Here is a 72,089-nt window from a genome sequence, read left to right on the forward strand (position 1 = left end):
ACCTTTTTGGAGCGAGAAGCCCTAATACCTATGTGACTGATCTCAGGCTCTTCCCTAGTTTCCAGCACATCAACAACCCCAGCGTCTTTGCTGTTGCATGGGTCTCCATCCCCTACCTCCACTGAGACAGCAGGCCAAAAGTCCTCACCAGCACACTCTCCCTCAAACACTGGCGTGCTGCCCCCCCAGCTTACCTCTACTGAGCCTGGTTTTATCCCTTTCCCCCTTCAAATCTAATTTAGATCTCTTTCAACGAGCCCTGCTAACTCCTGTGTCAGGATCCTTCTCCCCCTCAGAGACAGGCATTCCCTGTCTGCCACCAGCAGGCCTGGTGCCGTATAGACTGACCCATGATGAAAGAACCCAAAATTCTGCTGGTGACACCAGTCTTGGAACCAGGTATTGATCTGCTGGCTCTTCCTGTTTCTTCCCTCGTCATTCCCTGCCAATGGAAGGATGGAGGAGAACACCACTTGTGCTCCTGATCCCCTGACCAGTTGTCCTGAAGAAACTACATTCCCATTCTTGACGCATATTTTTTCCTTTTTTTGTAAATCAGCAAAACATTTTGTAAGAGCCCCAAGGTGGCAGAAGTCAGGTACCCAGCATGCCTCTAACCAGTTCAGACTAGAGCTGCACCAAGTGTCATACTCTGTTGGAGTCCACAAATAGGATGATTCAGAGGAGAAGGCAAGAAACTTTATACTGAGCAATTACGAAATAAAGTGCCGGTAAAAGAAAGTTCTTCCAAAGCTTCATTAGTCACAGCTTTGTTTGTACTCTGAAGCATGAACGTCTATACACCATGTACATATAAACTGCTTGTTATAGGCACTTAAAGTAAGTCTTTCTCCTCCCCCACCCTGACTAGAGCCTGTCACTAACATAATTAATAAAATCAGACGGATTTATCGATACCCTCCCAACTATGCTTGTGCAAGCACGTGTGACTGCTAAATGCTTTTGACACTGTGAACAGTGGTTAAGTGGTGACAGAAAACTTAAAGAATTGAACTGGCAGATACATATGGACGGCCCAGTTCCCTGAAACCAAGGCAATTAATCAGAGAAGAGAGGCAGACTGCACAGCCCATCCCCTTGTAGCACACCTCCTCCCTTTCTCATAAATACATCAATATATATGGGTGCACATTTAAATAGATATGTCTTTTTCTTACCTTTGCTTCTAAGTCTTATTTTTGTCACTGTTTGTTCTATACTGTTTCTAAACTGGAAAACTCATTTTGAAAGCTTTTTCTGCTAATAACATGCTGCTTTTCTGAGGAAGGTAAAAAACAAAATAGAATTACCTATTTTCTTAAAAATCAGAAGTGGGGGGGATGGGTGTGTAGGCAGAAGAGCCTTTAAGCTGGCATGTAGCCAAGTGAAAATGGCAAAACTCACATCCTGCAGGTTGTGCGAAGGGTTTTTGGACCTTCACATGTCAGAAACCTCATCTCATGTTTCATGCTAGGAACCTCTAGCACCTCTAGCACCCCAGTGCATGGCAGCACCTTGCTTGAAAAGTTCCTTGGTGCAGTCAGGAGGAAATCCTTCCTTTTTAAGACAAAGTGTAAGAATAAATATGGCAAACTGAAAATATTTCCTGTTGTGGGCTTTGCCTTACAAATGTAGACCACACCTATCAGTTTTATTTCCTCTCCTCCTGAGGAGAGAGGTGGGTGCTATAAAGCTCTTGCAGATGCAATTAATCTCACAGAACCTGATAGGTTCAGGATTTCTGAGGCAGCAGGGCACTCTGCCTGAAGACTTCCCTCAGCACAGGGGTATCTCTACTAGGGTAAAATTAAGGATGTAAAGAAGAGACCATCCTTCATGGCCTCCCCTCAGCTTTGCTGGCTTTCCAACTGCATTTCTGCTAGCTGGTGCAAGGGAAGGCAGGCAGGAGGCTACAGGGAAGTGTCAGGGCTGGGCTGTGGCAGCGTGCTGGGCTTACATCTGTAGTCTAACATTTAAAGGTAGCCCTTATGCCTTTTTAACATACCCTGGGGGCTACCTGTCAGAGATCAAGGACCTGCAATCAGCTCCCTGCTGGCTGCTCTTCCCTCTTCATTTCACCTAAGCTCTCCAGTGGAGAGTCAGCCTTTATGTTTAAAGATGAATCTAGAAAGACTGCTCTTGGAGTTTTAATAATTAAAGGCTGCATTTACAAAGTCAGCTTAGAGAAAGTTGTTTCTTACGTCACGCTGCTCTTTTAATTTCATGGGAGAAGGAGAGTGAGCAACAATAATTACACTTTCATTGCTTTGAAGAGTAACTAGAGATTTAACATCGACTTTACAGATTATATCATATCCCTGACAGGAACCTTGGCCTCTGGTGCTTATTTATGGTGGTAACACCTAATGATATGCGTGTTTTAACTGCAGATGGTCCTGGAGGATGCGCACTGGCTCTAGCCAGCTACGAATTAGTGAAACTGCAGATGAGGTAACCCAGAGAAGAAAAACCCTTTATTTCACAGGTATTAAAATTTTTGCAGAAGATAAAGCTGAAGAACGTTGTGTCCCCGCTCTCTCTGCTCCTAACTGTGTGATAATTACTGCAGAAAATAATTATTGAAATTGTGGTTTAAATTTAATTTTCAAAGCCAGGATGATCTCAAAGAGATAGGTTGAAATGGTTTTGTTTATTACAAGGCAAATCACCTTAACGTACTGATAAAATGAAGCTGTAACTTTAGGCATTGTTATAATGGTGAATCAAGTCACACAGGAAAACTACACCCTTAGTCAGTTTTTCATACTACCATACCACTATTTGAAATATTACATGATGTGGGAGGGTAGCAAAAGAAAACAATTTCCAGAAACACAATGTTATGATGATGTGAGAGCTGATGGGAATACATACGTTATGTGGTTCCAACATTTGGAACCCCACACTGTACTTGGAGCTACATTTTGGAAAAAAGAAGGCATAAAGCAGTACAAAGCCAGGTTAAAGTCTTGTTCAACATACGATTTGATACATCTCCGTCTTTGAGAACCATAGCTAAAAGAAAGTATGAAGTGAGTTGTTCACAGGAATTATTAGTACACTTGGGTTTTAATTCATCTGTATTCTTGTGAAACATCAAGGGTTCCAGTGCAGTAAAAAGTGGTGAGAAGATTGCCATTCATCTCCAGGTTCAGGAGTGCCATGCCAAAATTATAGAAGGAATAGACTGGCCAAAAAAAAAAAAAAAGGCAAAACATAAAAAAACCCTGGATGTAACATTTGTGTAGTGATCAGTGTTCATAAGTTGTGAAATATTTTGTGTTTTATTAGCAGCACAACATTAAGGTGACAGATTGCCAAGTAAAGAGAGCAGTTACAGTCTGATGCTGTCATGTGAGCCATTGCACAGTGATGTCTTGAAAAATACACTTTCTTTGGTTTAGCTCATGCTACGGGAAGATGCACGAAGTGCAAAGTAGATGGGTAAGTTGCAAATAATTGAATTATAATACAAACAACACATCAAAGAGGAAAAATGTAAATACACACGGAGCAGCCTAAGAAAGGATATTCTGCAACCACTGATTATAGATTTTGTCAGGAACTTTTTGCAACCTTGCTGGTTTTATCGTATACCAAAGAGCCACGCACAGAACTGCTGTCAGTCTTTTGAATGTCTTTCATTTCACTAAGCAGATATCAAAGATTAGACTATGTGCCTCTCCCAAAATAGGTAGCAATTTAAGAAGTTGTAATTCACCTGCTCCAGGGCATCTGCCTAATTCTTCTGCTTATACAAGGAGAGGCTCTAAAGCGCTGTAATCTTCAAGGTCTTCGTCTGGAGAAATGGGTTTTGAATGACATTGAACACTGCATTTACTCATGGAGGAGCCAGATCATGCAGAACTATAGGGAAAAGCACAGTTGTGGAGAAGTATGGCAGCATCCCAAACACTTGCATTAGAGCAGAGGGAACATGTACTCATTTTGGGGCTGACACACAGACTGTCATGGGCCAGACAATAAATCTGACCTTGCTGCTGAGCAGGGACAACACCTCCCTTCTCCTCCTCCTTACAGATCAGATGTGTGAGCCAGGTTTTAGCCTATGTTAAAGACTGACACAGAAGTCTCTGCACCAGCCAAGGTCCTGTCTCTGGACATGCTGCCAGTGCTATATCCACCCTGCTTCTGGGCCAGCACCTCACTTGTGAGGTTGCAAAGGCTGAGGTCTCTTCAGGCCCACAGATGACAGCCTCCTCATGCCAAAACATATTTTTAATTTTTTTTTTTCATCCAGACATAATATTAGGACATGAGAAGGATCATTCACAGCCCTCCAGGCATGGTATTTCTGCAACATGACAACAAGAGTGTATGAGATGTGTCTGAGCAGTTGGTCTGAGGGTGTTTCTTAAACTGCAAGGCCTTCTGGGGCAGTGTCTAAGGACACTTACCTGTAAGTTAGCCAAACTTATCTTAGTTTCATCTATGCTGTGAGATGCATGTGATAGTATATTAAACAGTCCCTCGATAAATCAGCTCCCGAACAAATCCTGGGCTTTCTGTCTGGGAGAGTGAGCAGGTATGGTCCAAAATAACCACAGAGAGAGCCAGCAGCTCTGCAGCGCCACATCAGTTCTCTGCTGCTCTATTTCTTTCAATAATGTAGATGCCACCATAGCCTACCAGGTGGTTTCTATTATAGTTCCCAGGCCCTTGTGATACTCAACACAGGGAAAAGTACATTGATTACTAAGAAATTCAATTAAAATTTTAAATTATTTGTTCAAATATTTTCAGTGCAGATTTTCAGCTTGCAGCAAAAGAACAGGGTCTTTTTCAAATTTGTTTGCAACTGGATTTGGTAGAAATATGCCTGTCTTGAATAAATTTTAAGTTTTTCAACCACATCTTGCATTATGAAGGTAAAGACATTTCAAGCATAGGTCAAATGATCTGGCGGGTCTGGATCCTGACAAATCCATCACTATGGAAATAAAAAAGAAATTAAAATACTGGGGGGGTGAAATATATTTAGTTACTATAGAGCCTGACTCTGCTACTAACATAAATAAGGAAATAATTTCTGAGGTAAGACTGCCACTTGAAACTTAATTCACTATTCATGAAATGTGGCAGCAGATACAAGTTCCAGTTCTGTGCTGTGAATCATTGAACACCCACGGATTTACAGGGCCATCACACACTGCCATCCATGCACACAATTCAGCCTTTCCTCTGGACAAACACCCTGGCAGTACATAGTCATAATTGGTTGGTGCCTGTTGTGCTTTGGCTCGAACTCTGAATTTCATTTTGTGGCTCTCTCAGTCACTTGATTTTATTTGAACATCATTTTTCTATTTCTTAATTGACTTCACATCTAATGGCAAATTTAAAAGAAAATGAGGGAGATGGGGCTGTGCTATTATCACACTACTGTATCAGAGGCCCTTTCAGGCACATTATCACACCAGTAATGCTGCTGAGATCTGGTGGTGTCATTAAGCACAAAATGTATGAAGCTCTATTGTGATATTATGAATCTGCATTGTATTTAATTAAAATCTTAAAACTGTAACATCATCATTTGCCAGACATGACAACACAACCATGATAGAAATTAATTTATAAAACTTTTGCAGGTGAAGATCCTCAGCAAAACTGAGAACATAGGAAAACAGAAAGATGTTTATCTCCATTTACAGCCTAGTTATTTCCAGAAAAAGGACTGGTTTTCTCTGGACTTTTTGGCTTGTGAGAAGACATTTGACATTTTCAGACATCTCTTATTTTCTGTTTGACATTTTCAAGCATCTCTTATTTTTTGTGATGGGCAATCACAAATGAGACTGAATACTTACTGCTGACCTGAAAATGTAAGGTTGTGCTGTCAAAATATGCACTGTTCTCCTGAGCTCGTCTCCTTGGCTATGAATTAATAAACCTGTGTTCTTTCTCATTCACTTATTTCCAAAGTCCAGGGGAAGTTATCTGATCTTTACACAAAGTGCCTTTGCATTGGACAGTTTCCAGAGTAAATACCAAAAGCTATCACAGCCTTGGAAAACATGATGTGTGCAGGCACCTTGCAAGAATTAGGATTATTTAGCCTAGAGAAGAATAGACTGAGAGGAGACATGATAACAGTCTTTAAGTATGTAAACATTTCCTGAAAAGAGGAATGAAATAAACCATTCTTTATGTCAACTGAGGATATGACAAGGAGCAATGGGCTTAAACTTTGACAAGAGAGATTTAGGTTAAATGCTAGGAAGAGCTTCCTAACAACAAGGAAAGGGAAGCAATGGACAAGATCCCGAGGAGGAAGAGGAGCCCCTATCAACAGAGGGTTTTTGAATGGCCTGATCAAATATCTCCCAGGGATGGTTGATGGTTAACTGATCTTCTTGGGCACCAAGATGGGTTAGAAGTCTCTTCATGTTCTTTCTGGCTGCACTTTCTGTGATTCTATAGAGAAGAGAGTAAATTCTTTCAGTAAGCTTAATCAATTCACTGGATGAAGGTATCTCTGATGTATACTGTTGAACTTGGTTTAACGCCAGCAAGTTGAAACAGCCATGCAGTTACATGAACCTTTTTTCTCTTCTTGTTTCCTTAATGTTCTTCACTCAGGCTATCTGTGTACCTCTAATCAAGCTGTTAATGATCCACAGTGCCTGTTCTACTCTTTATGGCACATTTCTGTTGGAACTGCATTAAGTTTCACGCTTAACGCTGGCTTTCCAGTATAGAAAGATCTTTGATATTTTTGATACCCTGGTTCATTAATCTGCTTTTTATTTGTTCGTTTCCTAGCCCAAGTGCAATTTAAGAAGAGAAGATATTTTTCATGGTACTTTGTTATTAGTGTCTCCTAGCAACACAACATCCTCTCAAACAGACCCTGATCATCTCCACAAAATCTGCATCATCTCTGGAGTTACACTGAACATTTCAGAAAAAAGTCCAAGTTACTTCCACATTCTCTCCACTAACTCCAATCTTCTAGAAACATAAAGTTTAAATCATATACAAAATAAAAAGGTAGCTTGTTGATCCTTCGATAAAAGGGAAGTTAAAGAAGCACTCCTATCCACACACTGAAAATTTTACTTTATCAGGCTATGTCTCAACCACCCATAACACCAAACAGGAATCCCCACAAACGATAGGGACCTGTGAAAAATGGAACTGCAATTAAAAAGAGGGATTAGAGCCTGGAGTTAAAATCTCATAGTAAATCACACAGCATGATAGGTGGAGCTGTGGAGCATCAGGCTGCTGTGAGGATGCACAGGTCACCAGCCAAGACCCAGGGTCTGGTTCTCCAGCCACAGGACACAGGAACATTTGTCATTATTCAGTGGTTTTCGCAGTCCAGAGCTCCTAAGCAAGGAATACTTTGGGGGTGAACTCTGTTAAGGAATGCACCCACAGGTCCAAAGTGTGTCTGGTGATGCAGACGTAGTAAGGAGGACTAATGGAAAAAAGTACACTAAACAGTTTGCCACCTAAAGCTGGCAATAACTGGCAGGCCTCCCTTTATTTCTCTTCAACAGAACATTTGTAGCTGCCACTCTTTGAGGCCAAGAAAACTGAAGAGAAGCAGAGGAGACTAGCTGAGATACTGGATGAGGTCAGTTAGGAACAGAACCAGTACTGGTGTCCATGACAAGGGCGGCTCGCTGCGAAGTGTAATACTAGGCTGAGAAATTATTCCTGCTATTCTCTGAAGATGGTCTCAGGAGAAAGAGGATTTGTACTGGGAGCAGGACTGACAGCTCCATTGAAAGTCCTTGAGGCTTCCTGCTCTGTCTTCTGTGATGTCTCTTGTCCAGCAAAGGCAGGCAGCATGGTCACCATTGGTAAGGGGAAATCAGGGATTTTTTTCATCCACAGGATGGAGCCCTGCCTGCACAGTTGTTGAAGGCACACTGCAAGCACATGTTGCACTGTGTGTGGAGCATGTGTTTTGTGCTAGAGAGGACTGTGGGTAGGCACAAAGGCTTGTGGGATGTAGGGTGCTGGCATTCACCCTGAGTGCTGGGTAGTGTGTCTTCTGCTCTAGAGATGGTGCTGGTCCTCAGCAGTGGAGGCATAAACAGGTCAGCACCATTTCATTCATGGGTCAGAGACTGCTCCTGGGGCAGATGCTTTTGGCAATGTCAATACAGCCATTCTCTCCCTAGCTTACACAGAATGGGCTAGCTGGCCTGCAAACCAGTGTGAAAATTACCTTTTCTCAGGTTTTAGAGAAAGATTACAGGAGGTAAGGAAGAGCTTTGTGTGGAAGGGGAGTGGGCGGACTAAGTTTACAACCAGCAGCACTTGGGAGGTCTGGGAGTTTTTCTAAATTAAGGTTGAATTTGGGCAATAACTTCAGCCAAAAAATGACAAGAGAAATATATGCAGCAAGATTTGTATGGTTAGGCTGGCTGGCCAAGCATATGACACCCGTGGCCACAGTTCCAGAGAATGTCGCAATATCTGAATATTTTATGGATGTCACGGCTGCAAACCTGTCTTCCCTTTCATGCTGCTGATGAAAAACAGAGGTGTTTGTAGTCATCACACCTACTGAATGCCATTAAAAGATTCCAAAAATTTGGACCAAGGAAAGTTTACTAAAGCTGAACAAGTATGTTTCAATCATCAGTGTTGGAAGCCTCTTGGAAGTGTAAAGAAAACTGTCATAACTCAGTAGATAGATGCTGGAAGTAAGAGTAACTCATGTGCCTCATCTGCCCTGAGGCGTTCTCTTTCTTTTCCAGTGAACTTTACACTTTAAGCATTTTTAATGCGTGAAGTACACTTCAGCATATTCGTCAGGAACACACTGAGTACTGAAATTCAACCTATCCTGTGAATTGTGTGGTAAATAGATTTGTAACTAATTAATTTTCTGAAGTACTTCTTTCCACATGTGTTGATTTTTACAGCTTGGTACTAAAACAAACAAATGGTACTTAATTGCAGTTACAATATGTTACTAAAATTTGAATGCCTATGGTTTCTGTCATGATTTAATTGCAATTCTTTGGACAACAGCTCTTTAGATATACATCCTCTCCAAGGATGTATATCGGTGCTAGAATAGCCGCATTTTACTGCAGTAAAATCTCTCTTTATTTCAAATTCATAGTCATTTGAGTAAATCTTAGATAAGGTGAAGTAGATTTTTTCTCTCTATCAGCATGTTCCCTAGTACTGTTAAAGCACAGAGTGCCTGATGTAAATTTGGAAGTTTCCTATTGCCTTATTTGTCAGAGAAAATTGCTGCTGTATGCATGCCATCCTTGCAGCAAGCCCTGCCACATACCCCTCAGTTAGTGTTGTATACTATTAATGTAATTCTTGACAATGTTTCTGCTGTAAGCGGGTCTGAGCAGTCAGTACTACAGTAAATTAGTTCCCTGGGCTGCCCAAGTTACCCTGGTGGCTTCATCAGCCACCAGAGTAGGGAGAGCGCAGAGGAGGACTGAGGACACCTTGCCTTCTCTCCCACAGGACTGTGAGGTCTACGTTTTACCTCCCGGGCTGCAGCACAGAGTATCGAGCACTGCATTACTGATACCATTTAAACTATGGTGAGGTTTACTCCTTCGCAGAGAATCCTCCTCAGGGGCTTTTTTCACCTTTTGAGAAATAAGGGGTTGACAAAAAACCAAAAGAGCACTCTTCTTTCAAAGGGTTTTTTGTTGTTGTTGTTTAGGCATTTTTGTTTGTTTCTACTCCATGTTTACTTGTGATGGGTTTTTCCCTCTTAAGTATTCACTGTTGAGATTCATATAAGGAGTTGAAAAAAAAGAGCTGTTAAATCATCAGTCCATCCTGTTCAGAGGGCAAACCTGGCACTATACCAGCAGGAGACAGTGCCTATCACTCAGTGAAAGGCAAAGCAGCAGAGTAACAACCCCCAGGGCAGTCTTTGCTCCTGGAGTCAGAGGGCAGCTATTACATGGGGCAAGGAAGGGCAGCCTGTTCCTCCTCACATCCTCTGCTTCATCTGTAAGTGGGAATCCTCAGGCTTTGCTGCACTGAGAGTCACTGCTGCAGCTTGCCATGCTTTCTGAACATTCATGATTACTCTCTTCTGTAAGACAGAACATGCATTTTTAATTCTTCACTTCTTCCCCAAAGAACTGAAGTAGAATGAGAAACTTCCTTTTAACACTCCCAAGTGATGGTCCAGGCTCTGTGCCTGTTACAAGTCCCCTGTTCCAAGGGGATTAACGACTAACAATTTAGTCATTAATGTTGACAGTAGCCTGATGCTCACTTTGCATCTTCCACATCATGATGGAAATGCCATTTCCAAAGGGCTTATGAAGAAGCTGTCACAGACTGCTAAGTAAATGTGAAGTTTTCCTTGTGCATGTGTGCAGCCAATACTGCCTCTTTTTCTTTCCCTAAATGCTGACACACATGTGTCTTCCAAGTCATGTTCTTGCCCAACTCCTGTCCAACACACACACAAATGCCACAAATGTCAGCAGGGCTTGTCCACTGAGCCTGTAATTCCAGACACCTCTTCAAGCACACCTTCATTTTAATGCTTCTCAGTTCCACATCTGCATCTGAATTTTCTGGTTTCAACCCTTTTTTTAACTTTTTCAACTTCATCCTGATCCTATGGAGTTGATGGAAGAGAATCCACTTGACTTTCTCTATAAGGATGAGGACATGGAGAAAGGAAGAAGAAACAGGATTTACATAAAGAGATCACTTATTCTAAATCCAATTATAAGAACTATGGTTGATTTCATCTCTCACTGCTGTTATTTTTGTAGCATTTATGCATGTGTCAGTGGTTTAATGTCTGACAAGAAAAGTGTCTGGTCATTAGAAGGTTTCAGACTCATGCCTCTAGATCTAAAAATTATTGAGCCCCAGCTCAAAGGTGACAAATTTACCCTTAGGTGAGGCAGGGCTACATTTATCAAGCTTTCAAATACCTGTCTTGCAGTGTGCAGCCAGCTCATTTAGTATATGACTACCCCTATTCGATTTTCTGCCTTCAACTTTCTGCCTTCAACTTTCTTCTGTTCCTGTGCTTTTAGCCTTAGGCAGCAAACAGGACTAGACCCAGTGTGCTGGGTGATGTATAAGACATAAGCCATCATTCCAGTATAAAATGTACGTAGCAGGTGTGTGAAATAATCAGAAGATTTTGTGGGAGGAAGGGCCACAGTAGCTGTAGCATTTTTTGGTCTTGTCACTGGATCAGCTCACACTGGCCATGCATCACTTATGCCCTTTGGGGCCAGGTTCTGCCTCTCTTACTCATCTTAAATAGTCCCTTGCTCCGCAGTCATGATTATTGAATAGGACTGCAGGGAAACTGAGGTGCTACCACTGCAAGGCAAGATGCAAGGCAAGACAGACTGAAGAGGTGTCCTTGTTTTCCAGTGTCCTTGTAGATAACTTTCCCTCTTTATACGTTGTTGATATCACTGGAAAAAAACACTCAACACAAATTTAAAGGAAAATTTGGTGTGGGTTTGTAGGTTATTTTTCTTCTAACCACAGATTAGAACTTCAAAGGGTTATTTTGGGCCAGGTAAAGCTTAGGAGCTTTATTTGTCTCTCCCCAGCAAGGTAAATAGGATCTCTGCTCTGCTGTGATCAAGCCTATTTACTTGACAGTTTACAATAAAACTAGAATCAATATCTTTATTGTGTCATGTGGAAATGTATATATGTGTTAGATAAAGCCCTGCAGTTACAGCAACATGAAAGACATAAATATAGTGCTTTGAACTTTTGGGGAATTGGTTTTAGGAATAATATATTTTATATGGCAGAGACACTACCGATATCAGAGAGACTCAACTAATGGACAATGCACTAAAAGTTAAAATGGTACCTTCCTTAAATCACAAAAAAGTGAATATCATGATTCTTCCAGATGTAGTTTTAATGAGACAGGCACAGTATTTGAGTAGCAGAGGTTGCTACTCGCCCACTTAAAGCAATTATCAGCCTCCCCACAATGACCATCTAATGTTCCTCAAAGTAAACGACAATTGTATATATCTGATATTGTATTCAACCAGCCTATGATAAGACTATTCCATGATTACTGTATACTTTTAGCCTCATTTTGAACAACTGCTTTCTAATTCTAGTACAAGAATACTGCAACATTTTGACAGTGGTACATTTTCCCAAGGCTGAGAGTTACCCAAGGGTAACGGAACTTAAAGGTCAACTTTCTGTCTCACTGTGAATTTAAATTTCAGCTGTAACGAATTAACATTTAGTTTTTCTTTCTGGCTGATTCCAAGTCTTACAAGACACTGCTACCTTAGCCGGAACTATTTTGCCAAACAACAAAAATTGAATCCATTTCAAAAGGTACACAGGTCTTTCCAATTGCTATGGGAGATTATTTAACAGTTGTCTGTCAGATTCAGCATTCATCAGGAGAGAAGAGTGTAGTGTCAAGTGCTCTGTGTGCGGCTGCGCTCTGCAGTTTGTTGCTCTCTGGAGCAGAAAGAAGCTAATTACTGGCTCACAGAGCAGTTTGTGGTGACTTGTGGGCACCTACTCAAGATGGGTTCGCTCTGTAGCAAGTCACTGATTATAAATCAATTTACAAACCCTAAATGGTAGGTTTCATCTCACATACCTTTATGTGACGTTGATGGACAGAGCAGAAGGGGAAAATCCCTGTATGCCCTTTCTTCTCCAAGAGTTCCAGAGAGGAGAGGAGCCTGTGAGAAAGGTGTGCTCAGATTCCTTCTCACTAAGAGGAGGGAAAATAAATGAACACGTCTGAAACAGAATCACAGAATCACTAAGGTTGGAAAAGACCTGTAAGATCATCCAGTCCAACCATCAACCCAACACCACCATGGCCACTAAACCATGTCCCATATTGCCACGTCCACATGTTCCTTGAACACCTCCAGGGAGGGTGACTCCACCACCTCCCTGGGCAGCCTGTTCCAGTGTCTCACCACTCTCTCAGTAAAGAAATTTTTCCTAATATCCAGCTTGAACCTCCCCTGGCGCAACTTGAGGCCATTTTCTCTTGTCCTGTCACTCGTCACTTGGGAGAAGAGACCAACACCCACCTCTCTGCAACCCCCTTTCAGGTAGTTGTAGAGAGCGATAAGGTCTCCCCTCAGCCTCCTCTTCTCCAGGCTAAACAACCCCAGTTCCCTCAGCCGCTCCTCATAAGACTTGTGCTCCAGACCCCTCACCAGCTTTGTCGCCCTTCTCTGGACACGCTCCAGCACCTCAATGTCCTTCTTGTAGTGAGGGGCCCAAAACTGAACACAGGATTCGAGGTGCAGCCTCACCAGCGCCGAGTACAGGGACACGATCACCTCCCTGCTCCTGCTGGCCACACTGTTTCTGATACAGGCCAGGATGCTGTTGGCCTTCTTGGCCACCTGGGCACACTGATGGCTCATATTCAGCTGGCTGTCAATCAACACCCCCAGGTCCTTTTTTGTGGGGCAGCTTTTCAGCCACTCATCCCCAAGCCTGTAGCGTTGCTTGGGGTTGTTGTGACCCAAGTGCAGGACCCGGCACTTGGCCTTGTTGAACCTCATACAATTGACCTCGGCCCATCGATCCAGCCTGTCCAGATCCCTCTGCAGAGCCTTCCTACCCTCAAGCAGATAACATAGTTGTTTAGCTTGTGTTCAGGTCTGAACACAGTTGTTTAGCTTGTGGTATACTGCCACATTTTAAAGGCATCTCTGCCAAAAAGGAAGTTATATCATAAAGTAGGAGAAAGTTTGTAATGAAAACAGTGTACAGAAATATATGTGAACTATCTCCGTGTAAATGTGCTTCTAGCTTCTGAGTGCAAAGATGGAGAAAGGGGAGCAGAAGTCTTTATGTGTTAAGAGTTTCAAGCAAAGTGTGGGAAGCAATAAAGCTGCTTAAGAGTCTCTCATTTAGCTAACAGACAGTTTAGTTTCCCATGCTACACACACTTCAGAGCTGAAGTGACAAAAGCTGCTGGAACAGCTAGTGGAGCAAGCAGGGTTTAGGGGGACCCAGCAGAATGAGGACTGCTAGGAGGCACAGTCAGAAAGTTGAGGAGTAACTAAAGGAAAAAGATCAAACCGACTGATTAGCTTGAATTAGGCCTTGCTGTGCTATGAGATGTGAAAGTCTTCACTACTCAGCAAAGGTTACTGTGGGACAGAGAAACTTCTCCCTGAGGAAACCTGTGAATTATTTCATAGACAAATTTGGTTGCTAGCTGGGTTGCTAGCTAGGGCCAACCCGCCACAGAAACCTACACAGTTAACTTAGACTGACAGTGTAACTGTTAGATGGCTGAATTCTGTGTGACTTGCACCCAAAACATGCTGTACAAAAGCTTCACCGTAACTCAGTAGTAGCTGTTGCTGAATTCTTTTGCCCACAAGGCAGTTATGGGGCCCAGTATGCTGGCAAAGTGTATTAGGTAACTATGCAATCCATAAATAAGTTTAGAAGCTTAACCAGTGGTAACTTTCATTACCATGTTCAGTTAGTGATGTAAGGGAAATAGCTAATCAGATTGCAAGTATCTTCAAAATAAAAGCAGGTGACCTGAAAATGGAAATTCTAACCTTGCAAACCTTGATGGTACAATTAAAGGAAAGACTGGCTCAGCCAGACTATTGATCATTAGTAGATGAAAGTGGAAACACATTTTTTGACTGCAGATGGACTTTCAGCTATGAAAAAAATGAAATCCAATTTAAGGTCAAACTCTTGAGATGAACATCAGGATGGCAGGGACAAGTTGACATGCTAGACCTGCAAAAAGCCTTTTAACGGGCTTTTTCATGATTTAAAGAGTCATTGTATAATACTTTCAGTTTTCCACCTTTCCCAAATAGGTTTTTTTTTTTCAAGGGGAGAGGGGGAAGGTTAATGAAGGGGTTCTGATGTGGGTTATATCATGTATAACTGTTCATTAGATGCCTTGGACGACTTCTTCTGGTAAAAATAATGATGTCAAATATGAATGATTCCACAGTGCATCAAGCATGTGTGTACTGCATAGAGCAAAACTCGGTTCTCCCAAATTAACAGGCAAAAAAACCCCAACCCACACAAACAGCAATAAAAACATACAACCACTAAACCCCAAGAGTACGGAAAATAGAGGCAAAAATACATTATGCTTAGGACATACAGCAATTTCAGTAAATGTTATGAGCAATGATAGAGAAACATAAGAAATATATAAATTACAAATAATGCTTTTTAAAACTATAGAGCTAAACCAGAATTTCCCTAAACTAAAAAATGTTTTCTGGAAGTTTGGTGTAAAGATTGTCCTTGAGGTCAGGCTTTTGCCTGGGCAACACTCCTTTCCTATCTCTAGGCCAGCCTCATCTGCCAAAAATAGAACTGTTTAATCTGAGGTCCCAGACCAGACTGGCTTTTTGGAGGCTGGGACAACTTTGAGAGGTCCTAAACTACATGTTATCCACTGAACTTCAGTTAGTCAGCAATTGCTCAAAGAGAACCCCAGGCACACGGAATGAGAAAACAGCAGATGAATTTAAGTCAGTCACTGAAAAGTGACTATTTCTCTGTAAATATTCTCTAGAGTTGATCTATTCACTAGGCAGTATAAGATGGGGAAACCATGATGTCTTGTCCGGATCTTCAGCAAGATTTGAACCTAGGATGTTGTACATCACAGCCCAGGTCTCCAATACTAAAGCTAAAAGTAAACACATTAGCTCACAGGAGCACCTTTCCTTGGTGAAAAAGTCACTATAAGTGGACAAGCCCTAATTTCTCCATGGAAATGCTGTGTTCATATCAGCCACAGTTTACGGGTAATGGTCTGCACAAGCAAAATTCAAATATTTAGATCCTTGGAACAGAGACTATAGTAATTAATTGTTGGCACATACAGTTAAAAGCCTTAGTACCCTCTACATTTTGCAAACATTTAAAGGGCAAAAAAAGAAGCTTCTTTATTAAAAATATAAACCCATAAATATATTTTAGCAACATACTGGAAGGTGAAATAGAGTTTTTAAACTTGATTTATCTCAGTTATTTATTTTGTGATATCCAGTGGGAAAGGCATTAAACTAGATATGCTTTGTATTTTCCTTTGAAGCCATTTTCATTCCATACAATTTTCTCCAGCTCCCATTTAAAATTCAAAGGATCGCCTTGGTACTGCCAAGGATTTAGAAAATATAATGTTCCTAGAGACAATTTTTATTCAAGTGGTTGCGAAATTACTGCCTCTCCATGGATTTTCACAAAGACTATTTTCAATACAACTAATCTACAGTATCTGACCTGAACAGCCCAAGCAATATCAGGGAAAACTTCATTCTTTTCTTATCAAGCTTCAAGAGCTTTTAGAACTGACAGCAAATAGGCAACTATGTTCCCTCTATCGCTCTCAGAGATTTCAGGAAGCAAATCTGTTCAGTTTGTATTCATACATAAATACAAATCTGATCCCAAACCAACCAGAATATGAACTAGGAGAATGACCTGAGTACAGTTACTAGAAAAGGTATACGAGGAAAGCAGAATGTGTTCTGGAAAGTGTCTGCTCTTTTACATCTGCTTTCTGAAACTCATCTTTGAAACTTTATCAAAATATTTTTAAATGTCATACTCCTAAAGGCAGCATATATGATAGAGAAAGTTAGGTATAAAAACAAAAAGAAATAGGAAAGCAAGTATTATTCCCTAGAAGACAATGTATAAAGCTCATATTTGGTTATAAAATGTTATATTTCTACTTCCTTCTTACTCCCAGCCAAATTAGTCTCTTGTTCAGACTGTGAGAATTGACTAAGGAAAAATTGAAGTGGTTAAGAGAAAAAAAAATACCCAAGTTAATAACTTACATAAAGAGAAAAAAAAATATAGCCATATATTTTGTTAAGCTGTGTTAAGCTGTGTATTCATTTGGCATTAAATTGCTTAAGGAAAGATGGTTTGGTGGGTCAAGGGAAAAGGTTTTTATTAGATATGGCTAAGTTAGTAGTAATCTGAATAGTGAAGCATCTTTAATTGTACTGTACTGTGTACATTAAATCTGTTCCTACAGCAGTTTTAATGATTTAAAACCTACTAATTCAAGAAGACTGCACTGTAAGTGAAAAATTGCTATGAATGTCCTTAGAAAAGGGGACTTCATGAAAAACATTTATTCTTTCAAAAGGAGGCTGGAATATTTTAATAAGTATTTTAGTTACAAGTAACTCTGTCACCATGTAAAATTTGTCTCTGTTTTCCTTCGCTGTAAATTTTCCCAAAGAAAAAAGTAAGTATTCAACACCAAATTTTGTCTTAAGACTCTGATCTCTCTTCTTTCCACATTTTTTGTAGTACCTAGGATTCTCATCAAGTACAAATCCTAGTTACCTCAACAAAGTGAGACAACTGATGCCATTTTGTATTCTGTAAGATTTTGGTCCTTGGCTGACTACTTATGCCTGTTGTTTATCTTCAGATGTATTTTTTCATTGGTGTGTGGGTGTTATTACACCATTGGTTCACTTGGAGAACTGTAAAGGTCCCCATATTCACCATTATTTTCCAAACTGATTCAATCTTCCCAACTTGCTGGAACTGTTAGAATTGTATCCTTTCTCAGTGGCCCAGCATCATTTATTATGAGAAAAAAGTGAGTTTTTATTGTACCTAACCTGAAATAAAAAACTAGAAGTAAGAGGACAGTATGTAATTTTTAGCACAAATGATGCAAAAGAGTTTAATCCATAAAGTTTACCTTGATAACTGAAACTCCATTGCTGTTAATAAGTTTTCAACTCAAGTTTAAAATACAAGCCTTTATTTAAAATGGTGTTTTCCATAACCTGAATGAACTGTCCCTGTTTTTCCTTTCCCCTTCCTATTTCGGTCTAAAGCTGAATGAGGCTGAAATCGTAAATATTACATTGTGTCCATGTCACAAGTGTGTATGCCAGTCAGGTAGCTCATACAGGTAATCTCTCACTTGTTTAAGTCTTAAAAAAGTGTAGGGTCTTCTTATTAGTCCAAGGAATGAATCAGCTGAATAAATATTTGCACATACATGACAGCATCTGAACCCTGCTTCCTGCATCCTCTTTGCATGACCTAACCCTAAGGAGCCTGCAGCCCAAGCACACAAGGCAGTCCACTGTCCTGCCTCAAAGCCTCAGCAACAACAATTTCAACTCCTGGGATCCAGAGCAGCAATGCTGGAAGTCAAAGATTACTCTGTTTCAGATACAAGTATTCAGGAAAAAAAAAAAGAAAGAGTAATTCAGAACTGCTAGGAAGGCGGGTGTGTGTGTGCATTATATGCCTAATACTGGTCTGAAAATTGAACTGAGATGCATCTTAGCCATAATGGAAATCCTTTAAATACCATAATTTTCTATAAAACAGTAACGTTAGTTTAAAACTTGGAAAACTGGGAAGGTATCAGAAAAGTGTGAATGTGGATGCAATAGCCAGGCTGTCAAACTTCTTGAACATGCAAAAAGACAGAGCAGATTAATCTGTGAAGAAATGCAAGCTCATATTTTTAGGTAAGGAAAATAATCTCAAACACTTAGTAGGAAAGAGGCATGTAGAAGCTTGTCAAAAGACTGAAAAACAGACAGAAAAGTAAACTTCCATCATTATTGGACTTTAGAAAAGGCCGAAACCAATTCTTATTTATATAGAGAGATCACATCACGGGTACAGCTGTGAAAAAGAGACATGTACCATGTAGCAATCACGACAAAGCCCAATGTTGCTTTGGACATCTAACCCAAGATGACAGATCTTTTCTGATGCAGAGTCAGCTATTGCACCCTGTGAGGCACAGATGCACTGTCTTTTGTTGCACGAGCAAGGACATGTTTTCTTTCCACCTTCCACACCTGAGGCAGGAATGAGGATGGCAGTACTGTGGTGGCAGATGTCTGCCTGACCTGTAAGGATCTGTGCTGACCAAGGAGGCCATGAGATGGCTGAACCTTGGGGCAGGATCCAGCTCCACCAGGTTCAGCTCGGCCACCATCAGCACGTAGCAAGGCAGCTTGGCCCTGCTGTATCACAGCGCGGGGCACTGCCAACTCACACAAAATGTCTCTGAAAGAGGGGGTGCAACTGGATCGCTAAAACACCACACTGGAGACAACTCCCAGCCCTTTCCCCAGGCTGTAGCACAAGGCAGTGGATGGCAGCACTGCTGGCAGTGTCAGTGGTTGTTTCCCCCACCATTTTATGGCAAGGGCCTCCATTTTGTAGACTATTGCAACCCATATGTTTTCATACTGCTCCATGGTTTGCTGATGGCCATTTGTTGACACTCCTTCACCCCATGTGCTCTGAGGATCCTCTGCCTCTTTGTTGCCATGCTGAAAGTGCTGCAGAGCATAAAGTCCCTCTGCGTTGTTTCAGCTGCCATTTTGTGGCAGAGAGGCAACGTTTGACAAGGTGATGACCCACGTCGGTTCATTCTGCTCTGTGCCTGGCTGGCAGGACCACATGGACCAAAGGAACTGACTCATGCAACCGTGAGCCAGAAACCGTATTTTGAGATAAGCGACACAGAGACGGACAGAGGAGTGTTGCGGGGAGCTCCCTTTGCCCATGGCTATAACAGAAGCTTGCAGCTGCCCATAAGATGGGTGCAGACTGGTGCTACACGTGCTTCTTTATCCTTAGCCTTTATAGAAAGTTCTAAAGTGCTCTGGGTGAGTGACTACAGAAGAAGACGACCAAAGTGTGCCCTGGTCTGTTTGCATCCCTACAAGGGCCCACAGCTGGCCAAGAAAGGAGACTGGCAGAGACAGTGGTGTTTGAGGAAAAAGGAGAGGCAGACTTCATGAACATGCAACAGTTATCCAAATCCCAACAGCGGTGTTAAGTACTTCCTAATGGTACTACACGTATCAATCCAAGCATGTCTAAGTTATTAGACTAAAATGCAAAAGACAGCGAAGACCAGATTCCTCTTGCTGGGGCTCACAGGGCGGATGGACTGTGCACATAGCAGGACCCGTGCGACTCCCTCCGGCAGGGGCTGGGTGCCTCTGCCATCCACGGGAGCTGCCGGGAGGCCTGGCCTGCAGAGCTGCCCAGCAGGAAGCCCACTGGGCGGTGGAAGCGCTGGCTATTCAGTGCTGGCTGTAGGGCTTTTTGGCCGGGGTCCTTATCCACGAGCGGCCTGCCCTTCGGTCTGGCCCTATCTGGCCTGACCGTCTGTGTGTCTTGGGAGCCGGGGAGCTCTGGGACGATGCTGCCAGGCTGGTGGTGCTGGGGCCAGCTGTCTCTGGCTGTGCGCTGGAGGCTGTAAGGGGAGGCAGGAGGTCAGCAGCATGGCCCCACACCCCAGAGTGGTGCCCCCACCCATCCTGGTGGTAGACAGCCTCCGCCAACCCCACCCTGTGCACCAAGGGGGCTCCACGGGCGGGGGTGCTCAGGTTCGCCTCTTACCAGTGCTCACGCCAGCACAGTCGTCACACTCCCACGTGGCTGCGCTGTCCTTCAAGGCAGAGCAGCATCGGTGGGTGCCCTTGGCAGCACAGGAGGAGCACAGGAGCAGGGACCATGGCCTGGGGAAGAAAACGGGCTGGTGTCCACAGCCGCTAGGGCTGGCAGTCACACCAGGGAGGCAGCCTGGGATGACAAAGTGACCTAAGTGAAGGATTGCCCAGCTGAGCTCCCCGAGATGGCCCCAACTGAGTGCCAAAAGTCCTTGCTCCCAGAGCCCTGGGTGAGCTCAAGAGCCCAGGCAAACCCTCCCTCTGTGGCTTGGACCACTGCTTGGCCAGTGGTAGCAGGGGCATGCCGTCTGGCCTGGCAGCTCAGCGTGGCCTTGAGAAAGGGCTGCCCTTTCCCTCTTCCTCAACGCCTGGGGGCACCCCTCTCCACCCCTTTGCAAGGCCTTCAGAGCCTAGGGAGAAAATGTATCGCACCCCGTCCAACCAGTAGAGAGGTTGAAGATGTATTGCCAGTAGGGACGCACACCTATACACCACATATATACACATATATGGGGTTGACCACACGGATCACAGACAGACGCACAGAGCAGTCACAGGAACACAGCCTTGACTCATCTGGATGGGTTTCATGCCTGGACAACAGGACTGATGGCTCTCCTGGGACAGCCATGGGAGGGGCCTGGACAGGGTGTTCCTTCTTCCGAGCCCTTTCTTTGGGTTCCTGACTGTCTTTGGGCCTCTCTGTGGAGCCGGGCTCGAGGAGCTGGGCCTCTGATGTGCTGATGGCTCCTGGGATGGGCCTCCCAGGAGTAGCCGGGGCAAGGTGTTCTTTGGGCTCCCCCCACCTGCCACTGGCTCTCTGTGCTCCGCTGTGGGTGCGCAGGTGGGCTTCTAGTGCATGATTTAGGCAGGTGATGGGACAGACTGCACTGGTCAGGCAGTGGGCATGGCCAGACAAGCATAACAACCAGACACTGTTTTCACATTCTGGGTGTGCAGACGGGCTTTTCTTGCATAGCCTAACACAGGGATCTGGAGAGACTGAGAGTAAGGCATCTGCTGTCAGCAATTCCAGTGGCGAAATTGCTGGTTTGGTGACTCACCCCTCTTCTTCTGCCTGCTCCCTGCCTTGGGCATAGAGGCACAGGCTGGCATCGCATCGGCTGTGCCTCTGGTACATATCCGTAAAGCCAGCGCCAGCCTCCCATGCTGGTTGTCTGCATGTGAAAGAAAAGGAAGGGCATGTGAGCCTCACCTGCTGCCAGCATAAGGGAGACCCAGGATCGAGTCAGGCATCTAGGATAGCCAGACACTTGAGCACCAGGGGTCCTGGGGAGCACCATGCAGCCAGTTTGGTTGCCTCTCTGAGCCCCAGATGACCTTGACCTGAGTGGTATCACAATGGAATAGACTGCCCAGGGAGGTAGTGGAGTCACCCTCCCTGGAGGTATTCAAGGGGCGTGTGGACGTGGCATTGTGGGACGTAGCTTGATGGGCATGGTGGTGTGTGGTGTGGGTGGTTTGTGGTGTGGGGTTTTTTGTGTGGTTTTTTTTGGGGGGTTTTTTGTTGGTTTTTTTTGTGGTGATTTTTTTTTTTTGTTTTTGTTTTTTTTTTTAATGGTTGGACTTGATGATCTTACAGGTCTTTTCCAACCTTTGTGATTCTGTGATTCTGTGACCTCTGTTGTCAACGGCCTGGCAGGGCTGGGGAGAAACCTAGGAGGGAAGCAGGGGCTGCTTTTGCCCCAAAGGAGCATGGAGGCGAGAAGTTGAGTTGAGGTCTGAGAAAAACAATCAGGCAAGTTCTGGGAAGGGCAAATTCCTCCAGAACTCTCATCCATGAGCACCCCACTTCTTGCTCCGAAGGCTGAGTTCCTGCGGTCTGGTGCTTCCCTACCCGGGGCCCCCTGTCCTGCTCTCCTCTCTTCTCAGCAGCCCCTCTTGTGGGAGACAGAGCTTGGGGCAAAGAGCCTCTGGGCTGGCCCAGCACAGCTCGTCTGTCTTGCGGGCACAGTGGAAGGGCAGAAAAGAACCAACCTGGCAGGGACTTGGACCCCCAGGGAAGACATTTCTGGCAGGAATTTCTCCCTGTCATTGCACTGGGGGCACCGGAAACAAAGCAGACCAGCGTGGAAAGCCTGTTGCTGCAAGAGAGAAAGACAAGTAGCGTGAGCGGGGCACTGCTGCCAGGCACCTGCCTTGCCTAAGGGGCACAGGAAGGGCCTCGTACCTGGATGCAGCCCCGATGGAACCACGCCTGCCTGCAGCTGGGGCACACCATAGTCTGGTAGGACAGCTTCTCCTCCACGTGCTCCAGGCAAATGATGCAGGAGGTTTGGCCGTCCTGGTGCACCTGCACTGTTTGTGCTGGCCTGTGCTCCTGGCAGAAGGACCTGGGTGGGAGATGGAAGAAGAGGTGGGCAAGGTCAGGAAGTGCTGAGCTGCTATGGGGAAGGGGGCATAAATGAGCCCTCCACATCCTGGCTCTGGCTCCAGGAGGGCACTTGGAGGAGTCACTGTGGGGCACAACAAGCAGGTTCCTTGTCTGCTTGGCCACTGCTGGCAGGAGGGGGACGGAGGCAGAGGAGGCCCAGCACGAGGGCCATCAGCCCTTACCTGTACTGCCCAAAGAATTGGGAGATGCATCCATTTTCGCAGCCGCAGGGGAAATGGAAGCTGCGCTTGCACTTCTTCCCTTGGCAGGCAATGGTGGCCCCCCTCTCCCCACAGACATAGCAGATCTGCAAAAAGCACAGCAGCCCTCCCGTCAGAGATGTGCTCTGGCCCCCCCAGGCCTGCCCCAAACCTTTGGCAAGGGTGCAGGGACCTGGGTGCTGCAGAGTCACATGCTGCAGATCCACCTTGTGGACTGCAGTCCCTTGCTTATGCTGAAGCCTCTCTGGAGATCCTGGGACTTGTGTTGCCTGGGGCTGCCTGAAACACCGGGATTTCCTTCCCATGGCACAGGCTCAGCCTGTTCTGGCACAACCCCCTCCCCCACATCCCCCCCACATGAGGTCTTCACCTTCCTAGTGGCCTGCTTCACCACCCATCGGACGTCCTCAGGGCGGATGTTGTGGACTTCGTTGTTCCTCGCCCACCTCGAGGAAAGCCCGTTGGCCAGATACTGAAAAACAGGACAGTCCAGGAGCTCATTAGGTGGGTGATGAAGGGACCGCTAGTGCTGCATGGTGCTTAGAGAGGATCTGGGCAGGCCATGGGCTGTGAGAACAGTCCCACACCCCTCAATCCTGCCAGGCTTGGGGTGGAGAGCCCAGGCTGCTGCGCTGGGGTACCAGGGGAAAGCTGGGGGCAGCCCCAGGGGAACTCACCAGGCAATTCTCATGGGTGCAGACGCCGTTATCCTGGCTCTTCTCCCCATAAATATCTGGGTCAGCATCTTCCCGACCGCACAGCACGCACGCTGCAGAGGGGAGAGCAAAGGCCACAAGCACTGAGCACCTCTCTAGGGCGTGCAAAAGTGTCCTTGTAGAGGGATTTCCCTCCACAGGCCCACTCTGTCCCTGCCTTGCCGGGGGACAGGCAGGGCTGGAGCTGCAGGAAGAGTGCTTGGTGGCTCTGGGGAGAAAGGGGCATTGCAGGCATGGCAAGCACCTATGTTTGTCATAACAGGCACGTGCGTGGTGGGCAGGAGTCACGAGCGGGGCCGGGGAAGGCTCTAGCTCGTATGGGGGGACAGAGTGCCTCCCTGCATTCTTTGGAGCGCTGCCTTTGCAGCCAGTCCCTGTGTTCCACAGGGGCAGCACGTCCTGCCTCTGCCAAAATCCCATCCTGTGCCAATTCCTGTCCCACTGGCTCTCGACAGCCCCAAAGGCAGGCCCTTTCCTTGGCCTCGGTGGCTACAGCGCTGTCCCGGCCTGTGCTTCCCCTACCCTCTCCTGCGCTCCCATCCCGTCCTGTCGGGCCCCCTTGCTCCCAGCCAGACCCGGGCAGCACCTCCTCTTCCGACAAAGCACCTCCTCGCCCCAGGCCCCTTTGCTGAGCATGGCCCCTGCACCAGGCACCTGGGGGCCTCCAGCCTCCCTTCACAAGGCTTGTAGCCACACACAGACCACCCCGACACCCTCTTCGCTAGGCTGCGGGTCACAGGGATGTGTGGGGTCACTTTGCTCTCACCATTCTCCCTCGTGGCAGGGGCCTTGCACTTCATGGCGGACACAGCGACAGTGGGCAGCGAGCGCTCCTGAAACGCACCCCAGCAGTGCCAGGGCTTCTTCAGACACTCCTCTGCTGACTCTGCAGGGGAAGCGGGATGAGATGAGTTTCCAGCACAGGATCCCAAGCCCCAGACCTGGGGACCTGCTCCTCCCACAGCACCCGCAGTAAGCCCCTTGTCCCCTGCCCAGGGCTGTCCCAGCCTCAGGCAAAGACTGGTGGTGCCACGTCTGCCTCACCCACCCCCGGGGCTCAGACCCCCAAAAGGCGGCAGCAGTGGCAGAGGCAGCGGCGGCAGCAGCAGCTCCTCCTGCCCCGGCCTGGCCTGGCCTCAACTCACCTCACCTGGGTGCTGGGAGGTGCTGCCTCCCAGTCTAGGCCCTGCTTATGGCCGCACCCCTCCTTATACCTTCCTGGGGGCTGTGTCACTGACCCACTGTGACACCCCTGTGACACCATTGCCACGCACCCAGTGCCCACTGCCGCCCACTGTGACATGGCCACCGTGTCACCAGGGCTGGTGCCAGGGGCTGATGTGGGCTCCTGAAACATGCTCTAACGCAGGGGCACCCACAAACCCCATAGCTCAGGCCCCTGGGGCAGATGGCCGACACACAGAGCCTGCTATTGCTCCCATCTGTGTGGGGTCAGCCTCTTGCCTGGGGCTGTGGTCACCTCGCAGCCCCTCACCGCCCTGTCCCACCCCTTCCCACCATCCCTCGGTCTCCTCTTTATTGGCAGGGGCTGGGGAGAGGGAGGTGGAGTTCAGCACGAGGGTGCAGGCAAATAAATGTTATGTCTAAACACCGGGGAGCAATTCAGGTGCTTAATGTGCCTACCTTGTGCCACTTTAGTTGTCTTACAGACAAATACCCTGTGAGCATGCATGAAAATGGCACATAGGACACTGGGCCTGGGAAAAATGCACGCCCTTTTACATCCCTCGGGTGGGATACGCTAGGGCGTCTCACATTGCAGAGAATACCTATTTTAATTTCAACTGTAATGCCGAGGACTCCATTCATTCTTGTCTACCGGGCGTTAGCTCACACCTGGCTGCACAGAGCAGGATTCAGTCAACTGAAAACAGGCTCCACGGTGTCACTTTGGGTAGTGCGAGGAGTCTCACCTGACCTGGAGCTGCCACTCCAGGACAGGGCAGGCCTGGCACAACGCTGGACCGTACCAGTCTGCTCTGTCCAGAGGTCTCAGGCCCACCACCAACTCCCAAATGACAACAGGTCTTTATCTGTAGATAACCGAATGTTTCTCTGTCGGTAACTCTGTCCATAGCAGAGTTCCTGCATACATAACGTGTCACTGAGGAGGATGGATATAGTCATATTTAAGGACTTCTTGGGGTTTCACTTGTGGTGGGTTGACCTTGGCTGGATGCCAGGTGCCCACCAAGCTGCTCTATCACTCCCCCTCCTCAACTGGGCAGGGGGAAAAAAATATGACAAAAGGCTTGTGGGTCAAGATAAGGACAGGGAGAGATCACTCACCAGTTACTGTCATGGGCAAAACAGACTTGCCTCGGGGAAATTAATTTAATTTATTACCAATCAAATCAGAGTAGGGTGAAGAAAAATAAAACTAATTCTTAAAGCACCTTCCTCCCCCCCCGCCCCCCCCGCCCCCAACCCCTTATTCCCAGGCTCAACTTCACTCCCGATTTTCTCTACCTCATCCCCTCAAGCAGCACAGGGGGATGGGGAACGGGGGTTGTGGTCAGTTCTTCACACATCTCTGCCGCTCCTTCCTCCTCGCTCTTTTCCCCTGCTCCAACATGGGGTCCCTCCCAAAGTAGACATCCACGTACTTCTCCAATGTAAGTCCTTCCCATGGGCTGCAGCTCTTCACAAACTGCTCCAGCATGGGTCCTTTCCACGTGTCCTTTCCACGGGGTGCAGTTCTTCAGGAACAGACTGCTCCAGCGTGAGTCCCCCACGGGGTCACAAGTCCTGCCAGCAAACCTGCTCCAGTGTGGGATTCTTTCCACGGGGTCACAGGTCCTGCCAGGTGCCTGTTCCACCACAGGCTTCCCATGGGGTCACAGCCTACTTCAGGTGCATCCACCTGCTCTCTCGTGGGGTCTTCCTTGGGCTGCAGGTGGGTATCTGCTGCACCATGGACCTCTCGTGGGGTCTTCCTTGGGCTGCAGGTGGGTATCTGCTGCACCATGGACCTCCATGGGCTGCAGGGGAACAGCCTGCCTCACCACGAACTGCAGGGGAATCTCTGCTCCGGCACCTGGAATCTCTGCTCCTCCCCCTCCTTCTTCACTGACCTTGGTGTCTGAAGAGTTGTTTCTCTCACATATTCTCACTCCTCTCTTCCAGCTGCTGTTGCACAGCAGTATTTTTCCCCTTAAATATGTTATCACAGAGGCGCTACCACCATCGCTGATTGGCTCAGCTTTGGTCAGCAGCTGGTCTGTCTTGGACCTGGCTGGCATTGGCTCTATCCGACATAGGGGAAGCTTCTAGCAGCTTGTCACAGAAGCCACCCCTGTAACCCCCCCCACTACAAAAACCTTGCCACACAAACCAAATACACACCGAAGCAGTATTTCCATGGATGTGTACACACTGAGCATGGGCGAGGTTGGTTTTCAACATCATCAAAAAGTACTCCAAGGAGGATGTGTTGGGGGAAACCTGTAATGAGCAGACATGCATTGCAAATGCAGTGTGCTTGACCACTGCTGCATCTTCATGGGTAGGAGTATGGTGTGTCCTGGTGGTGTGGTGTACAGGTCTCTGCCAATCCTCTCAAAGGTGTTTTCCATTCTCAGTAGAGCACACAAATATTTTCAGTAGAGCATGCAAACATTTTCAGTCCATTTATACCAAGCAAGGCACAGCAAAGAAACACAAGTCTAGGACCCCTACCCTGCAACTCACTAGATCATCATCTGCTCCAGCCCTTTGCATGACTTGCCTTCACTCATCTCCTTGTGCAGGGAGGCACAGGGGTGGTCCTGAGACACGGCTGTCTCCCCCAGTCTGTGGGAGTCTCATGAACACATAGGAGCTTATCCTGTCTGGACTTCTTTGATTAGACTCTTGAGAATTAGTCTAGTCCAGACTCTTTCAAACACACCTGTACATTTCTGCTTAAGGATGCAGGTGTGCCTGGAAGGGGACAACAGAGCAGTGACTGTGCTGTGTGTCTCCCAGCAATGCTAGAGACTGACATGCCAGATTTTTTGTTTCACACAGGCACCTGAAGAGGATTCATTGCTGCCGGGCCATGGCAGGAACCCACACTGAGGGCTGGAACCATAGGAAGTGGGAAAGGAGCTGAAGGCCATGCTACAGAGATGTGGGAGTGAGTAGGTGCAACATGCAGTGGGACAGGAGCTGAGACAGGGTCTGTTTCAAGGGTTGAGAGCTGCAGTGAGGCCCTGGGCAGCACCAGCGAGCCTGCACCCTGCAGCTGGAAGCCAGGGATGCCTCCCTCAGACAAATAAACACCCTTTGGGAGAGTAGGCACAGCCACTGCGGTGATGTACGCTGCTTACTTCTCTCATCAGTGAACAAGTGACAATAACAATAAAAGTGCCTTACATAACTAAGATAATAATCTTACAGTCACTTTTCCTAATAGATAATACTTCTTAAGCCTCTTACTGCTTTTGTCTGTTTCTTCCAGACTATCTTCAATTTGTTATCATCCATTAAGTAAGGTGCCCAAACAAGGCAGACTACCATTACCTGCATCCTCACCACAACCAAATAGAGCAGAATAATTACCCCCAGTGACTCGCATATGACACTGCTATTAATATTTCCCAGAATTTTATTTTCTTTTCTGGAAAGTGTATCTCATCATTGACTCCTATTGGGTCTGACTCATCACTGAGTCATGTTCAATTAGCTTTTCCAATCAGAGTGATTTCAAGCAACCTAATCAAAATGTAGGAGCAGCTCCTTCTAGAAAAAGCCTATTCTAAAAAAAAAAAAAGGGGGGAAATAATTAGTCAATTATTTCAGAGTACTTTATTACTTTGCCATTTTATTATTGAGGAAAAAACTGACATTTGTCCACTGAGTCTGGAGAAATGGATTTTGTGAAGGATTTTCAATCTGTAAACCACCATGGACCTTCTGAAAGGTTTGCAAAATGTAGCTAAAAAAAGAAAGCCTTTTGTCAGTTAGGCTAACTTCACTGCATGAATGTGCATCTTCTCAGCTAACATATATTGTTTGAACAATTAAAAATGGATGAAATTATTGTTTTGGGTAAATTGTTGAGTATGTTTAGGTGATTCACATGTTCTAGATGCTCACTGTCACTCAAATCTTTATGTTGTCCTTTTAAGACAATTAAATACACATGGACAAATTTTCAAAGGCAACTATCAAGTCTACTGAGCTATAATGAAGAGTACCTCAATATATAAGTAATATATGTATTTAAAGAAGAATAACAGCATATTTACCAACTTGCATTCACAGATGCAGAGTTTTATACATACAGGAGGTACAGGTAGAAGTTGGGAAAGATGGCCCAAATTGTTTAAATTCTTCTCTAGCCAAGTTGCTAATCATGGTAAATGTTCCCTTTATCCTCTTTTTACCACAGTCACACTTCTCATTCTGCAACAGTATTTGTTGAAGATAGATGAAGAAAAGGAGACGATTGTCTACACAAATGAATAAAACCTGAAATTGTGGAGGTTAAAATGCAGAAAAGTGTCAGGAGAATCAATATTTAATTAACACCTCTACAATACATATAGTGTAAGAAAAGCTTCTGATACCTATTAGCTACCAATACAGCTTTAGCTGCTGGGTTAGCGTAAGCGCTTCACCTAAGGAACCTAGGCTAAATAAGGAGTTAATAGTGTGAAAATGAGGATAAAAAGCAGATTAAAGTGGGGGGAAATCTTGTGTTTCCAGCTCTAGAAAGTAAGCCAGATGAATTACTTTCGAGAGAGACTGAGGAGGGTACAAGGGGAGAAAACTTGCAGGCAAAATCTGGGTTTTCTCCTGTGTAAATTATACCTTCAAATTCTAGGCTTTCTGCTGAGCAGATTAATTTACAAATGGAACTGAAAGGGCAGCAAGAAATAGATATTTAATGAAGAAATGCTGTTTTGTCTGTAAAGATTTGCTAGAGGTTGAGTCTATATTATCGGCTTGTGCTGTTTTCTGGGATGGTTGAGTTAGGCTTTGTCTTTCAAGCGCTAGAAATCACTAGGGGTGAGTTTCTTAGTTATAAGTATTGCTGTTATTTTATTATTGGAAAAATCGAGTTATATAACCTCCGTGGGATAATATATATGACCACTTGGCAAATTGAAAGGAAAAAATGCAGTTTTACACAATATGCTACCAGAGCTAATTGATATACACAATACACTCCCAAAGCTAATTGAAGTTAATGGAAACATTGCTAATTATTTTATTGGTCAGTGGAGAAGTCACACATAAAATAACTAGCAAAACAAGAAAAGGTAAATGGGTATTCTCTTGCAACTACATATGAGGTTTTGGGCATTTATGCTGTCACACCTGAAGATTTGGTGAACCAGTGCTCCAAAGCCTGCCTACATTTCCCAAAAACTAAAGTAAACTAGTTTTTTTGCTTTGTGAAAGGTCAGGTTTGTACACAGTATTTGCACACTAGTTTCAACTTTAAGAGCAGAAAATAAATTTTGGCTTCAAGTTTGGCTTTGAATTAAGGCTGGACGGGGACACGCTCCCAGCTGTTACTGGGGTTGTTGCTTTTACAGTGGTAAACTTGCACCTGTCTTCATATTGTCAGCTCAGTTTTCCATCCATCTGTCAAAGATGCACATGCTTTTAAAGCTTTTTGAAATTAGAACCTCATTTTGAAATTTTCGCTACCAGAAGAGTTAAATAATCTATCTTGTCTTGACATGTTGTGGAGCAGTCCTGTACTCTTGCAGGTTCAAGTTCAGTGCTAGGACAATGTAATGACATTAACCTTCCAGAGTTGCAATTCTTTTAAGGCAATAATTTTTTTTTTTTTTTCACAATAGTCTCGCTTTCCCTTTTTCACATCGTGGTTTTTAACCAGCCACCTTTGGGATGTCCCCCTTGCCTGGTGCTCTTTCTGCAATTTCTTATTTGTTGCTAATTGGCAGTGACTTTGATGTGTCTTAGCTGACTTTTGGCTGGGTCATTTTCTGAACTTCATTGTTTTATTGTTTGATAGTTGCTTTCTTTGTAATCCAAAATCCTTGTGCCACAGTTTTCTCTGCAATAAGTGATTGCCATATTGCATTCATGTAGTTCCTGGTCCTTGCTCCCATTTTTTTTTTCCCTCAATGCGAAAAAAAAAAAAAATTTGGGGTGTTCTCTCCTTTAATTGGAGTTCACCTCTCTGATTATGCCATCTCCTTCCTACTATGAGTCAGGGCCTAAAGAGAATTGCATAGAAAAATGTCAAACCTATCAGCATGAGAAACTTCAGCACTGAGTCAATTAGGAGTCAGTTGAAATATTCAGATAATTCGCCCTCAAACATCCTCAGCAGCTGCTGCTGCTGCCTTTTGCCACACCTTTTAACGATGGTTAGAACTGGCAGTAAGAGCTGCCAGAGGAGCGAGAAAAATGTATCAGTGTCATCATCTGTACTTAGGACAAAATGTAAAGCAAAAAGAACATGCGATTTTGATTGGAATTTGTATCCAAGCATGTAATTCACAATAATTCATTAGATTAATCCAACTCTTGCAGCACATTCAAAAGCACAAACTGACTGTGACATCCTTCATTTTTCACATTTGGCAAACGTAAAATATGTAATTACGCAGATTCCAGCAGCACTGCTTATTTCATGATTGATCAGACTGGTCACACAAAAGCACTTTTGTTCTACCAAGACAATGAGTGCTACAGGACTTTCAGCACAAATTCTTACAGTTAAAAAAGACTAAAAACATATGAGTATTCTCAGGTTTATCTATATCTTTCAAACTCTATCTTCCATAAGCATTTTGTGCCAGAAATAGTCTGTCACACCAGTTTATGAACTCGAAAAGGGTGTTCTTACAGTGAAGTTGATGTTACATTTTAAACAAGTTAATTCTTACAGTAGTTATCTTCAGTCCTTAGTATGCCCCACTGATGCTGATGTTTAGAACATTTTTTTCCTGCATGCAGATGAACTCACTGATGCAAAGCAACAAGAACCCATTTAATACATGTGTTTTCCTGCCTTGCGTGCATTGCCAACATACTGGTAATACACACCAGTAAACAAGGCCAGCTTCTGCAAATGAACCTGGGAGGCATAAAAAAAAGTATCAATTAGTAGCATCCTATTATCCCAAACTTTTGAAAGAAAATAAGCTTTTTAGTGACTTGCCTTAAACTGTGCTCATTTGCAAATTATTAGTATTATTTTAATTACATTAATGGCCTTTGCTTAAAAATCTCCCTCCACTTTTTAATAGCAAAGCTACAGGAAGATGCCAGTGTTGATTGATCGGAAGTGTTTATAGTAGAGTCCAGCAGGATCTGTTATTGCACTAGTCACAGAACGCAGCAGGCGATGCACTCGAGCAGTAAATACAACCCCAAAACCCTGCTGGGGAAATGAGCCCTTACCAGGAATAGCTCAGATTGTCCACGCTCAGTGGCGCCCTTTTAGTTTTTGTTGTCTTTTTAATTGTCTCACCAGCAAAGATTTAAGTCTGTTGAAAAAGTATCAACTTTTTTTAAATACATATATTGTATCTTTCATTTTACTTTGACTGTTTTATGGAAAATGGTGCTTCAGAGTTTAGGAGTTTTAGCCCCGATCTAAAGAATTGTGAATATCACTGAAGAATTCTATAGACTGATTTAAAGTACACTCATTTAAGCTATTGACTGGATTTATGTCCCTTGGTATTACATTATGTTTCATTGGATTACTTGCTTATAAACTTTATGTTTATAAACATAATAGTCCGCAGTGACTGGAAAAGAGGTCCCCAGTGGCTGGAAAAAGGGAAACATCACACCCATCTTTAAAAAGGGTAAAAAGGAGGATCCTGGGAGCTACCAACCAGTCAGCCTCACCTCCATGCCTGGTAAGATCATGGAACAAATCCTCCTGGAAGATACGCCGAAACATATGCAAGACAGGGAGGTGGCTTCACCAAGGGTAAATCATTCTTGACTAACCTAGTGACCTTCTATGATAGAGTGACTGCTTCAGTGGACAAGGGAAGAACTATGGATGTCATCTACCTGGAATTCTGTAAGGCCTTTGATACAATCCCCCACAACACTCCAATGTTGTTACCAATATTATTTAATATTTTCGTCAATGTCATAGTGGGATTGAGTGTATCCTCAACAAGTTTGCAGATGACACCAAGCTAAGTTGTGCAGTTGATTTGCTTGAGGGAAGGGATGTCATCCAGAGGGACTGTGACAGGCTTGAGGAGTGGGCCCAGGTGAACCTCATGAAGTTCAACAAAGCCAAGTGCAAGGTTCTGCACCTGGATCAGAGCAATAAAATTGACTGAGAGCTGCCCTGCAGAGAAGGACTTGGGGATACTGGTGGATGAAAAATTGGAGATGAGCCAGCAATGTGCACTTTCAGCCCAGAAAGCCAGCCATATATCCTGGGGTGCATAAAAAGAAGCATGGCCAGCAGGTCAAGGGAGGTGGTTCTCCCCGTCTACTCTCTGCTTTCCTGAGACCTCACCTGGAGTACTGCATCCAGCTCTGGGCTCCACAGTACAAGAAAGACATGGACCTGTTGGATTGGGTCCAGATAAGGGACACAAAAATGATCTGAGGGCTGGAACGCCTCTCCTGTGAAGAAAGGCTAAGAGAGTTGGGATTATTCAGCCTGGAGAAGAAAAGACTCTGGGGACACCTTATTACAACCTTCCAATACTTAAAGGGGGCTTATAAGAAAGATGGAGACAGACTTTTTACCATGGTCTCTAGTGACTGCATACGGGGGAAATGGTTTTAAACTGAAAGAGGATAGGTTTAGACTGGACATGAGAAAGAAATTCTTTACAATGAGGGTGATGAGACTCTGGAACAGGTTGCCCAGAGAAGTTGTGGATTGGAAGTGTTCAAGGTCAGCTTGGATGGGGCTTTGAGCAACCTGAACTAGTGAAACATGTCCCTGCCTATGGCAAGGGCAGTGGACTAGATGATGTCTAAAAGTCCCTTCCAACCCAAACCATTCTATATTCTATGATTGTATGATTCTATGTTACATAGACTTCTCCAGCCTTAAGATTTTCAGATCTCACGTATATTGTACTACACAGTAGCTAGATCTGTAATACTAATAAGACAAATGAAATGCTCTGGGGATCATTTTCTGTACAACCTATATTTGATGCTGCAGTGCCCAGCTCAACATTTACATCTGTTAACCCAGCGACGCCTTGATAAAAATTTCCGGAGGATCACAAGTATAAATATCAGTTCTCTGAACATCTTCAAATATGAAAGTGTCTAATGTTCAACTCACTGGAATATGGCATATATTTAAAAGCTTAAAATAAATAATGCAGCGTCCATAAATAAAATGCTTCGTTTTTAAGCAAAGCATATTTTTAGGTATTAGAAGATGTTTTCAGTGTAAATTTCTCATATCCTGGCTGAAAGAAAGAGCGTGGGCAGACATATAAGATAGGAGGAAATAACAATTTCTCAACAATGCTGCTCTTGACTCACTTCCTTAGATTTCCCTGGGAAGGTGAAGACAAACCTCCTCTGTATATATTCCAGCAAGATATGTCCCTCTCTTCCACCCAAGTCTCTGTACCTTTGCAGGGGATTGATGCTGTGTGCCCTGATTTACAGGACAAGGGCTAGTGCTGCTAATACACATAATTGTATGAAGAGTACCTCATCTCACAGCTTTATCTTGGAAACAGCTTGAGAAAAACTTGAGACTGGTGGGCTAGAGCAAGGGCCAGTGGAGGAAGGACTGATCTGTTCATCCTCTCGGTGGTCACTACAGGCTGCAGGCTGTACTTGCTGGGTTTCCTAAATTAGAAAGCAACCTGTTTATTTCACTGCTGAAGGCAAAAGAGGGAGTCAGTTCACTTCATGCCTAAAGGACTCCACTGCTCCCGCCCCTTATTCCAAAAATTATATCTCTGCCAGTGCCACTAAGTGAGAAAGGATGTGAAGCAGCAAAAGGTTTGAAAGAGAGACTTCTGACGGTGATGTCTTCCTCTGCAAATACTTAGGTGAGCTCTAGGCCTTGAATGCCCATAGGGCCTGGGAACCCTGTGTCCAACTATATAACTCCTTCAGTGGGCTGTGAAACTAACATCACTAGCAACTTTACAGAGTCTTCAGACCCCTTCCTATGGGTCCACAGTGTTTGGGGGCCTCTTGTCCCCTAAATCCAGTCAGTTCTGCTGGGTCGTGCAGGATAGGCTTTGACAGGTAGGAGCAGGAGAGCAGGTTCAGCTGGAGTTCCCTCTAACTTGGGTGAATTCTCAGAAGGGGCCCATGGGGCACCTACCAGCTTGTCTCCTGTCACTGACAGCCCAACAGAAGAGTTTAGCTGCACTTGGTGGCCTCCTGCCCTTACATAGCCTGCATGCAGGCCAAGGTCTCCTGCAAGTGGGTTTCTTTTACAGCTGCCTGAGCAGGTGAATGTGCACAGCTTGAGTAAGTGGCGTTCAGTATCTCTTCTCAGCACAGACTGTGAGTGCATGATAAAGGTCATCTCACTGGAACTAATATTATCAGTCTTGCTGAGCCGAGTCCTGGTCTATGCCAGGTCTATGCCTGAAAACCAACTGCTGGTTTTCAGACCAGGAGACTTTTCCACCTGGTGGGTAAGGAGGGGTCAGTCATCTTCCCTCCAGCCCCTGGACCAGAAGATATTTGATGGGATGAATTGTGGCTAAGTCTTGGATAATATGTTTCTGACCTCAGTCCTGCTTTGAGGAATTCCTTCAGGTGCTGGCTGCTGATGCAGAAAGCCCAGTCAGGTTTAGCCAGGCCATGCCTAAGACTATGTAGGAGGGCATTAGACCTCTTGTTCAGCCAGCTCCTTCTACTAGCTATCAGACTCCTCCAGACCTTATACCAAGGTTGTGACTACATCTTTCCTCTCCCTTGCTTCTCTCTGCTCTCCCCATACAAATTGCTTGTGTGGGGCAGGCGTGCTGATTCATGTCTCTTTGCATGTCTTCAAGGTCATTCCACTAGTGTTTTACTTGTAAGCAGTTTGAGTGCTAAATAACCCTTTCCTTATTTCCTCATTTTTAACCTGTTCTTTCAATCTTTTTCTTTTTTTACTAGTTCCTTTTTAGAACCATTTTGATTCATCACTATGTGCTAGGTCCCCTCCTCAGCTCCCAAACTCAAGGAGAGCTTTTTGTTTCAAGCTATCCTCTGTATGAGGAAATCATCAATGATAATGTCTAGCTTAGAGGAAAGACATATCCAACAGGCCTGTAGAGGATAAAGCTTGCCATTAGAAACCTTTGTAGCTTTTATCAATCAGAGGTCTAGACAGTGCTGCAGACAGCAATTTCCTCCACCTGGTTGTGTTTCATATCCACTGACAGACACATTCCCCACAAATTTTTCAGCTCTTTGTGAATCTGTTTAAATTTTGGACTGCCCACTGTCCTTTGACAATCAACTCCATAATTTAGCAATATGTTCTATGAAAACACTTTTGGTTTTGGCCTCAATATCACTGTCTGTCCCTGAGTTCCTGTGCTGTGATGAGTAAACATTGCCTATTCACCTTTTACATGCCATAAAAGATTTTATAAACTTCCAAGTTGAAGTGGACTCACTGTTCTCCTATAGAAACTCTTCCATATTTTTTATTGTATGGGGCCAAATCCAGCACTTTCTCTTTTATCACTTATGGACCTTAGGACCCATGAAATCTGGATAAATGTAGCACATGTGATGCAGGACCAGAAAGAACCCATCCCCTATGGGGAACAGATCATTTAATGAATCTTCATTTGTCCAGAATGGGTCTCCTGCTTCACTCCTTCTTGTACTGTCATTAATTTGGGTTTTATTTTATCTTTTATTTTTCTCCAAAGCTAGATTCACTCTCATTCTCCAACTCCCTTTTTACATCTTCCTAGTAAAACACACAACATAAAATTTAAAAATGTTTGTTCTGTTCAGTGGCCTAGGAAAGGAGATATGCATGAATGGCCTGGCAACTCTAGTAATTATTGTAAGACCATATATAGATTCACCCTAGATAATTGGCCAGTTGTAAAGAGATATAGATAACCTTTTCAAGTATTAAACAGGCTAACACCAACTGGATAACCAATGAACTAGTGGACATACAGCTGCTAGTCAAGAGATGTGATTCCTCATCATCTTGTGTTTCAAGAAAATAATTTGCAAGTTGATTTACCCCTTGGAAGCTGAGAGAAAAGATTGTTCTTTTTATTTTCAGATTTTACTTTCCTTGTTTAGGAGTGTTTTGGCCTACAATGATTGTTTATCATGACAATGATGCTATTGCACAGGTCTGACAGAACTGTTTTATTTCTTTAGGCAAGAGACCCAGAGTTTTTAATTTCCACTTGAAGGTTAGTGTCATGTTCCAGAAAGCATACAGAGAATGCTTCATAAATCAATACTTGCATACATGAAAGAATGAGCTGAGTGGCAATTTTTAAATAGTCTATGAACTCTTCTAAAACAGAAAACTTTTCTTTTTTTCAGAAGCAAAAACTACAAATATTTCAGCAAAAAAGCAAGATGCTTCAGTTTTCACATTGAATTGCCATTAGCATTCCATGTCCAATAAAAGAGCCTAATGGCCTCTTGAACACTTTAGTAATTTGAGTACATTAGTGTAATAGGCAGGGATTAAAAGCAAAAACAAAGAGATCATTAACCATGAAAGTTAAACACATCTGTTCATATTCAATCATTAAAATGACACATATTTCATCACTGAGAAACATAGAACTTAGTATAGGAAGTCAATATAAAATCAACTTAATATAATGTTCTGCCAAACTTTTACATATTGCTCAGAGCTTCCATCTCCATAGCAGCTTCCATCTTAGATGCCAAGCAAAAGTCCTAGTGCAGTTTCACCTAGTGGATACAGTAAAGGAACCACACAGGTCTGCAGTGCTCCCATCATTGCTTCTGAGATGAAACCACAAATTCAAGAGTCCATTACCCTGATGCATCTTTCTACTGTGTTTAAAAAGCAGGGAAAAGCTGATGTCACCTGTGCAGTCTCCGAAGTCACAAGCTGTTTGTCCACCACATAAGACATTGATGTGCTTCTGATGTGGGGGAGCCTATTCCACTCTGCTAACCTCTGGGATCAACAGGTCCTAAACTGATCCTTGCAGCTTGGTAGAAACAGTACACCCCAGCTTCTGTGAAGCCCCAAACCCTTCACAGGACTGAAGGACCAAAACCATGTTCTTAGTTTTGCTATTTCTTGAGGGCGGTGTACTCAGTGCTTATCCTTTCACCTTGGGACTATATGTAAATTGATGAGGTTGTAGAAAACAATAAATGAAGGTTTTTGTAGAAAAACTGAGTGTTTGTGCTTAATCCCAAAACTGTAATCAAAGCTATAAAAGGGAAAAATAATAAAATGCTTTATCAGGTCCTCTCTAAAGCTTGTCCCTATTCCTTCTTTTACCCAAGCTTTTGTTCCAGCATGTGTCACAGCAACTTGTACTGAGAGTCCAAGCAATATCTGAGCATCACTTCACAGAGCCAGCTCTTGTATGGTTTACTGTTTCTCAGTCATAAGCCAGTCAGTCCTGTGTCTTAGCTGCTCCCTTTTCCCTTCAATCTACTCCCTAGGGGTACTTATAACAGTTTGCTATTGCTCTTCCTCCATCCAAGGTCGATTACCTTGTTCTCTCTTAAATTCACATATTTCCTGGCTCTGTTAGCTAGGAGGAATCTGTATTTAGGAAGATAAATCCTTTATTAAATAATTACTAATCAACTAATACCTAGAGAAACAATAATTAAATACTAGGAATGGATATTTCTGTTTCTTTTCCCTGTAACCTCTAGAGCCAAACTCCATCCATCTCCCATTCCTTGGGAGTTTTAGTGAATTTAATCTTTTGTTGTGAATAGAAAAGACCACCAGGCTGGAAGGGATGCATTAATTAGGAATACAAGATTGCAAAGGCTGTTAAAATTCCATGTAAACCAAATAGTTTGAGAAGTCCTTAATGTAATTTTAGTCCATGACCACATTAGCAAGACACCAACCTTGAGACACAGGCTTAGTAAAAGTTTCTGGAGTCTGGAACTCTCTTTTATTTCATTCCCTCACTTTATATGCCAGCGATTTTAAGGGCCTCTTACAGAAGGGGAAAGTCATATTCATTAAAATGAGTCTGAACACCAGACTTATTTATTCTAATTTCAGTTCTGAAGTGCTTTTCCCATTGCATCAAGTGCTTTACAAATGTTAAAGGGCGCAATAGAAATAAAAACTGTTTACTGTACTTAGCTTAAAGCAGTCAATCCTCGATTCCTAACATCTGACCAGCTGTACCTCTCAAGCCTGAGTGCATGAAACACAGCTCATCACTCAGCTGGGCAACAAGTTCAAAGCTGGAGACCTTCTGCCATTGTCCTCCTGGGTGAACCTGGTCATTCACAGTATGGGAATTCATCTATCTACAGTGGAGAGAAATCCGCACTTCTAAAGTGACGTCTCTCTCTTCATGAAGTAGGTATCTGAAAAAGTGCCTGGTTTTCTCCACTGAATGTATAGGGAGATTACAGCCAATCCCTGAGGTGTAGGCATCTATACATTAGATGTCTGAATCTTCATTTCAGAGTGAGTGTTGAGAGTTATCCTGACTTCCCTTCCTTGGGCAGCAGCTCTCCTTTGGAAAGAGGCAATTGCCTGGCATTGGTTTGCTTGTTGATTAAAGGTACTAAGAGAGGGATATCATCCATGTTAAACAGCCTAGTCATTCTGTTAGCTTGTGGAATGAGAGATGAGGATCAGCAAATGCTATTAAAAGGGTAGATGTACCTCCATTTAAAAAACTTAGTGTGACTGCAGCCACCTAAGAAGTTTTTTAGATAAACAATGAGAACTTCAACCTTTACAAAGCTCACCATGACTTCAGTGAACAGCAGTCCCTTGTTTGTTTTTCTCATCACTCTTTTGTCTATCTCTGGTCACCCTTGCTCCCAGATGTGCTCTTCTACATAGAATCTCTTGTTCCTGGAAACAAAAAGCATCCGAAATCTTATTACATTATGTTTACATGAATTTTCCAGTCCAGTAATGCATATCTAAGTAACTTGGATAATTCAGATAAGTGTCCATACTACAATCTAAATTAAAACAAACCTAAAATTGTTTTGGAGAGTTATCTATCATTAGACAGATACATAACTGAATGAAATAACATAGGAAGCCATACTAAATACAAATCTCCACTGTTTCCATATTATATTCCTGCTCTTTTTAGCGTCAGGCAACTCTGTAGTAGTGTGCTGTAGGCTGAAAGGACCACATCTGTATTCCTGTCTATCATCTCTCTTTAAAGAATATCGATAACTCAGAAAAAGGCAATCAGCTGAAACCACAGCAGATGAACCCCTTTTGGGAACTGGTTTACCTATCCTTTTTTTTTCCTTTAAAATGTAAATCCATCAGGCCTGCTCCTAAATATGGGGAAGGCACTTTTTCTGATTTGTGATTTTAAAAGAACTGTCCCTTTATAAACAAAACTATACAGTGATATGGAGGATGGGGCTCAAAAGGATCTTGTGTTGCAGTCCCAGTTATCCCTGACATCTCTCAAAATGGCCTCCCTCTAGCCACTCAAATGCTAGCTCGAAAGCAACAGTATAAGTGCTCCTACTGCTCTGCTTGAAGGTAATTCCAGAATTTCACTGCTGATTAGAAACCTTATTCTCATTTCCACCCTGAGCGTATTTATGACCAGTTATTTTTTATGCCAGTCCTGTTCTTTAACTTAATGAACTCTTCTCCTTCTTTTGTATATATACTTCCCAATATATTTAAAGACCATATTCCATTTGGCCAAGCTCCTTAATCCATGTTCTTTCTCTCTCCTTGCATCCCGAAGTTTTCCACTCCACCCTTTGTCACAGTGTACATTTTCTGCACTTTTTCAAATGTGAATTCAGTTTCAGGGACGGAGCTAAGAAGAATTTACCTAGTATTCCAGATGCAGTCTCACCAATGACATTGAGTCTTCCCCAGATTAGTTTTACTCTCCAGATGTTGGTCTGCAATTACCCCATAGTCAAATAGTATACCACGTCTTTATCTTCCTCAGTCACTTCCAAATGATGACCTAATTGTTGATTTTCTTGTTATTAATCCTTGGATACCTGTCCTTGAATTTCATTTTTCTGGGATCCCCCTTCTGTCATTCTTGCAATCATAGGAGTTGTTTACTCCTTTAGTCATTTGGTATCTCAGTCTTCCTTTTGTGTTTATGATACTGCAAATTTCATGCATGCACTTCCTGGGTTTAGGCCAAGATCAGTAATGAAAATATTTTAAAGATTTGTCCAAAGATTAATCCTTGAGAAAGTCCAATAATGACTTTCCTTCAATCTGGAATTTCCTTTTCTGACACCATCATATGCTGTCTCCCTTCAGTAAGGTTCTTACGCTTTTACATTTCTCCTATTAATTCCTTCCTTCTCCAAATTTCTAATTTCCCAGGTAGCAACACAGTGGATATTTTACTAGACTCTACATATTAGAATATGAAAAATAGGAAATTTCGCAGTGTTTCTTCTCTAGAAAAGTGATTTCCTTATCAAAAAAAGTTTGTTGGTCTAGCCCCATCTATATTTGGTGCGTTAGTGCTTCCTTCTAGAAAGCTCAAATCAGGTCGTGTGATCAAGCTGGAAGAATTGTCTCTTAGGGTTGTTGGAAAAACCTGTGCACATGGATGATGTGCACACACCATAATAATGAAGGGAATGGTACTTCTGTAGGTTTTTGTCTAGCTGAATTCCAGCTGAATACATTCAGCGTTGACTCTGTTCAGCTGTATTGTCAATCAAGCAGTATCCTGTCTGAAGATTTTAAAAGGTGTTCTCTTACTTGCTTGAATTGACATGAGGAAATCAAGAAGAATGATGGAAAATTAAAATGTCAGTGATATGTATGAAGACTTAAGCAATCAAATTGGAAAGCTGTGACATCTGTAATAATTCTGCTGCAGAAAAAAAACATATTTATTTTAGAATTTAAGTCCTTTTAAGTCATGTTGTACTTCATCCCTCCTCAGACAGTGATTTGTTATCTTAGGAGACATCCTTCAGATAACAGTGCTTTCTTTTACTGTAGAAACAGCATCTTCCCAGACCATTTGTTCCAAATTTGGCCTTCATTTCTCTAACTCAAGGAAAGAGACACTGTCTCCTTGGAAATCATTATTCTTTATACATTTATCATCATGCAAATACTTTTCAGAATAAAACAAAATGGATAATTTAAATGCAGTCTTCTTAAATAGGACATTGTGTTTCTCTCCAAATGAACATTACATTTCAATAACATGGGCAATAAAACTATAATTTATAACTAATTCCTAAATGTCAACTATCCTTTGGAAAACTAATGAGAAATGTAATTGTTCAAGGCCAACTTAGATAAAACTTAAGCAAAAAATGTCTCTATGGGCTGTAAGGTCTGAATTTTATTAAAATCATTTATTTAATATATTAAAATACATTACAAATTATTAGGCAGATGGCAAAATAGCTGAGTTTTACTCAGAGGTTTGAAAGAAACTGTTTTGCCTAGTTCTGAAACTACTCAAAGAATACAGAATTCAAGAAAGGAACATAGTCATTTACAACATTCATTTTAGATATCTTGCTCATTTACCTTTTGGCTCAGTTTTCTGTCTCCCTTTCATCCCCACATTTCTCCCCAGCACTCTAATATGCAAGAACAGAGGCCTCCCTGGTTTTACAATGCCAGCATCAATGAGCTAATTCATGACATCACATGGTAATGTATGCCTGGAGCTCAAAACAAAGCCTCACTAGTGTCACTGGGACTTTTGTGACACAAATTTTCTTAAAGGCAAGTCATTTAATTGTCTAAAAAACTAGCAAACGCTCTAAGAGTGGGATATGCAAACCTCAGCTAAAACTCAGACCTGCTTGGCATGTGAGCTTTGCCCTTTATATCAGTTCAACTATAACCAATTCTTATTCTAATAGGAGTGTGCAAGTTTTGGTCTGGTATCTCATATCTGTGCTAAAGTCCTCCAGCTTTTAATGAATATGCTCAGCTGCTTGAAATTCTGTGGTGAAAAAAGAGAGTGCACCTTTTCCACTCAAGTACCCTTTTCCCCGTAACAAGATGTGAAAAAATCCTCTTGACCTATACAAAGAAAATTGGGCCAGTAACTGTTAAATAGAAGCATATTAAAAGTTCATGAGGAGATAGGCATCCTTCAGTTGTTAGAAATTATTACTTTGAAACTTATATGAAGTTTATAATCTATGTGATGGATAAAAATATGATAAATGATCGGCATATGCATTTATTACTTTTTTTTTTTTCCTATTTCAGCCTTCTCTCTAAGCCCATGCAAATTTAGGAGCATAGCACTGTTTTTTGTACAAGTCATAAATGAACACAGACAATATGTAAATAGTTACGGTGGAGAAATGAAGTGGAAAAACTCATTTTACAATAGAAAGAATAAGTGGTATTACTTATCATTCGACGGGGCTGAAAACCACTGAGTTTTAGAGATGTCTGTTCATTTCCCTAAGCTTTCAGGTACAATAAGGAGCAATGAATTTTAGCCAGTCCCTTCCTGGACACAGCATCCCACCTCAAAGAAAGGGAAAGCGGAGGGGAAAAGTTGGATCCAGCTCCTGATCTCTGTAACACATGTAAAGCCAAAGAAAACAATCCATTTCAGTGGAACTTTTCTAGATTTACATCAGAGTAATTAGAACAGCATAGCATAGCATAGCACAGAATAGAATAGAATATTTCAGTTAGAAGGGACCTACAACGATCATCTAGTCCAACTGCCTGACCATTCCAGGGCTGACCAAAAGTTAAAGCACGTTATTAAGGGCATTGTCCAAATGCCTCTTAAACACTGACAGGCTTGGGGCATCGACCACCTCTCTAGGAAGCCTGTTCCAGGGTTTGACCACCCTCTTGGTAAAGAAATGCTTCGTAATGTCCAGTCTAAACCTCTCCTGGCACAGCTTTGAACCATCCCCATGCATCCTGTCACTGGATACTAAGGAGAAATGATCAGCACCTCCCTCTCCACTTCCCCTCCTCAGGAAGCTGTAATTGGGAAAAAGTACTGATTCTGGTACTATTTTAAGTTCTTGTGTGCTACCTGCTGAGTTCTTTATGAAGTTCTTGTACAAATTTGTACTGACTTAAAAAAAGGACTCTGTTTCAATTTAAGATTTTAAGAGCTCTTTTCTTTTTTTCCTTCAAAATGTCAACATTTGTAGGAATTACCATTAAACTATGAAGAATTTGCAAACTTTTAGATTGTCTTAAGATCTGGAACGCCCTTTGTAAGTCATCTGGGGGGATTTTCATTGACAATCATAGGTTTTGGACTAGGTCTGAGTGGAAATACTGGTGGAATTTATTACTGACAGTGCAATTGTTGAAAAACACAGGTGTGAATGAGCAGCTAGTACCACATGAAAGATCTGCTCTGCTCCCCTTGAAACTACAGGGAAGTTGAAGAACCTCAGTTAGAGCACAAAGCTGGCTTGAGGTGCTGGCAGAAGCACCAGTACCAGCTATAACAACAGTGCCTCGTGGCCACTTCTGACTTCAGTTCAAATAGGTTTCAATTGGCTGCAGCTGGAGATTTCTATTTTGTGATTCTGCAACCTTGAAATCCACCGCCCGCTTCAATGACAGTGTAAGTGATATGAAAGGAAACTTTGACTTATTTTCCATTTTTAAAAGGAGCCATAGTAAACTAGCCTTGAGCCAATTATATCTGACTCCAAGCTCATCAGCTTAACCACAATGAAAATAATACCAAGCCATCATTTAGGAAAACATAATCTCATGGGAAGTTGTCTGAGAGCACTCCAAGAGCACTCCAAGGTGCAATTTAATGTATTTATGCATAGGAAATATTGGAATACTTTAAAAGAAAAAAAAAAAGGTGAATGATCCGAAACAAGAGAAGATCCTAACAAAAAGAATACTGAAGGCAGCACAACAGAGGCTGCAGAACAGTTTGATCTTCTGGGACTGCTTCTGTCTCAATTTCACTACCCTACCCTAGACATTTTAATACGTATTATGAAATAGTATTACAAAAACTATAGAAAGACTCCAAATATATTGCAATTACTTAGTGCCCTATAGAATGAAGCTAGTGATAACAAACACAAGAATACTAATGTGCCCAATTGTCCCTTTTATACAACTTTGTTGTAGTAACACTGACACTTAATTGGCTTTTTATGCAATATTAGAGGGGAAATATGTACATTAAAAATGTAATCTGAAAGATTTCCTCGTGCAGAAGATAGTTCCATCAGTTTTAACATGATCTAGGATTGCAGTCACTATGATTCAATAATTTAGTCTCTATTCATTTTACTCATTGTACTGGGATTTTCTTAATATTTTTCAATCAGTATTAAAGACACTCAGTAGGAAAATTCATTCCACACAGGTAAGAATATTCTCATATAGCAGAGTGATTATTTTTATTATGTTTCTACTTTTAAGGTGCCATTGTGTTATATATTATTTTGCATGTACAAAGATGTTTAAAAGCAAGTACTTGTAATTATTCCATAAACCAATGTTACAGTTAACTTGCTCAAAAATGAGGCATTACCAAAGCTAAGGAAAACTGGAGAGAGGAAGAGGGCAGAGAGAGGGAAAAAAATATGGAAGGAAGGAAATAAAGTTGAAACAGAAGCCATTTCTGCCATCTTCACTTGCAATGAAGGATTGCTAAAGTCATTAAAAGCCCTGTCTGAAATCACTACTATCTTGAATTGCGCAAACAAAATCAATCACTGAATTAAGAATTAAGGAAAATAATGAAAAAAATAAGAAAAGTCACCTGAAGAGGTCTTGAAGAATATGTTACAGTACAGTTCATTCCATATGATATATCTTTTCAGTGATAACTTCTGAAAAAGCATTTAAGTTTTCTTATTTACTTTCAATCTCTATTCTTTCTCACACAAACATAATCATTTGTTGTTACACAGCTGATTTCTAGTGGCAGAACTAAGGACCATCATGGCTGGTTGCTGTTAGGAAGAAAAAGTGCCTATTTTGAATTTAAAATTAAAAAATGAAGTGAACTTGCAAAATAGTTAGCATATAATAAAAATGAATGTCAGACAGACCTGCTCCACTAACCTTGCAGGGTCTCTTTAATTACACAGGAAAATTTTAATATGTTCCATTCACAGGAGAGGAAGGGAATTGGGGTATTAGTTCTGACCTACATTTGCACTTGGTTTGTGTAGCAGAAAGGAGTCAGGGAGGTGGGACTCATAATAAGGAAGGGTTATCAGGATATGAATTACTGAATAAAACACAAGATGTTCAGCTTCTCAAAAGTGATTGAGAACTTTTCTGAATTATCCAAGAAATTAAGAAATAATCATAGTATTCATACCAGCACTTGTAACACACCCTAGAGATTTTACAGTCTGGCAGTTGAAAATAGGATTTAGCAACACAAAAAGGATGAAGGGACAAGTTCATGTTTGTACTGGTTTCTCTTGTTCATATGGCCCAATGACTTCAGCAGCGTTATTTTGACATGTTTTTCCCTTCTATGCCTGTTGCAAAAGCCAGGGAAAGCAGAATGTGAAAAGCAATTTTTTAGATGCTATTTTTTTCATCCCTGATCTTAAAGACTACAGCTAGTGGTCTGATCTTTAAGACCCTGATCTTTAAGACCACTCATGTTGTGAATCTTTTCTTCACACTAGTAATGGATTGCGCCCATGGGCAGTCTGACTCATGTCAGGTTTGCATAACTCATGCAACCACAGAAATGGCTTACCATTACCAGAAGAGGACACATGATCTGGCCCATGGAAACATCCTAGAATTTCTGAAAACTAATGCTGTACGTAAAATGAATATAGTTAATTTTTTCTTTAGCAACAGATCACTCTAACATGGTGGAGGTCAGAAATGTCCTTCTGTTCAAATAAGTATGACAGAGGAAAAATTCATACTCCTTTATCTATCACCCAAAGATCCTTTGCCTCTTAGAAGGAATAAAAATAGAACTGGTGAAACACAACATAACTTGAATAATTATGCATCAGAGTTCCGACCTAGCAAGGAAAGAAAAGGTTGTTCTTGATTTTTAAGTGTCCTGGGAGTTTTCATGGTGTCAAATCAACAAATTCCTTTTAGTAATCCAGCACTAATGTGTATCTACATGGAAATGATACTTACACAAATTAAATATGAATGTGAAGATTCCCTCATACCACCTTGGAAGTGTAAAAGGATTTAAAGATTGTTCAACTGTGCTGTACCTCCATATTAAAACCCCTTAGTAACACCAGTAATAGGTGAAATGGCTCCAGTGCAAATGAGAGTTAGACCTTTCATTGGGAAGCTGCACTCTGCTTCCAGTTCTCTGAGGGGCTAAGCACTTCTTGAAAGCAGTAGGTATTGAACAGACCCAACGTTTTACAGGATCAGATTTTACCTTGAGTGAAAACTAGGAGGTTTACACAAATTCTGCAGACAATTCAGTGATATCCAGAGATAATCACGTATGCGAAGATTAAAATACTTAGAGCTATATTCAAATTCTGTTCCCTGGGGATGGTGTCTAATATATGTTAAATCTAATCAGTGCCTTTTAGCTTTCTTCCCTGTCACAGAGTTTCAGTTTACTAATTAGAAATGTTCAGCTGCAATTCCTTTACATCACTTTCTTACAGGGTAGAATTCAGCACCCTCTGAGAATTTAAAAAGGTTACACCACCATTTGTCAAGTTCACAGCAAGAAAGGTTTTTCATTAATTTTAGATTGGCAAAGAATAAGAAATATTGTAACTGCTGCATTTAAGCCATTCACTGCACCAGTTCTCTTTCTACTTCACAGACAGCCAATTAGGGACTTTATTTAAAATGTATGAATTGCATGACTGTCATTAAAGCTATGATTCTGAAAAGTTAATTTGCTTTCTTTAATGGAAGTATTACAGAAGTGCAATCATTTTGCAGGACAATGACCCAATCATTCAACATTTGGTAAATAAAAATGTCTCTCTATAGATTTGACCACAGGTGGAGCAGCCATTAAAATTAGTGCTGGGAGGGCCCAGTTCTGCAACGTACTAACTGGCCACCGTGCCAACGCTGACCATCTACCTCCTTAGTTTGACAGAAGGACCTGGAAAATTCCGCAGAATGTTGTGCGTTTGTGGTAGGAAAAAAACAAAAGCACAATCAAATGCTCTTCATTTATGAAAACTGCACAGAGCCATCTCCAAGGCTTGTTGCTGGTTATTGCAGCAAAACTGTGACTCACTTTCAACCAAGCCAGAGCCAGAGCAATGAGTAGACCCCTGGGCTTGCCCAAATATGGTTTCAGCATTCTCCAGCATCCTGTGAGCTTTCTTGAATGAATGTCCTTCTCATGACAAACAGCTACGCTTTTCACGCTCTTTCTTTTTGACATTTATTGAAAATTAGAAGTGTTGTTTTAGATGGATTTGTTTTATTCCTTTCCTTTTTGTGAGACTTGACTCAAAAGAATACATCTCCTCTATTTCAAAGCAACACATTTACTGCAAAGTGTTAGAATCTGGGTGGCCTGAGACTGCATTTTGCAGCATCTTTTTTATGGTTTTGCTTCATCAGTAAGTACATGTCTCAGGTGGGACTGCTCCTGCAGACTGTAAGAGTACGGGAAGTTTATCTTCCTGAGGATTGCATGACTTTGCACTGGAGATAAAATTTCCTGTCCTGATTTTGCCAAGAGAGATTTGCTTTTTCATGCAATAATGTGCTGGCCCAAAAGCTTTCCTTGGGACACACAAAATCATCCGTTATTTTATTTTCTTATTGAAAATATTTTAGTTTATGGCTTTGTTTTCTTTTTGAGAACAACAACAAAAAAATCCTTGTCCCACTTGTACTGTTAGCCATATCACACCATGTGCACTTTTTTTGCTCTCATCGCATAGTAAATGTGTTTTTCCTGATTCCCCAAAACATGTGTGTAAATAAGAAGCTTTCCTACCACCTCATCTCTCTCTTCTTTTCTGGTCATTAGAACCACAAGAAGATGAGACATTCAAAACACAAAGATTAGCTATTTCTTTCTCCCTCTAACTCTTTCAGATTATTTTTTTCCAACTCAAGCAATATAGACAATACAGTTGCTCAAAAGTCTTCTGTGAAAAAAAGAAGTTGCCACAAATGTGTCAACTGAAAATTTTTTATAGTAATGCACTATTATGCCTCTTTGACTATTTAATATAGAAAAGGGTGCATTTCCAGGACATTTTGGCCCTTTTGGGTTAGCCTTTTGTGGAATTATTGCTGGAGGTGACTTAGCAATTAAATTTATATTTGCATCTTAAGGAAAGGTACAGCACTGAAGAAACTTTCAGGGTGGAGTGTGGCGGTCATGCAAGGGTTCCATCCCACAGAAGTTCCCTAGGCAACCCTAGATGTTGGCAACACCAGGGGAGCTTGATGTGCTGACTCTAAGAGAAACTGCACGGAGGGTGGAGCGGAGACACCGCGGCCAGGCTCTGTGACAAGACGGGAACTGGAAGGTACTATGGAACCAGATTATAACAACGGAATTCAGATATCCTTGAGGACGGAGATGGAGACTCACCCTGGTAACTAGGATACACACCCTGGTCAAGACAATGCTACTGTACAAGGACCTTTTGAGTATACAATAACATATTTAGTGTGTGTAATGGTGTGTAAATATGCATTAGTTTTCCTGGAAATGGGCCAACAGTCTGTCGGTTTTTTGACAAAATATTATACTTTGGGTGAACTTTGCTCATCATGATCTCATTATAATACCAAAACACACCTCCATGCCAAAAGCTACCCACCTCCAAGATGCGACCACCCCTCACTGTGCTTGCGCTCTGAAATTTTCCTAGTGTATACCTTTAAAAGCAAAGCAAGAAACTTCAAGACCAATTACAACAAAGGTATGTATGACTAGAGTCACTCAAGCTCCACCTAAAAAGTAAAAAAGTCTAAAATGGCTTAAGAGAGGAGGGATTTCAGGGAAGATACCATCGCAGACCACCTCTGACACTTGGGATGAGTTCATGGGCTGAGCCTCTCTTCGACCCCATAGGGATGCCGTCGGGTAAGATTTGAACACCTGGTTATACCAAGTGCTTTCCCAGGAAACTTAGAAATCTCTATAGAGTTGCTTTATAACGTAACGTGTTTGTAGCTAGGCTATATTACTGATATTCTTGGTATTAGCACATGCTTTGTAGGCAGTAATTCTGTCACCGGCAATCCAAAAGAACTTGTGCATCTGTTGCCTCAATAAACTGCACTATTCATTAATCTAGCCGTGAGAGTTCTCATTGAACATAACCATATTCCTTAAGTGTGGCCATGCTATTTCATGGAACGCAAGTAGACTGAAGGTGTATGGTGTTATGAGTGCATCTGTAATCATGATAGTTCAATAGATTGAACACGACCAGACTTGTAACACCGAATTGAGCATCACTCAGAATCTAAGCCCAGCTGCCCCCAGCCCCTCTGATAGCTGAGGATAAGCTGGAACGCAAGGGGGTTTATTTTCTGCCAAATTACTTTGCCCTTTAACGCAACACTTCTGAAACTGCTTACATCCCCTTTCTTCAGAGGAGTTATGTTTAATCAGGTTTCTGATTTTCCAGGTCTGTGTTCACCAGTCCACATCCAAACTCCATATTGAGTAAAAGCTGAGATGCACCAGCAGGTACCACTAGCTGCATCACCTCTGGTGTCACTTCTCAGGGAATGAAACTGGATGCTCAGAGGGCAAAGGGACCTGTGCAAGCTTCAGACTGATCCCTGATCAGATGTCGTGGTTTAACCCCAGCCGGCAACTAAGCACCACACAGCCGCTTGCTCACTCTCCCCCCGCGGTGGGATGAGGGAGAGAATCAGAAGAGTAAAAGTGAGAAAACTTGTGGGTTGAGACAAAGACAGTTTAATAGGTAAAGCAAAGGCCATGCACACAAGCAAAGCAAAACAAGGAATTTGTTCACTGCTTCCCATGGGCAGGCAGGTGTTCAGCCATCTCCAGGAAAGGAGGGCCCCATCATGCGTATCGGTTACTTGGGAAGACAAACTCCAGCACTCCAAATGTCCCCCGCCTTCCTTCTTCTTCCCCCAGCTTTATATGCTGAGCATGACATCATATGGTATGGAATATCCCTTTGGTCAGTTGGGGTCAGCTGTCCCGGCTGTGTCCCCTCCCAACTTCCTGTGCACCCCCAGCCTACTCGCTGGTGGGGCAGTGCGAGAAGCAGAAAAGGCCTTGACACTGTGTAAGCACTGCTCAGCAGTAACTAAAACATCCCTGTGTATCAACACTGTTTCCAGCACAAATCCAAAACATAGCCTCCTACTAGCTACTCTGAAGAAAATTAACTCTACCCCAGCCAAAACCAGCACATTCTCCACCCCTTATTCCATACCATTTATGTCATGCTCAGGTCTCACGCTATCCAATGCATCCTCGTTAACCACCACCCCCCTTCCCATCCTTTCATACAATACACAATACCATTCCCTTAGTCTATGGACCACCCCTGTGAAATGTCTGTAAAATGTCCAGAAATGTCCACAAAATGTCCATTGAGTTCATTTAGTCCATGTCTTTGGGCTCCATCTGTTATGGTGGTCACTCAGGACAGGACAGGTGGTGTGTTGCATGGAGTTAGTGGGCACCAAAGCCAGCTCAGGTCGGGTCACTGCTGCACTTGCACTGCTTCTTGTAAGGCTTGTCCTCCATCGGTTCAGGTGGTTCCTGCTATAGTAATTCCTATAACATGCAACTCCGATCATGGGTTACAACAATTTGAAGGTGTTTCCATTGCAATCTCTTCCCCTGGTCCTATTGGGCCAGGTTATATGGTTTAACATTGCAGTGAATTCCTCTCCTTGCTTCTAGCCTGGCTAGCAACAAGGGGTTCTTGCTGTAGTAATTCCCATAACATGCAACTCAAATCCCAGGTTACAACAATTTAAAGGTGTTTCCATTACAATCTCCACCCCTGGTCCCTTTGGACCAGACCTTGAAATGAACTCCTCCCCTTGCCCCTGCTCCAGCTTGGAGTTATCCACAGACTGCAGTCCCTTAGGGTTATACCTGCTCCAAGTGGAGCCTTATCTGTGCACCACAATCTCTTCAGGGGTATACCTGCTGCGGCAGAGTTATCCACAGCCACAGTCGCTTTGAGGTGCACCTGTTCCAGCATGGCCTTCTCCATGGGTCACAATGCCTTCAGAGATATACCTGCTCCAGCGTGGCCCCACCCACAGCCACAGTCCCTTCAGAAGTAAACCTGCTCCCACATGGCCTTACCCATGGCTGCAGTCCCTCCAGGGGTGTACCTGCTCTGTCATGGGCCACACGCTTTGAGGTGCTCCAGCATGACCTCATGCACAGCCACTGATGCTTCCAATGTGTACCTGCTGCAGCATGGACTTATCCACAGCCACAGATGCTTTGAGGTGTACCTTCTCCTGCATGGGCTTACCCTTGGGCCACAATCCCTTCAGAGGTACACCTGCTGTGGCACAGACATAACTACGGCCACAGACGCTTCGAGATGTACCTGCTCTGATGTGGACTTATTCACAGCCACAGACGCTTCGGGGTGTCCTGCTCCTGCGTGGACTCATCCACAGGTCACAGTCCCTTTGACTCGAGTTCACACTGGAGTTCCAGCCTGTCCAGTACACCAGCACAGAACCAGCAACAATGCCCTAGCCATCTGCCAGCCCAGGCGCATGGCCATTGCTGTTATCAAAATGTTCCCAGGCACAGCAGAGTAAGATGATAAGCAGTATGGCAGTACAGCAAGCAGCGAAAGCAAAAAGCAGCCACTAACGAGCACTAGACTCTAATACACAGTAAGGCAAGCAAGCCCCACGGCAAGCACAGGAGCCCGCCGATTAATAGTTAAACAGCAATAACAGCTATAAATTCGATCTAACGCATTCCAGTCAAACCTGTCGTTATCTCAAAACCTTCAAGCCCCACATTGGGCTCCAAAAAGGACTGTCGTGATTTAACCCCAGCCAGCAACTAATCACCACACAGCCGCTCGCTCACTCCCCCCGGTGGGATGAGGGAGAGAATCAGAAGAGTAAAAGTGAGAAAACTCGTGGGTTGAGACAAAGACAGTTTAATAGGTAAAGCAAAGGCCATGCACGCAAGCAAAGCAAAACAAGGAATTCATTCACTACTTCCCATGGGCAGGCAGGTGTTCAGCCATCTCCAGGAAAGCAAGGCCCCATCATGCGTAATGGTTACTTGGGAAGACAAACTCCAGCACTCCAAACGTCCCCCACTTCCTTCTTCTTCCCCCAGCTTTATATGCTGAGCATGACATCATATGGTATGGAATATCCCTTTGGTCAGTTGGGGTCAGCTGTCCCGGCTGTGTCCCCTCCCAATGCCTTGTGCACCCCCAGCCTACGCGCTGGTGAGGTGGTGTGAGAAGCAGAAAAGGCCTTGACTGTGTGTAGCCACTGCTCAGCAGTAACTAAAACATCCCTGTGTCATCAACACTGTTTCCAGCACAAATCCAAAACATAGCCTCCTACTAGCTACTCTGAAGAAAATTAACTCTATCCCAGCCAAAACCAGCACACCAGAACAAGCAGGTGACAGAGACTGCAGAGGCTTGATGGTATCTCCCTCATGCCAGCTTCATCACAGCTGAGGCAATCCAGCAGCAGCCAGTAACAGACTGGCATGAACAGGAGCTAAGTCATGCCCAACAACCTGGTACCCTATGATGAAATGACTGGCTTGGTAGATAAGGGGAGAGCAGTGGACATTGCCTATCTGGACTTCAGTCTTTATTGAAAACAAACCAGTAAACACTGAAGTCCAAATAGACAATGGACACTGTCTACTGTAACATCCTCACAGACAACCTGATGAAGTATGGGCTGGACGAGCAGACAGGCACATTGAAAATGGGCTGAACAGGCAGGCCCAGAGATTGGTGACCTGTGGCATGAAGTCTAAATGGAGGCCAGTAACTAGCAGTGTACCCCAGGGATCAATACTGGGTCCAACCCTGTTCAACATCTTCAAGATGATGAGATGACCTCCAAAGGTCCCTTCCAACTTCAACAATTCTGTGAACAACATGGGATCCCAGTGGGACTCAGGGTCCAGCAGGAAAGGGAATCCTACAGTGCTTTAAAGCACAGCAGAGGTTTTCAGACAGGGGACTAAATTACCAATATAAAAATTTAATGTAAGTAGAAAACCAAGAAACTCTTCATTCACTATTATGTGCTCCATCAAGAACTGCTCCTCAGAAGACATACACTTTCATGAGAATACGGATTTATAATTTTTTCTAACAGGCATTCTTGGTTGAAGAAAAGTTTGAAGTCTCTAAGTATTCTAAAACTGAAAAGTGTTTTTTTCTTTTTTTAATCTCATAACTTTAGGCTGTGATGGAAGGACCTACTCAAGGTTTTGAACATTTGAGTTAACAATAATGATATAGGATGTCTTTTTCTGACAAGCTTCAGTGCACCTAACAAAATCTCCCTTCATAGTCCCCTGTCTGCACCATAATACAATTAAACTGATAATCATGATTACAATTGTCAGATATTCTGAGACAAATGATACCTAAAGCACTTCATGGAATGCGTAGCATGAAAATTAAGACAATTTCAATAATTTCTGTGTCTCAGAGCCTTGCTGACTAAAACTTTGCTAAAAGAAGGTGAAACTACAGGAGAATTAGCCTAGGGCCTAGGTGTGACCTTGGTGAAGACAGTCCCAATTCTCTTTCCCACCAACCTCCTGACAACCCTGGCAGAGGCGAGAGAAGGCTGAATCAGAGGCAGCAGCACTGAGAAAAGAAGCTGAGAGACCTCCCAGGGGAGAGGCTGTGAGGAGGAGGCAACAGGACCCAGAGGTGGTCACAGATGGAAAGGTGACACTGCTGTCCTGGAGCAGAGTGGCTCCATGCCCTCGGTCCTGAAGACAACAGAAGGGGGACCAACCGTTTACAGAGGAGGGAGGATAATTTACCCTTTGCCCAAGTTTAGGCTATTTATGCGTGCTGCTGACCATGGCCCTGCCTGCCTTTTGCCAGGAGGGAGGTCTGCTTCTAGAGTAAGTAAGAGCAAAGAAGTGTGTCGCAGAGACTAAGTTTCCCCTCAGTAGAGGAACTCTTGATTTTGGCCAGTGCCTTTGACCATGAAATCTCACCCATGCTACTCAAATCGCAACCTGTTTTGAGTAGCTTTTAGAAACACTGATTTAAGATGAACTCCACTGAAAAGAAGTCTTGTTTTGGTTTTCCTAAACACAATTAATCACTTGATTAGGCTACTCTTGTAAAAGCAATGGTGGTAAAGTAAAATAAATATACATGTAACTTTTCTTCCAGGACGTGACTGGCATCAGCAAGGTCAGGGTTGATTTGAAGGGGATTGCTAATAACACGCCAAGTGTAGCCTCCCTCTGGAAGGCTGTGTAAATTAAACTAACTAAAATAATTTTTCCCTTTCTCAAACATGAATCAACTGGCTTTACAAATAGTATTTTATGCATGAAAAGTAAGCGACCTTACAAGTTAATTTTAAAGATAGAATAGAATAGAATAGAATAGAATAGAATAGAATAGAATATTTTCAGTTGGAAGGGATCTACAGTGATCATCTAGTCCAACTGCCTGACCACTGCTGGGCTGACCAAAAAGTCAACCTAAAAGGTGAAGTATGTTATTAAGGGCATTATCCAAATGCTTCTTAAACACTGACAGGCTTGGGGCATGAACCACATCTCTAGGAAGCCTGTTCCAGGGTTTGACCACCCTCTTGGTAAAGAAATCCTTCCTAATGTCCAGTCTAAACCTCTCCTGGCACAGCTTTGAACCATTCCCATGCATACTGTCACTGGATACCAGGGAGAAGACATCAGCACCTCCCTCTCCACTTCCCCTCCTCAGGAAGCTGTGGAGAGCAATGAGGTCACCCCTCAGCCTCCTTTTCTCCAAACTAGACAAACCCAAAGTCCTTAGGTGGTCCTCATAGGACATTCCTTCCACCACTTTCACCAGCTTTGTTGCCCTCCTGTGCACGCATTCAAGGACCCGCTATGCAAAAAGGATGGACAGGCTGGAGAGGGTCCAGAGAAGGGCCACAAAGATGGTCAAAGGACTGGGAAGCCTGCCCTATAAGGAAAGGCTTAAAGAACTGGGTTTGTTCAGCCTTGAGAAAAGAAGGCTTAGGGGAGACCTTATCACCATGTTCCAGTATTTAAAGGGTGGCTACAGAGAAGATGGAGACTCCTTTTTACAAGTAATCACATGGAAAAGACAAGGGGTAATGGGTACAAGTTACTTCTGGGGAGATTCTGATTGGATACAAGAGGAAAATTTGTCAAAATGAGAACAATCATCCATTGGAATAATCTCCCCAAGGAAGTAGTGGATTCTCCAACATTGGACACTTGTAAGATTCAGCTGGACAGAGTGCTGGGCCATCTTGCTGGGCCATCTTGTCTAGACCGTGCTTTTGCCAAGAAAGGTTGGACCAGATGATCCTTGAGGTCCCTTCCAAGCTGGTATTCTATGATTCCATGACCTTAAAATCCTCCTTAAATCATGGGGCCCAGAACTGCACACGGTACTCAAGGTGAGGCTACACCAATGCTGAATACAGCGGGATAATCACCTCTTTTGACCAGCTGGTTATGCTGTGGTTGATGCACCCCAGAATGCGGTTTGCCCTCTTGGCTGCCTGGGCACACTGCTGACTCCCGTTGAACGTGCTGTCGACCAGCACCCCCAGATCCCTTTCTGCAGGGCTGCTCTCCAGCCACTCCTCTCCCGGTTTATATTTGTGCCTGGTGTTACTCCGTCCTAGGTGCAGGATATGGCATTTGGACTTGTTAAATTTCATCCCATTAATCATTGCCCAAGATAGAGCTGTAAGAATTGCATAGTCATGCCCTCTGCTCACAGGCAAGTTGGATGCCTCGACCCGCACCCAGCCACGTAGCAAGGCTCATTTCTTGGTGCATCCTGCTCTGCTAGCTGCTGTCTCAAACCACTGCAGCTGGGTGCATGCTCCTGTGATTTCAGTGCTTGGCAAGCATGCTAATATTACTGAGGACTTGTGCAGGTCTTGCATAAAGAAGACTCTTAAACAGCTTCACTGCCGTTGAAGATGACAGATGACCCTTGGTTTTAGTTGCAGGCTATGGTTTTTGGACCTTAGAACAGGTGATCTCTTATGCCAGATTCATTTAAGCAAAGGTAACTGGTCTGAATTTCCATGTACTATTGCAGTAAAACTTTTCTGCACTTACTTTATGTTTCTTTTAACAGAAATGTCTCTCAGGTAACGAAAGAATATATTGAACATGTTTTACGTCTAGCAGACATCCGTTTCATTTGCCCTCCATTCTCTCATTTTTTTCTGGGCTGTCCAGCCATCCATGAACAGAGTGGAAATGTTTCACTCTTGCTTTAAGCCCTAGCAACCACACTTAGGTAAAAATCTGAAAAGCAGTAACAAAAATGAGCAGCCTTGCAAGAAATCAAGACTTATGCAATTTCTGAGTAATCCTGTTTCCTTAAGACTCCTAAATGACACATGCTTTCACAGGTGCCCTCTGATGTTCAGCTAACAGACACTGCGACTCTACACTGTGAGTCAAATAACACTGCTTTAGTTGGCCAAAAGTACCTCTTCATTCCACGTCCAAAAAAGACGAGCAGAAAGAAGCAACTCTTTTGCCCTTTAGTAAAATCAAAGTACCTGATGGAAGTTATTATTTTCTACCTATTAACATTTCACAAATAAAGTTGACAAAGAAAGTTAACTAAAACTGGGGGAAAAAAAGCCCTCAGGGAGGTACATTTCTGCTCTAAGCTACTTTGCTGTGAATCATGAGTACTACTTGGGTAAATGGCATCATTTAGTTAAAAATGAGGCCAGTGTAAATAAAGGCAAGTCATAATGATACTGATTTACAGCAGAATCAGTCCTCAGTTATTTCAATACACTACCGGTAACACATCTTTGAAGCTCAAATAGGTCCAGTGAACTGAATAATATTCTATTCTCATCTGTAAGAATGCAGATACTGCTTCTGCTTGCTATCAAGACTTGAAGGAAACAAGTATTCGACTTTAGTGGTTGTTGTGTATAAAAAATTGCATAATGAATTTCTGAGTCTTCCAGGTGAAAGACATTATCTCCTCTACTGTCTGTTTTAAAGTTTTTGCCAAATATAGATGGCTCTGGACATAGCTAACAAACTCTTATGCTACCAACAAATATTAAGGTTACTCCCTTTGCATGTAAAAATATTTCTGTGGAAGTTTCCAAACTATCTCTGTCTATGAGGAAGTATTAATAAGAAGTAAAATACCTAATTTATTTGGGGGAATTTCAGTTGACATTTGTGATTTTTTTTTTTAGAATTAAAATTATATGTTTAAACACTATACCTATTATACATAATACATATGTACACACACCAGAAAACTTTAATTTTGCAGGTTACATTCACTTCTCATGCTCAGTACATCAAAAATGTACTTCTCAACTTATCTCAGACTGTTTATTGCTCAGGTAGAGCAAGGGAGATACAGCAGTATGGATGACAGTATTCCTTAAATCCACATATATTACTTTTACCTATTGTTAGCTTATTAGTAGCACTGTGAATTTTGTAATAATGTATTTTTCCTTATGAACTTGTTATGGCATTCATTCTACTAGAGCACTGAGATACTCACCTGAGTGTGCTTAAATATTTCTAAGACTATAGTTCTTTTACATGACATTTCAAATTTTTAGGACCTAAACATTTGGCAAACATTTCCCATAGGCTCATTTTGAAAGATTTTTCATGTGGGAAGCTTAAAATATGTTTTATGCTTACTGGGATTCTGTGGAATCTTAAAAACAAGATTTATAAATGTATGTGACACTGAAAGATGTTTATGATGTCAATACGCTGGAACACATTCTCATAAAAATGTTTTCTGCTTTTATTTTTTCTGTGAGGAAAAAAGAATAAAATTGTACTTAGAGTACCTCTTTCTTTTCTTTATAAGGGAACAAGCTAAGAAAAGACTTAATTGCTTCAGTCTGAGCAAGAGCAGCATATACTTTTCTCACCAATGGCAGTATCATTTTTTCTAACCTAAATGTGATTTATGATCATTGCTGCCTGTGCCCAGGAGGGATATGCTGTTTAAAAAGATAGTGTGCGATTCCATGACAACTGGCAGGTACCTTATAAAGCCTTTCTTTGCTGAAAATTTGCAGGTGAGTTATTCTACTTTAAAATAGAAGAAATGAAGCGCTGGTAGATTTTCCTCAGTGCATGAGGAACCTGCAAATTAAAGTCAAATATTATTTTTATACCTGCCTGTAGGATTCACAAAGACCAATTGCAACAGCTGCAATAGAAAGTCAAATAAAACACACTGTCCCACATGCTGCTGTATAAATATAACAAGTGCAATTTTTTAGCCGAACTGCTTTCTTCTCTTAGATGTTGCTGACTACAGCAGAATCACAAGTCTGTGTACTGTCCTTTTCCCTTTGTTGAGATGTCAGGGAAGCTTTTTTGAAAAATACAAGAAAACTAACTTGTAGGCACTTTTCCCTGTTTTTCCACTTAGCTATTTCACTGGTTTTAAACTGCCTCATTTAATAAACAGTAAGCAATCACTTAGTATGGTTAGAGATTTGAATTTATGTGATATCTAATTTTCCAATTAGCAGGAAGAACTCAGACAACGTCTTGTGTTTGTCTGACTCCTGGGATCACTAGTACAAATTAATTTCCCTGTTGCCTTTACCCTCTCAGGAACACAAAAAAACAGTGGTAACATCTTAAATCAATATCTATTTCCACTTCTGGAGCACAGGGTCTGTTTCCACTTGAACAGCTGTAAAAGTAACCCACAAGAAGACTGGATCCTGCATGTGCAGAAAGCCTCATTTCTATTGTACCCAGTGAGAATTCATGATCCTTTGCAACCTGGAGGATCGGATCTGAATATATCACCATTTTCATTAGCCATAAGAATTTAGAGCTTGATCTAGTGCTCCCTGAAGTCAATGGAAAGACTGTCATTGTCTTCAGCTTACTGTGGATGACGTCAGGAGCTCACGGTCAGACTTTGCAAGCCAAAAAAAAGTAAAGCACTCCAGCAGCCCCTTCTGCTCCCCGTGAAGGTTGGTCAAGCTTGGAAAGTAAGAGAAAAAAGACAGATTGGCAAGATAGTGCAAATGAGATAAAATTAAAGAAACAGCTACTTTTAATCTCTCAGTTAAATTTTGCAGCACAAAAGAAGTTTATTTTTATCACTGAAATGTTGATGTGTTTTTACAAAGGCTTCATCTGTCTGAAGTTGAATAAACCCCATTATTTTGAGCAGTTCAAAAGTCTCTCAGCCAAAATAAGGATGGAAGAGCTTGATCTGTTCAGTATATTGATAAGGGCTGTCATAAATGGGAATAGTTTCTCAGCTCCTGCTCATACCTGATAGGATACCCTCAACACCTGCTAGCAATAACCTGACTTTTCATAAGCTGTATTAACACTGATTCTGTGTTTGTTTACTTTGTGACTCTGCAAAGATGCCACCACCTTTGAAAATATGGGTTGACATTGGGAGCGTTTCTGTAATTGTCTTTTCAAATCTTTCTGTTAGTGACTTACCTACATCCTGCCAAGAAAGATTCAGTCATCTGGCACAGAATAGCTAAAGTCATTACTGGATACCAGTGTCTCTGTGTAGGAAACCACATAAGTTAATCATGGGCAGAGACGCCTCTGCTTTGAATGAGAAATCTATAACGGCTCTTCTTACATGAGTAGAGAAAGCCATCAGATGTCAGCTCTTCAGTTTGTCTCTCATGAGACACTCAGGAATGCATTGCCTCCTTGCAACAGCAAGAAGCCTTATATTTAACTCAGATTGAGAGGAGAGGGTCTCAACTTCAGCACCACTTCCTAAGCACTGTGGTTTTTACTTCGTTTTCCAGGGAAAACTTCTGTGATCCTATCCTAGCTTTGCTTGTTTGCCTTACCTCCCAAATAACTTATCTCCACAACAAACACTGGCCAGTGGAACCCAAACTGGTGAAAGTTGTCTGATTCCTAAAGCAATCTGCTTGTTACAAGTGCTAAGAACAAAAGGCAGCCAAGGCAGCCTGTTTAGGGCCTCCACTGATGAAAAGGCTGCGGTGGAGGTTTAACCTTGATTAGATGTCAGAGGATCCATGTGGAGCAAACCATTATTAATATTGTCAAGAAATGAAAAGCTTCATTCATAGATCTCACCTGCTTAGACATCAAAGTCAACCAACCTCAAAAGAAATCTGTGGGGAACCAGGCATCCTTAGTTCTCATAGTGACCATACTAATTGTTCTGAAAGTTTCTCATCTGAGCTCTATCAAGGCCTGACCTTGCAGAGGGAACATGATGTACAAACAAGGAAAAGAACTGTGCTTTCTTTCTTATTCTTAAAGTTAACATCAGGTGAATAATTAATATCAAATCATATATTTGGTAAATCATCTTGTTTTCTGCAAATAACTTCTCCCTCTCCCCAAAAACTTACATTTGAGAAAATCTTTACATTGTTTTAAACTACTGACTTCAATAAAAGGTTAAATAAAATAATCTACAGTAAAAATTATTTTCTTTTAAATTAGTCAAATGAAAGTAAGTAGGGGAAACTACGAAGTTAGCAGATGAAGAGAAAAGGCTACTTAAGTAATTCAATCTTTGCTGCATTCTTTCTCAAATATTTTCCGTGTTACTTTGAAGAAGTAAATTATTTAATTTACTTTCATTTTTTTTTATTGTGGTCTACCACATTTTGATAAGCAATATTTAATTTTGCAACTTTAGTGGTGAACTATGTGTTCATTTTTTTATTCCATTTTCAAACTATGCTTCCAAGTGATTTAAGAAGCATTACTTCTACATTAGCATTAGTAGCATTACTACTACACACACCGAACACTTTTTATTTGCATTTTTATGTCTTGTATACTGATACCGCTTTCTCTGTATCACTTTCTGATGCGCATTTAATTTTTCCCTCTTATTTAGCAATTCATATTCTTCTTCCATCCCCTCCCCCTGAAAAGATGTAATTTTGTCCTCTAGCTTTCTTATGTTATGGGTTTTTTTATTTTTGATTAAAATTCTTCCTATTACATGGAGTCCAACTTGCTTTCATTTTCTGTTACTTTCTTAGAACCTTCTGCTTTCCTCAGCATCCTCCTCCTCTCTTTACCAGTCTTCCTTACTGGGATGGGGAGGGTCTCATGAAACAGTCTATACTCTGTGTAAGAGAAATACATCCGAGATGAGTGTTCATGTAAACACCTGCCTAGGTTCAAAACCTTCCTAGGGACCCCTCTCCTCAGCACATACATGGATTAAGATACCGTCTCGTGTGAACCAGCTGTTGCCCTGTAGGCTGTGCCATCATTTAGGCCACACAGAACCTCCTTGAAGGACTTCCATTCTCTCTTGCGAGTCCTGTGTTGGGCAGCAACCCGGGAGTGGCTCCTGCTCCCTTTGCCCAGAGACAGCTTCCCACCACAGTACCTTCAGCCAGCTGTGGGCTGGAACGATGCTCTCAGCTCTGCCCCGCTGGGCAGGTTCTCAGATTCCTGGAGGTCACTGGGAATCCACGGGGCTTTTCAAATCCCATTACATGGGCACGATGTCTTCATCGCTGGGTTTGTTAGACATGGTGAAATGGGGGAATGAGGCTCTGCTGGCTGCAATGTCATCTGCTATGTTAGTGTAAACCGGAGCAAAATAACTCCTGCTCCATTTTGGGTTTTTTCCATTGTTTTCATTCTAATCTGGAATGCTCAAGAAGAGATCAGAAATTGCATTCTAAAAGACAAGCTAATCATGGGGCTTTACTCAGAAAATGCAAATCATTTTGTAAAAATGTTATAAAATCCCACTGTGAGCAAGTGGGAAGTGGAGAACCAGAGGGAGTCCTCCCGACTCCCTTGAGCAGTGTGCAAAGGGCCACTGCAGTGCTCCCCAACCCCATGGAGCACCCACACCCATGGGGAGCCGCTGGCAATCCCAGCCCCGAGGGGCTGGAGCCACAGTGGAGCATGGTGGGACACTGAACCTACTGCAGGCTTCTCCACTTGGGGTGACAGCAGTTCCAGACAGGACTATTTTGGCCAGCAGATCTGTGTTTCGGTGCTGGAAGGGCAGTGACTCATCATTTTTGGAGGACACTGACCTTTTTCACATAGAGCACTGGGCAGGTACCTCCTGCTCCGGATCGGACACCGGCACATCCTGTGTTTGGCTTTAAGTTGCAAACAAAAGGAGGGATATTTATAGAAGCACTGGGCTGTGTCCTTATCCATTTGTACTTTTATGGGGCACCTAACTTGGTATTTACAAGGTGGTAATTATATTATTTTCATGTTGATGGCACATGTTTTCAAGAATGTATCTATTTAATTAAATATAAACTGCTAGATTAAATAGCCCATTTACTGCAATCTAGCTAAATGCCTAATTAAATACCAAGAGAATATTAATTGGATTTATTAAGGTTTAACAAATATGTGAGCATTATATATTAATACTTTAAAATACACTGTTGATGTTGTACCTCATTAGTTAAAAGCACATTAAAAGTACTTACATTGTCAACAGCCCTGGTTCCTAATTTACATTACCTCAGTAGTGGTTTATTTTACCCTTTTTACAGGTCCCCAGACATTTACTCAAAAACCCAACAAAATATAACATTCAGTTCCCAGCTGTCTAACTTCAGTGAAAATAAAATGCACAATCATTCACTTTATGGTTTTTTGAAGCCACAGTCCAAGATACAAAAGCTCACCTTGAAGTTATCTGAAAAATTTTTATGAGAATATCTATGAAATTCCAGTGTCTAATTGAAGTTTAATAAAAAATCTTCTTTATGATACACGTTTTGCTAAAACAAGTGCAACCTTAGCAGTAGAGGTGCTGTAGCTAATGACGTTTTTTCATTGAAAGTGTGTTTAAAAGATTTTTTTTGTCCCATAATATTACTGAAAAGAAAAGGGGAAAGTTCTTGTTGCTTTCATTTTCAAATAGCATGTCTTGCCATGAGTTTTGCAGTTACTACAACTATGTATTCAATAGGTCACGTTAATCTCTTTGGAATAAATGAGAGTCATAGATATGACATGTCCCTGCCTCTCTACATCATCACACTGTTAAATAATATGTGAGGTTTCAAAAAAAATTCTTGTCTTTCTTAATACTATAGCTGATATATGTTAATAAATCTTTTGATTTTTATGTTAAAGATACAGTGAAAGGAGGAGGAAATAGTTATAAATGTGAAATATAAGGTATTTGAGTATTTTGACAGTATCTTTCTCCTTCCCTTTAACTATAGGGTGTTTTTATGAGGAAGGAATTCCTTTTCTGCCATTGTGACAGCTCTCCAAGATGATGGTTCTGCTGTTCTTGCACAGCCAATTTTAATATTAGGGCATCATTTTGCATAATTTCTTTTTCCATACAAGTTAGAGAGCAGAGAAGCTCTTTCTCAGACGGTGGTTGTTTCATACCAAGTTACATGTAAGTGGCTTCTTGACCTGTTCTGATTGATGGTTTCCTGAAGAACTGTGGTACTAGGCCTTTGTGCCTTCTCTTGTCCAGCATACTTTTACTCTTGACATTCCATTTACAATCAGGATATTTAGTCCTGAGAATCAGTTACTGATAATATGATGATGCTAAGTATTTATATCTGGAAAAGTGTTCAGCCTGTACATGTATATGGTACTGTAGTTCTTTTGCTTCTGTTAGAATTAAGTTTTTACATCCACAAAGGCGCTATTAAAAACATCATCACTCTAAGACATTTGTATCTTGTTTGCATTTGAACAAATCCTACTTCTACAGATCTTTTCAAGCTTAGTAAGTCCTAATACCAGAAGGGAAAATTCCAATTCCCACTTCTTTTTCACATTCCCTTTCTTTCCAAACACTACTCTGAAGCAGTTCATTCTTCTGGTTATCTCACTTGTGGTCTTAATTTCTTAGCATCAAAATTCCTTCTGTTTTATCTTGTCTACCTCAACAGCCAAGCTGTCTGAATTTTGCTCTCATTTCTGCCTATTTCAGTGCTGTTAAATCATCAGTTTAGCACTGCCTGCAAGGCAGAGGTTGCAGACCTTTCCACCTGCCACTAATGCTGTGCTTACCAAACATTGTATTTCAGATAACATAGTGTTGTTACCTCAACACAAGGTTATTGGCCTCACATCTCTCTTTTATCTCCATTCTTTGGTGGAACCAATCATCCAGTTAATTGCACTTTCTGTCTTGTCATGAATTTTCACTATTCTTTCCTTGGAGGATGTACCTGTTGTACAGAGCAATGCTGAGTTCTGTTTTATCTTCCACAAAAAAACCAACCCTGAAGCTTTAATCTATTCATGAGCAAAGATACCGTGTCTGGCGAGTGACTAAGCAAATGATATAGCAGGTTTTGTATTGTTAAAAGTTTCTTGGTGTCTTAGGTCACAATAACATGTGACATGAACAACCAGTCAACCCCTCCTAGGAAAGTCACAAGAAAAGAGTGGGCTCAAGCCTAAGATTTTTCTTCAACACCGTAAAGACTATGCAAGAAGCCAGAAGTCCTTGGGTGGGAAGGGAGATTCCTACGCTAATTTCATAAGCTGCTTTTCTTGACAGATGACAAGACCTGGGCAGTTACCAGGGCGTGCAGTTATCAAGTAGCAGAAGTAACTACGGGGGTGGCTCTGTGTCTACTCCACAGAGGCAAGGATTTTTCTTTCTGCACCCTGCTGAACCCTCCTATATAATCTCGAGCTTATACTTGAAATTTGGCCTTAATACCCATGTTTACCCACTGCTATACTAAAAACAAAACTTAATTGGGATAATTTATTTACTCAGTACCTCCTCATTTTTCTTGTCCAAGAGGGAAACCAGCCACTTACTAAGTCCAAGGCTACCCAGCTGCTCAAAATTACTTCTTATCAGAGGAGGGCCTACACATTAAGCAGTACGGCCATATGTTCAATGAGCATTAGTCCTTATTTGCCTAGTGAAATCAAACAGGGTAAGCTCCAGAGGGGTCTGCTGCCCTAGGCAAACTGCCCAGCCCAACCAGTCTGTCGCTGAATGCCCAATCAACCTTGCCAGCCTTAAGTTACCTGTGCAAACAGTTTTGCTGCCCCTGGAATTAGGCTGCCCCAGGCAGCCACCTGTTCTTGCTCTTAGGAGAGTGCTTGCTCTGAGTTCAAAAGCAATTTGGAGATATTGGAAAAATCTATGTTTGGGGGAAAAAAGCATCTTCTCGGGGCTCATTAACTATTTTGCAAATGGGAAATACAACAAAGATGACTAGTAAGCAATCACTGTGTAACTTGTTTGTCCCAAGAAATGTTCCCAGATAAAATTATATACCACCAGTATCTTAAAACATCAATGAAGATGTGTACCAATAATAATTACGTGACAGGCTGTGGAAAGGATTAGTTGTACAAAACACATCATGCTGGGAAACAAAAGGAGCACAAAGAACATTAATTTTTATCTAAACACAGAAATCTATATGGGCTATTTAGTCTTCTTTCAAAAAACAAAACACATCAACAGCCACAACAATGGTGAGAATTAACTTTTATAATGTGAAGTTATAGAGGGACTTTCTGCACAGTCCACAATATATTTAATTAGTTCTTGTTTTCCTTCAGTTACATAAACTAGTTTCATCATCCTGATGTTGCCATTTAAATTACATTTCTTATTCAGTAATTGACAGCAGTTAGTGCTACTTGCCAGACTTCTGCATCCAACTTAATTAGATGCTGTTGTCCTACAAATTATTTTTAGATATGCTCCAAACTCTCTAATTATGCTAGTGCACTGCATTGCAAAGAAAACAATTGTTGCTTTGGTGTCTAGGATACTGTACATGGATAAAATAATCTACAGTGAGGGTGTTGAACTGTAGATACAAAAAGGTGACTGCACAATAAATTATCCTAAGCTGTAGATGCTGAAACGGAGCAACAGAACCTTTTTTAAAAATGTGCTGTTATTGTTTAGCAAGATACAGAATCCAAACAGATGTGTGGCAAGTCTGAATGCAACTATCTAAAATGACTGGCTAAATAATCCTGGCCTTTTTCTTATGTGAACCGAGTTCAAATTATTCTCAAGAGAAATGCCAAATCAGACCACTGCTCCATAAAAGCTTATAAAGCTAATGGTGGTGACACCTCTCACTGCCTCGCCTCTATCTTCCTTGGAAAGGAACAACATCATTTTAAAATCAAAACTGCTGACAAATAAGCTCTTGCTTTAAGCTGGATGAAAAAAACTCTGATGACACATGCTTTCCATTCAATCCTCCCAATTCTCAAGATTGAAACATGTCACAGATACACTTTGATTTCAGGGATGCTGGCAGAACAGAGGCAATGTCTTTTCCTACCATGCTGCTTATCCTGCTCCTTAATGGCTTAGCCGTCAGGTTTCTCTGGAGCTGGGCACCCTACCAAGGACTTTGGCCTTCTGGATCCCATAACATCACCTCTTCCTGACTGGGCCTTCTGTTTTTCCTTGCTGTTGGTAAGAAATCTTGCCACATCCCTTCTTGATCTGATCACATTGGCTCCTAAATATAAATATGTAGTGACAGGACAAGGGACAATGGATTTAAACTGAAAGAGGGTAGATTTAGATTGGACATAAGGAAGAAAATTTTAATGATGAGGGTGGTAAGACACTGGAACAAGTTGCCTAGAGAAGTTGTGGATGCCCCATCATTGGAAGTGTTCAAAGTCAGGTTGGATAGGCATTTGAGCAACCTGACCTAGTGGAAGATGTCCCAGCCCATGGCAGGTGGGGTTGGACTAGATGATCTTTAAAGGTCTCTTCCAACCCAAACCATTCTATGATTCTATGAAATTCAAGCCTCCCCGTTTTTTCTCTATTCATGAAAATGTTGCCCATAAATCAGTCAATATCTCTGGTCTTATCTCCCGGTATGTCTCCCAGACTTCTGTGTCCACCCTATTAGTGAACAGTTGCATTTTCATTCCACCCCGCCATGCTGCCTGGACAATATGCTGCTATGGACAATAACAATATTTCAGACACTTCAGACATCCTCACTTGGTGACAATGGAGATGCCACCAGCTATTTTAATGCTCTTTAGTCTCTGTGGGTGAGATTCACCTCATCTCTGTATCTAAAGTGTAGCTGTCTAGATTCAAACTAGTCATCTTTTTACAGCCAGCCAAAGGAAACAGGCACTTTCACGGTAACCTTCATGTGACCTATTTTAAGTGTCTATTTTAGGATGAAGTGTCCCATGCCTTAGAAGTGTCTCATGCCTTAAAAGTATCTATTTTTTGCTCAGATAAATCCTACCTTCTGCATCTAATCAAGCTCTCACTACCATCAGTGACCTTGTTTTTCTAATGTTTCTAACCTTTATTTCCAAAGTAACAAGACTAGGAGTCCTGGAACAGATCGTTCAAATTTGTTCAAAGTAAATCTACGCAAAAGATCTTCAAATCTAGACCTAGGTCTAGCAGGTTGAGCTTTCCATCCTGTGAGAGCTTCTGAGGTTTTGAAAAATTTATCTCTAACTAACAAGAAAAAAAGTTAAAATGTTGACATTTTACATGACTCATCTGTATTAAAAGAACAATAAAGCTCAGCTACAGAAAAGTCTGTTTTAATGTATCTGAAAAAATCTTTTTCATTTTCCCTTTACTAAAAGAACCTTCGCATCTTAAGGAAAGCATTAGATAAAATTTGGATATGTATTGAAATTTTTATTTTAAAAGTTGAAAGGGCATGTTTCAACCATGTCAGTACCACATGAGAAGGTTTCAAAGCTCAATCCTTTCTCCTACTGAGTATTGCTTTTGACAGATAATTATTTCCTGACCTCAGAGTCTCACCTAAAGATTCCTAATCAATTGCAGGTCAAGAAAATTTGAATTTAAAAAAATATCTTAACATGGATCAAGGCAGGTCAGGCCCCATTTCATATTAGTGCTAGCATATCTATATTTATTTCACACTCATTTTCAATTACTGTAGTAAAACTGAGCAACTCAGCTCAGTTACTAGTTATCACAGATTGTTTCCAGATTGAGGTGTTATGAGCTTGGTCCAAAACCAAAACTCACTCCAAAGGCATGCTGGAGCAAAACCATCTGTCTTTCAAAGGCCAACACCTGTTCAAGACAGCTTTTTAAACTTAACATGATTGCCTAAATAAACATGCCACTAAGAGGCACATAATGGTACAAGAAAACTGTGCAGGACGAACACTGCCTTGGGGCGTCATGGTGGCTGGACACGCACAGTCACCACACATACTTGGATGTGTCATAGTGTGTCTAGGAGAAACCTATGTAATAGGTAACATGATCATGTTGCCACAGTATTCAGCAGTATCGAGAGATAGTCTGATTTTATTCTGCACTATCTAGAATGATGCTTTAGAAATACGAAGATAATTACTTCCCTTGTCAGCTTGGCAAGAGTTGAATTTTTAATAATTTCAACAGGACTAACCTAACCATCTGTATCTCTTCCAGCTTTCGTTCTGGAGAAATAGCTGGCCCTGAGCACAAGCCCTGCTAAATCCAATTCACATTAGATTACAAAGGATCGAACTGAGGGGCTGGAGGACCAACCTTTTCTGTTGTCCTAGAACTTATAGCTCTTAAATTAATATCTAAAGGATCCACTACTAGTAAATTAGGTCATCTACTTCCCACCATATCAGTGTTTTGTTCACTGGGTTTAAATGCAAGAGGTATATCTTCAGTGGTTCAGAAAAACCCACGTGGCAAGTTTTGGTAAATGCTGTAGCTGCGTCAATCTGTGCTATAACTTTTCATTGTTGAATCAATTTCCTGATCCCATCAAACATAGGGTAGCCTTACGTTTCGGAAACATCTTTCTTGCAGGACTGCTATTTCAAACCAAAATTTCCTTCCTGAATAAAAATACCTTTAGGCTGAAGTTTCTCATATTTTTCCTTGGCCCACAGAACGGATTTGGAAATATCAGTCAACTCCATTTGGCTGCTTGAGATATAGAAGTAAAATAAAAGTCTCTTTCATGTTTTGAGAAATTTTTTTCAGATGCTATATTTATACTTTTGTAATTGAAAGCTAGTATCTGTATATGCACATACACAACTCTCTTTTGCCATGGACTTAATCTTGTTACATTTGCTCAGAATTTTTTATTTAAAAGGGTGAATAAAAGTACAAATGCCAAAATTCTAAAAGCTTTGGTCTTCATATGTAACAACAGTCTGAAAATAAGATTTGTTAAAAGAGACTGATGGGAACCAGGTGTTCTCTGTTCTTTATGTGGTAGGAGAAGTAGCTATTGCCTTCTGGTATTAGTATTGCCTAACGCAGGTGTTTTGCACCAAGAGGTGCTGGTCCCTTATGATACCAGTAAGAAAGGCACTCAGACTCTGTAAGGTATCATTCACAAAGCTATTTATTAGAGCTAGCACTATAAGAAGAGAACAGCATAAATAATCTTACATCCCTTTAGATGCGGGGGACCCCGGGTGGTGTAGCATCAAAGAGGACTCTGACCCATGCGTAGCACACTGTGCAGACCCAGTCCATAGCAGAGATTCTCCCCTCTCAGTCATTCAAGTTATTTTAGGATTTTCTTACAAGTAAACAACTCTATTTATAATTTCTACAGTCAAAATATGTTCACATAAGAACTTCTTGCTGCACTTTTAGATAAAGGCAAGGCCACACAGGTGGCACAATCACCAGTAACAGGTGGGACTTGCCTGCAGGATGTTCTGTTACGGTAAGCTGGTTGAGTTTATCCCACAGCCATGAGATTTGTGCAGCCCAGCACAGGCCTGAAAGCCACACTGGATGTGCAGCTGGATGTGTTCAGGTTAACTGCGGTGTGGACCACTAACTGCTCTATGTGCAACGGTCTTTTGGTCAGAGTCACTACAATGGGGCAATATAAATTGTTTTGTCACCTACGTGCAGTTTTCTCCTGTGTTTCTGTATTTCAAAGGACAGAGAAATGACAGAGGAAATTCAACTTCTTTTAAGATAATACGCAACACAGCAGGATGAATCCCACTGAGGAGATATCTCCTGCGAACAGGTCCTAGACGAACAGCTTACATCGAACACCCAGTGTCTAGACAGCAAGAGATAGGCACTGTAAATGCCACATCACATGTCAAACACTTGAGTCAAAATTAGGGTAAAGCTGTGGAGAAACCTGTAGAAAGTTTGATTTAATAGTGGTGTGGTAGTGCTGCAATAACTGTATTTGCTCTTCCTAAAATGTTTTTGAGTGACTGTCAAGCACTACCAATTGCATACTAACTGTGACTTCATGCATCCTTACAGCTTGTTTAAACTTGGGCAGTATGTTAAAACAGAAAATAAAGGCTAAAAAGAAAAAAACAGAGTGTCCCCTGGGATGAGAGCAGAGAAAAGAGAGAGGACAAAGTGCCCTGCACATCCTGGGTGGGTAACACCGGAACCTGGAGGTCAGTCATCCCTAATATAGATAACGTCATAGGTGGGAAATGTACCTCTTCTAAACTGCAAAAGAAATAGTTCACATACCCAGGCATATTGTCTGGAAAGTTATAGTTCAGCAATCTGCAGACATTTAAAGCTGATTTAGATCTCTTCTTTTTTTTTTAACTTGAAGAGGTTGCATGAGGACTGGCACACAGTGAGGAATCAGTATACAAAGTTTACAGTCAAGCCATATTCAGGCATACTCCGTATGTACATACAAAAAAACCCCTTTGCCAATAAGGTCTAATCCTATCAAACATCCAAAGAACCACTAAACTTTCCAGGCTTTTTGATAATTTGAATGTGAGTATCTCTTTCTTTTAAAGTAGCAGCTTCTAGTTAGCACTATTAAAGGGAAGAAAAGACTGGAAACACTAAAATATCTTTACTTAAATTATTTTACCATTTTTCAAGGGGTGTGAAGGAGAGCCCCTTTTGGCAGATGTTTATTGCTTTAGAAAAAATAATAAGAAACATCTGTCAAATGTATATTTTTGAAAGCAAATATCTGATTAAGAAAAAGAAGATATAATCGGTCTTATTAATAGGGACATTTTTCAGTTATTAGTAACAATAAAATACACTCCCAATTAAAAAGAAACGCTTACATTAGGTGTTTCCTTGAATTATTGCAATACCCTGGGAAAGCAATTATGTCTAGAAG

General features: G+C 42.2%; 1 protein-coding gene across 1 annotated transcript; it reads right to left on the reverse strand.

Moving 5' to 3' along the window:
- Positions 1 to 20,069: 20,069 nt before the first annotated feature.
- Positions 20,070 to 24,570, reverse strand: LOC104258847 (PHD finger protein 7). The gene is made up of 9 exons (XM_059825600.1): positions 24,537 to 24,570; positions 23,732 to 23,823; positions 23,425 to 23,526; positions 23,016 to 23,140; positions 22,630 to 22,792; positions 22,437 to 22,543; positions 21,503 to 21,616; positions 20,389 to 20,507; positions 20,070 to 20,242 (listed from the first exon to the last, which is right to left on the reverse strand). Exons 1-9 carry the CDS (start codon positions 24,568 to 24,570, stop codon positions 20,070 to 20,072), a joined length of 1,029 nt encoding a protein of 342 aa, XP_059681583.1.
- Between the last annotated feature and the right edge of the window lie 47,519 nt (positions 24,571 to 72,089).

Source organism: Gavia stellata, chromosome 1 (assembly GCF_030936135.1).
Source record: "Gavia stellata isolate bGavSte3 chromosome 1, bGavSte3.hap2, whole genome shotgun sequence".
In the NCBI taxonomy this organism is placed as follows: Eukaryota; Metazoa; Chordata; class Aves; order Gaviiformes; family Gaviidae; genus Gavia; species Gavia stellata.

What these genes read in the sequence shown, in the direction of transcription:
- LOC104258847 (XM_059825600.1), bottom strand. Translation starts at nt 24,570, where the DNA reads ATGAAGTGCAAGGCCCCTGCCACGAGGGAGAATG. An exon ending in CCCTGCCACGAGGGAGAATG is followed by an intron (nt 23,824 to 24,536) that starts GTGAGAGCAAAG and finishes TCCCCTCTGCAG; the next exon opens with CGTGCGTGCTGTGCGGTCGG. An exon ending in TGAAGCAGGCCACTAGGAAG is followed by an intron (nt 23,141 to 23,424) that starts GTGAAGACCTCA and finishes TGCTTTTTGCAG; the next exon opens with ATCTGCTATGTCTGTGGGGA.